General features: G+C 36.0%; 3 protein-coding genes and 2 long non-coding RNA genes across 6 annotated transcripts in view; 2 read left to right on the top strand and 3 right to left on the bottom strand.

The window, feature by feature from the left end:
- The first annotated feature begins 16,547 nt into the window (after positions 1-16,547).
- LOC139780205 (uncharacterized) lies at positions 16,548-18,746 on the top strand. The gene is made up of 3 exons (XR_011720178.1): positions 16,548-16,795; positions 17,414-17,791; positions 17,914-18,746. It is a non-coding gene; the product is annotated as an uncharacterized lncRNA (long non-coding RNA).
- A 3,344-nt stretch (positions 18,747-22,090) lies between these two features.
- Positions 22,091-23,207, top strand: LOC139780195 (uncharacterized protein F21D5.5-like). The gene is made up of 4 exons (XM_071718727.1): positions 22,091-22,385; positions 22,479-22,540; positions 22,629-22,762; positions 22,843-23,207. The coding sequence occupies exons 1-3, from the start codon at positions 22,113-22,115 to the stop codon at positions 22,630-22,632; spliced, it is 339 nt and encodes a 112-aa protein (XP_071574828.1). The 5' UTR covers positions 22,091-22,112; the 3' UTR covers positions 22,633-22,762; positions 22,843-23,207.
- Positions 23,208-36,516: 13,309 nt separating this feature from the next.
- On the bottom strand, positions 36,517-38,408 carry LOC139780198 (uncharacterized). Its single transcript, XR_011720171.1, has 2 exons — positions 37,985-38,408; positions 36,517-37,089 (listed from the first exon to the last, which is right to left on the bottom strand). It is a non-coding gene; the product is annotated as an uncharacterized lncRNA (long non-coding RNA).
- Positions 38,409-54,798: 16,390 nt separating this feature from the next.
- Positions 54,799-55,332, bottom strand: LOC139780197 (uncharacterized; the record flags this gene model as incomplete). The annotated part of the gene is made up of 2 exons (XM_071718729.1): positions 54,799-54,908; positions 55,026-55,332. Coding segments are annotated over 2 exons (417 nt in total), but the record flags the coding sequence as incomplete, so codon positions are not given.
- A 15,273-nt stretch (positions 55,333-70,605) lies between these two features.
- LOC139780187 (uncharacterized) overlaps positions 70,606-71,518 on the bottom strand; it is a 23,253-nt gene continuing 22,340 nt past the window's right edge. For both annotated transcript variants that reach the window (XM_071718718.1, XM_071718717.1), the window contains exon 5: positions 70,606-71,518. This exon is cut by the window's right edge and continues 404 nt beyond it. The gene's annotated coding sequence lies outside the window, so the exon portion shown is untranslated.

Genomic DNA, 71,518 nt, shown 5'->3' with positions numbered 1-71,518 from the left:
TTGTTTTCGAGATCGCTTACGCTCACGGCACGTCGGCGAGGTACGGCGAGGCACGGCACGGCTCTGAGATCCCGCGATTTCCGCGCGAGAGTTGACATGCCGCGCGCGCTGTAGATCGTCCCGACTCCCGGCCGCGGTAAATCGTCGTTGTTGGTCGTTGTGTCAGTGACAGTCGCGCGTGCGACCGCATCGTCCAGCGTTCGCCGCATCGTCTCGGCGTCATTGTCGCCGCCGTTGTAGTGGTGGTGGTGTCGGTGGTGGTCATCGTCGTCGTCGTCGTCGTCGTCGTCGTCGTGGTGGTCGTGGCCGTTGTCGTCGTGGTGGTCGTGGCCGTCGTCGTCATGGTGGTCGTGGCCGTCGTCGTCGTGGTGGTCGTGGCCGTCGTCGTCGTGGTGGTCATGGCCGTCATCGTCGTCGTCGTCGGCGCGTCGAGGAATCGGCGCGAGGACGCCGTCGAGTCGGTAAAATGGTCGCGCTCCACCGCGAGCTTTTCTAACCCCCCTGTCGCTATGTATCGCTCCTCCGCGAGAAACGCGGCTTGGTTAGGTTGCTCGAGGGTCCGCGCTGATCCTATGGCACCGGAACGCCGTCACGCGTATTCCCCGTGGTTGCCCGCGTTGACAATGTGACGTGCCGTTGGGGAGTTTACGATTTGGTTAACCTCTGTATTCACGTGCCTAAATTGTTTTATGGAATAGGTAAAACAATTATTTTTTAATGTTTTGCATAAAAATTTTTAATAAATTTTTATATTTTTCTCTTAAAAAACAATTATTAAAATGTATCCTATCATTTTTCAGGATTACATGTACGTATATGTATTGAAAATGCAGTGTGGCGGATAAACCCCGGGGGGGTGGCGGTTTAACCCCGGCATTTTTGAGATTTCAATTTTTGCACCGTTGTCGTTTTTGCTCTATACCGGTTAAACAAAGCGACGTAGATAAAAATTTCCTTAATAAATTTTGTAGCTAAAGGTTCACTCTTTACAGTGGTATACCACATTTAACTTCAATTATTTATTTTGTTGTTAAAAATCGGCTCCGAAAAAAAACTGGCGGTTTAGCCCCGGTCTCCCCTATTGCCAGAGAGATGGCGAAAATGTATAGCTAGCGAGGGACGATACTTTGAATAAACCATTTTTTGTATTTCTCTTGAAATTTTCCATTTTTTATTGATCAAAAAAACCCGGAAACTTAGTTGCGCACCTAGTACGTATGTAACATGATATATGTATACTTATGTATATATGTGTGTGTACATCTATGTATACTGAAGGATGGTCCGTATATGGAAAGAATTTTGTAACATAATACAACACGTATTGAAACATCCACGGACAATATGATGCCTTCCCTTGCCATATATATGTATCATTCGTACAATTATAACTTGCCGCTTACTATAAATGCGCTGCAATTACGTTATAAAGTCCATTCTAATTATTTTCTATTCGAAATATCGAGATTACCGTCTGACATGACTTACAAGATAAATTAGCACAGGAGTTTTGTTCGACCAAACTGGCAATTTTATTATTAAAGAGACGCTACGTTTCAACCGCAAAATTCGGTCCTTTTCAAGCGTGTATGACTCGCAAATATTAATTAGTTGGACATAGTTTCCAAAATACGCCGAATCTAAAAACTAAATATCAGATTTTGTAGAACGTAGCAAATAGAATAAGTCTAGGAGCATTATATAAATCAAAAACTTACATATTAGAGTGTTATTTCAAGAAATAGAAAACGGTTTCACTACATTTCCGTTGTCCGTAATTATATCAGAGGGACGAGTCCCTGTCGTGCGATGGTGAAATTGCGACTAACAAGAAAGGACGAAACAATAAACAATGACTTCGAAATGTGGCTGAAGTAAAGAGAGGGAAGCAGATGAGAAGGGGATATTACGTTTCCTTTATGATATGTTCGTAGAGAGCATTAAGACTCTCTGTGTCCTTTTGCATATTAATGGTATTATCCGATTTTTTGATGAAGAACATCTCCGCTAATTCCCTCTTTCTCATCAGCCTCTCCCCATGCATTATCTCTGGATTCCCCCAATCAAAGTCATGTCCACGGGATATTCGATGTTCACTAACTACAGAGTGTTTGCCGGCTGGTTTTTTGATATCCTTCTGGTGTTCTTTCAGACGCGTGCAAAGATGCCTTTTTGTTTGCCCTATATATATAGCATTACAATCCTTACAAGTGATCTTATATACGATTTCGGTTTGTTTCAGATCATCGATTTTATCTTTACCACGTTTAATTAGGCAATCCAATTTTTTGGGAATTGTGAACAGAGGCGTAATGTGGCACTTACTTAGCGTATAATTAATATTTTCGCTTAAACCCTTTATGTAAGGCAATTTAATTGCCTTAATTAATTATACGCTAAGTAAGTGCCACATTACGCCTCTGTTCACAATTCCCAAAAAATTGGATTGCCTAATTAAACGTGGTAAAGATAAAATCGATGATCTGAAACAAACCGAAATCGTATATAAGATCACTTGTAAGGATTGTAATGCTATATATATAGGGCAAACAAAAAGGCATCTTTGCACGCGTCTGAAAGAACACCAGAAGGATATCAAAAAACCAGCCGGCAAACACTCTGTAGTTAGTGAACATCGAATATCCCGTGGACATGACTTTGATTGGGGGAATCCAGAGATAATGCATGGGGAGAGGCTGATGAGAAAGAGGGAATTAGCGGAGATGTTCTTCATCAAAAAATCGGATAATACCATTAATATGCAAAAGGACACAGAGAGTCTTAATGCTCTCTACGAACATATCATAAAGGAAACGTAATATCCCCTTCTCATCTGCTTCCCTCTCTTTACTTCAGCCACATTTCGAAGTCATTGTTTATTGTTTCGTCCTTTCTTGTTAGTCGCAATTTCACCATCACACGACAGGGACTCGTCCCTCTGATATAATTACGGACAACGGAAATGTAGTGAAACCGTTTTCTATTTCTTGAAATAACACTCTAATATGTAAGTTTTTGATTTATATAATGCTCCTAGACTTATTCTATTTGCTACGTTCTACAAAATCTGATATTTAGTTTTTAGATTCGGCGTATTTTGGAAACTATGTCCAACTAATTAATATTTGCGAGTCATACACGCTTGAAAAGGACCGAATTTTGCGGTTGAAACGTAGCGTCTTTTTAATAATAAAATTGCCAGTTTGGTCGAACAAAACTCCTGTGCTAATTGTTAATTATTTGCTGGCGACTCAACTTCTCAGTTTTGTTACAAGATAAATGTTCGCACTGTAAGAATTGTTTGTCTTAATGTATTATTCAATTGAAAATGTATTCATGAGATATTTGAACGATTGCAGTGTTCTCGAACTTTAAATATTTTCCTATTTCTTTTTTGTTTACTTATGTGCAGTCCTTTTTTTAAGAAAACGATTATTTTCGCTAGTTTTAAATATGTACTTCATATGTACTCAAATCACTATGTGATTTAAAGCTCGACAGCACTGCAATATTCTATAAGGAAATCGTATGTGACATAAAACAGGCAGTAATCTATTATTCTATAGCAATTCTCTCATCACGTATGACACTCGAAGTAACATAAGCATTAAACTCGGCGTTATTGCGGTATTAATTGTCAGTACTAATATTTGTAGTGTATAATGTACACACATTGGCAATAATTTACAATGCACATATAAATAAATATAAATTTATAAAATATAAAAGAGTACCAATTATTTAACCCTAATCGAACGTAATAAGTATATACCGTGCATATTCTATTCTTGATTCTATATTGATACCTGAGATATTCTTGGTATTTACTGCGGGATATTCTCAGTAGATACTATGAACTAGGTGAGGCGGAAATAGCAATGTTCTGAGTATGTTCTCAGAAAATCGTGGTACGTATCTCGAATGTTGTGAGAATATACGCAATCTACTGCTGAGATATCCTTCGAACATTCTCAGTATCTACTTGTGCTGTATGGGTATAGATGGGGCATTCTTTCTCAACGAGAGACCCCCCGCCCCCAAAGTTGGTTTTGACGTAAAGAGTTCTAATATGGCTTAAAATTTAGGTAATTATATCTACTTTTAAATGCAAAGTGGCAAAATAAAAAATTCAAGATGGCCGATCTAATATGGCGGACAATGTACATAAAATTGCTTAAATTCGCTTGAAACTCGTTACTTGGGGGTTTTTGGTGTCGCTGAACACGAATCTGACATTAGATTTTCAAAATTTAAAATGGCGGATTCAATATGGTGGACGATTTTTTAAAATTATATCGAATTCACATGAAAATTTTTACACGGGGGTTTTAAGGGGATGCTGGAGCCGCAGGCGAACTCGATCAGCGTCGATAAAGAAGTGCTCACCGACTATATCTGTCCTTGTATAGACAAGGATATAGACAAGGATAGCACCTAACCTTGCATCTTCCACTGGTCTAAGTAATATCTTTTTTTTTAGGCTTCAAATCTTACTTCTAATTGCACGATATTATTCCTGACAGTTTTTTGTAGAGGGCTGCATCACTATTTTCTATAGAAAAACTGCAGAATTTTTGTATAAAGCAACTATTGTCGTCAGGTGAAGACAATATTTATAAAAATAAAATTTTTTTTTAGTTTATCAGAAAAAATCATGTACAGCCCTCTACATTTTTGTGCGTACTTTAATCGTGTAAAAGGATTTTCCATTCTGTTCAGCCAATTCGAAGATATTGCTTAGACCGATTATGCCTTGTCGCTGTCACTCCAGGATCCCCTTAAGGTGATTGAATAGAAATGTGACATAAGATATTCAAAATTGAAACAAAGGCGGATCCAACACAATGTTCCCAAAGCATAATAAATAGCAAGACAAGTTTTCAGTCCAATAAGCAAAGGCAAAGCAATATGAAAGTTCAGGCAGTGAAGGCAAGACTAGTTAAGGTTCCAACTAGTAAAAGTAAGACACGTTGCTGGAACAAAAAGCAAAGGCAAGACAATAACATAGTTTAGCATATTTATTTTACGCATTATTTTTATAATAATTTCGTACATTATGTCATTACCGTTTTACATAAGAAACGAATATTGGCAGAAAATATGAAAATCTTCAAAGATATAAACAAAAGCAATGTAAAAATATTGCGTTAATGTATGTGTGTACTGTATTATCTAGATATACGTACACTTATTATGTTAAATATTATTACTAATAATGTATTTATTATTTTCTATATTTTAAGTAACATTTTTGTTGAATATGACTATGTTAAATGAAACTATGACAACATATGAGGTATTTACTACATTGAAATATTTAATATATCATTAACGAGATTTGTTTAATAATCAGCTTTGGCTGATTATTGGCTGAAATAACCAGCAATTGTCTTGCCTTTACTGGTTGAGCCCATAACTAGTCATTACTTTGCTGGTTGGACCAGCAACGTGTCTTACTTTTACTAGTTGGAACCTTAACTAGTCTTGCTTTCACTGCCTGAACTTTCATATTGCTTTGCCTTTGCTTATTGGACTGAAAACTTGTCTTGCTATTTATTATGCTTTGGGAACATTGTGTTGGATCCGCCTTTGTTTCAATTTTGAATATCTTATGTCACATTTCTATTCAATCACCTTAAAACCCCCGTGTAAACATTTTCATGTGAATTCGATATAATTTTAAAAAATCGTCCACCATATTGGATCCGCCATTTTGAATTTTAAAAATCTAATGTCAGATTCGTGTTTAGCGACACCAAAAACCACCGAGTAACGAGTTTCAAGCGAATTTAAGCAATTTTATGTACATTGTCCGCCATATTGGATCAGCCATCTTGAATTTTTTATTTTGCCACTTTGCATTTAAAAGTAGATATAATTACCTAAATTTTAAGCCATATTAGAACTCTTTACGTCAAAACCAACTTTGGGGGCGGGGGGTCTCTCGTTGAGAAAGAATGCCCCAGGTATATATAATAAAACATTTTAATTCTCACTTTTACCTTTTCTTACTTTTTTTCTTAAAATATATATTTGCATAAACATCTGCTGTACGATTTGGATGACGTATTTTTGGAACATTCTATAAACATTATTCAGATAGTTTTAAAAAACTTCTTTTTATATTCCTTGAATATAATACAGAATATTCTTTCAATCTATTTTTCAATATTAAAACACGCTGTACAATTTAGATTGTATATAAATATTGATTATATGATGGAAAATTATACAAATAACATTATATATAATTGTAAATTCTGTACGTTTATTATAACACATATTTTTATTATGTTATAGTAATACATGAACGTAAATATATATAAACTTTATCTAAACACAAAATTTATAACCTCTATAAATGATTGTGTAGTCGCAGACGCCTAATTGCACACTTTTATCACTCGATCTGGATCTGAATAAAAATATAAAATTATTATAATATAAAAAGTATATTATTTTCTCAAAGATAGCGTTTTCGACCGAGGTGGGTTTCAATCCGGGTTTCAACCAGTTACAAGCGAAATCGAGCATCTACTGGTCAATTCGCCCGCGTTGACGAATAAATGCTCGATTTCGTTGAAACCCGGATTGAAACCCACCTCGGTCGAAAACGCCAAGAGACAAGAAAAATGCATAAGATGCAAATTATACCTACTTTACGTTACAACAGGCCTGTTCACGCCACGGCGCCCAACGATCAGCGTTCCACAGCGCGCGCGCGCGTTCTTTATTATTGTTTTTAGTACGTAGTACGTGCTCGCGGAGTGGCGCGGCGCTGCAGTAGTTCGACTTCGCCGCTTAATTTGATTAGTTTTGCTACACTCTATAATATTTATAGAATATACTAACAGAATATTTCTACTGACAATTTTATAATATTTCCAGTACATTTATAGAACATTCTCAGGAGGGGAGGGGAAAGGAAGTGGGTTTTTGTTTCAGAGCGAAGACAGAATAGGAAGGAGGGAAGGTGGCGAGCGGGAGGAGAGAGAGAGAGAGGGAAGGAGGGGGAGAGAGCAGTGGCAGAAAGGAGGGAAGCGGAGAAATGGCTGAAGCAAGGAAGGCGGAAGGAGATGGAGGAAGGAAGGACGAAGGGAGGGGAAATAATACATACAAGGTTGGCACCGCTTGTCGTTGGGAAATAGGCGGGATCGATGGAGCGATAGATCGATAGTCGAAGAAGAGAGGGAAATGCGAGACGAAGGCACGTGGCAGGTAGTAAGATAGCAGTGCGAGCGAAGGTAAGTGAGAGGAGACGGAAAAGTAATCTGCAGCCAAGGAAAAGAAGCGAAAAAAGAGAAAGAGGGGAAGGAAGGGAGAGAAGGAATTAGCGAGGAAAAGAGGAGAGAAGTAAGTAAGTAAGGGTGGAATTAGGCAGGTACACGTAAGGGGGGTAGAAGGAAGGAGAGAGAATAAGAGGGGGAGTCAAGAGATAGAAGTAAGGTAGTGAGAGTAAGAAAGGGTGTATAGGAGAATTGGTTACAGATCACTCAGGATTACCCAGGATGGAAGAAGAGGGGAAAATAATAGCGGAGGCGGTGGGAAGGATTGTGGAGGAGAAATCAAAGAAGATGGCGAAGGAAAAGAAGGAGGTGGAGAGAAGGAAGGAGGAGAGGATAGAGGAGTTGGAGGAGAAGGTAAGGAAGATGGTGAAGGAGAAAAAAGAGGTGGATAAAAAGAAGAAGGAGAGGATAGAGGGGCTTGAGGAGAAGGAAGGAGAATGGAGAGAATGATAGAGAGAATGGAACAAAATGAAGGCAAAAGGAAGAGGGAGGACATCGAAGAGAGTGTGGGGGTGAAGAAGAAATGGTGGGCGGGGGTGGGCGAGAGAAACGAGGATGAACAGAGGAAAAGGAACGTAATCTTAAGGGTGGAGAAGGAGGTATGGGGAGATAAGGGCTCGCACTGGGAGAAGGTGAAGGAGGTATTTACGGAAGGATTAAAGATAAGGGTGACGGTAAGGGAGGTGTTTGTGGTAGGACAGAGAGGAGCTTGGTTAACGCTATTGGTGAAGCTGAAAGACGAAGAGGAGAAATGGCGGGTGATAGAGGCGAGGAGAAAGGCGGGAAATAGGGTAGGAGTGAAGATCGTTGAGGACAAGTCGGTGGAAAGGAGAGATAGAGAGAGAGAGGAGAGAGAGGAGAAAATGGAAGGGAGAATAAGCAGGAGTACAGGGAGATCTGAGGAGGATGAAATCTTCAAAGGTATGGAGGAGAAACTGCTAATGGAGTCGGACGATGATGGGGAGGCCGGAGGGAAGAGGGACTGGGCCAATCGAGGGTAGGGCGAGTTGAGAAGAGGGGGGGCCAAAAGATGGGGCCGGTTCAAGAGCGGAGGAGAAGGAAGAGGAAGAGGAACACGAGGAAGAGATACTTTGATTTATGATTCGAGTTTTGATTTTGAGATTGTTGTTTGTAAGAGGCTTTTGACTCTGATGTTGAGATTGATTTGTATTTGTTTTGTTTTTGATGTCTGTGTAAGAGGTTTGGGAACGTTCCTCATAAAAAAATAAAACGCCTTGTAAACCCTGTGGGGAAACACAATAAATACACATACATATAGAACATTCTTTAAAACAAAAATATTCTATTAACATTTATAGATGATTTCGTTGAGAATATTCTCTTAACAGAATATTTGAAGCAGCATAACATATTTATACAATATTGTGTGTTATCTGGGATAGTTTAATTATAATTAAAGAAATAAAAAAATAAAAAAGACGTAAATAAAAATTTAAAAAAATTATCTGTTAATTAACTTTCGCAAATTTTAAGATATCGGGCTGTTTCTAATTTTATTATATTCTTCAGTCTTTTCTACTCCTATTTTATATATAATTTTTTAAGATTTGGTTGATTAGACCCATCTTTTACTTATGGTATAAACAGAAAAAAAAAACATTTAAGTAATCAACTATAAGTAATCAACTAACAAGTAATCAACTACAATTAATTTTTATAAACTAACGTTGAGTGCTCGAATAGTCGAATGTATCGAATAATCAACCGATCGATACATTTATTGTCCTGTGCATGCCTTCTTCCCATCACGGAAAATAGAAGGCTTCAGCTTCTCTCCTATTTTCTTCTGCTGGTTCTTTTCGCAAACCGTTATCGTGCTTCGAGGCCGTCGGGTTCTCGTCTGCGTAAAGCAGAATCCTCAAAAGCCGTAAACGCGACGTGCCATATATTAAGACTTGGCTGGATCCTGTCGTGCGTCCGATATTCATTTTGGCTCTCGTGATCGTGATATTACTACTACACACTACTACTACAGACGGGCACATGTAGCGGTGGATATGGGACCTACACGCATAAGACGCGGTTATCTCGTAACACTATTCAGAGAATATAATGCTCAATTAATGCCAGACTTTCATGAAATCTTAGTATTCATTTCAAAAGACTTCTATCGTAAATTATATAACTGCATTTCTTTGAAACTTTTATATTCTTATTATTTTATTATTTTCAATGAAATATTAGCCATACGACCGTGTTTCATAAACATAAACATAAACATAAATTTTTATATATTCAAAATTTTCATATTTTTAAATCTTTTGATATCTAAAAAACTATTTTGTAATCTTACTTTTATCTTGTAACTTTTAAACTTTTATTTATTTATTTTCTTTTTATTTCTTTTAAATCATTATTGTAAGCTCTTTTCGTGCCAGTTTAATCGACGATCACCGATTGCCATCAGTCTGCTGCGATTTAATGCTGCGCTCGGTGTGTGTGTTGTTTGAATCGGCCGCGACGACGAATGACCCGCGGAAAAGAGTTAAATATGTTTTAAATATGGTTTATATTAGTCATTTATATGAACGAAATTAAACTCAAATAAAAACCAAATATTGAATATAAAAGTAATTAAATTTAAATATGTTCCAAATTTGGATCGAAATTAAATTTAAATAAGATCTTGCTATTGGATTTAACTTGTCCAGGCGCATATATGGATCATATTAATATTTAATAAGCATCTAACCATCCTGAGTTCAAATTTTATTTGTATTTGAAACAAATAAAATTTTAATTAACACCCAAATTAAATTTTTATTTAATTGAAAGTGTTCCCATTGACCCATCATATATTCATATTTAATCAAAAATTGTGATTCATAAGATTTTAATAAACCTGCGAGTTATGTTAGTCTTGCGTTGTAGTCTGTTAGGTTATAGGTTTATTATTGAATTTTGTCATTATCAACCACAAATCTGCATGTTTAATTATGTTAATTATTTTATACTGTCTACATCGTACATATATTTTATAATTTCAGTTTTAGTTATGTAGGTCATTGGCTTCCCACATAGCATGCATATCAAAAAGACGTCCAGAAGATATCCCGAAGATATATTTAGGAGATAGGATATCTTCTCGGGATATCTTCGGGACGTCTTTTTGATATGCATGCTATGTGGGTTTTTAATCATTTTAAATATATATGTATCGAAAAACAGGCAAATTATGTATTTTCTGTTAAGACATGGATATTTCATCATTTCGATATCGATTCAAAGCTATTTTGATTTGCCTGTCAAATATATAATAACATTGCCATTATATAGAATGCAATATGAATAAAAAATTATATTGTATTGGCAGACATGGATAATGTAAATATTTTATAATTTGAGCATTATAATAATTGCGTTACAATATTAATTTTTTTATGCTTCCATTTCCATTAAATAGTTACTTTATAACTGTAAAAGTCACAACAAAATTCCTGTTTGTAATTTGACAATTTTGAAAATTAAAATATTATATAATAGGTACATTTTCAGTACTACATCCGCTCATTTATTAAACAAGAAGTTAAATTAAGCAACTAATTAAATTATTAATATTAAATATTAATACAATAAGATATTTGTATTTACATTTATCAAAATAAAAAATAAGTTCAATTATGAAAATAAATATTAATAATTGGACTTATTAAAAATTAAATAATTTGTTCAGATATTGCGCTCGAATTCTTTTCGCGTTTTACAACGCCCGATCGTTTCACATTAGATGGCGCGACGCGCGAGTCGCCACTCTCAAAGAGCCCCCGCCTCCTTCCTCACTCGTTAGGTGTCATGGCCGCACTTGCTTGCGTTTCTTCGAACGTGTCGAGTCCGTTATTTCTTTCTTGACGGATTGATCGTTGCGGCGCGTGTTCTGGAGACTAACCGAGCGAGAGTCGGATCACCAGGGAGAGCTCACCGCCAGGAAAGGGAGAGCTGCGGCAGCTAGCGTCCGAGAGGGAGGATCGAGGCGAGGAATCCGGTTCAGCGAGCGGAGTCCTTAAGGAGGTTGGTTAGTTCTCGGTGCGAGGCAGGCGGCACGGCAGGGGGAAAGCATATAGGTTAGATTTTCGTCGCGTGAAATAAACGAATTTTAGCAAATAAATATGTGGAATGCATTTAATTGCTGTTTCTTAAGGTTTAAAAAGAGTTGTTTGTACAATTGAAACCCAAATACGTTATTATCCACATTGAAATGTGGAAATAATAAATGTGGTCCTGTTTTTTTATTTTTACAATTTCTTGATAACTATAAAGACGAATCATTTCAGTCTTCGAGAAAGTTTTTCCTAAATATGTAAAGAGTTATTTGCACCTATTTTCACTAAATTATTATCATTTTTAATGTGCTTTCGAGAGTTACATTACAGGTTAGGTAACATTTTTGCTGTGTCGCCCGTGTATAAGAGAGAGACAAGAGTATAACTTCAATAATTAATTACTCGACAACCATGCAGACGATTATCTTCAACTTTGGCATATATGGACGACAGATTCCCATAGACGAATATTCTCCATTGAACTAATTCTTATCAAATTGATTTGACTAACCACCCTCCTTAAGAGATTCTCATTGGAACGCCATATTTGTTACTTTCATTTGAGGGTTCATATTTTTAGGGTTTATACCGTCATTTTTTAAGGATTAATCATTAATTGAAGGTTAACTATCACTTGAAGGTTAACCATCATCCGAAGAAAAACTCTTAAAGTTGGGTGTGATTTCGGACCGCCAATTGAAGATTAACCTTCAAATGATGGTTAACCTTCAAATGGTCCGAAATCACACCCAACTTTAAGAGTTTTTCTATGGTGTTTTTTTAACGGTTAACACCAAAAGTTGAGTGTATTTTTCCATAAGGGTTCAGTTTGATTAAGTATATAAAAAATGTCTCTATTTTTATTCTTTTGAGCTAGCAAATTGTATTCTTGGTTTTTATGGTGATTAATATTTTGTGCAACTGCATCAATCTTTTTGTTGCTAGCGATTAATATTTGTTTTTATGTATTCGATTACTGCGCAAGTGTTGCGCATTTCGTTAATTTTATCAGAAGTTTACTTATCTTCTTTTTGTACCACTGGATTTAAAGCAAACCAATATAAACACAATAATTGTAATTTATAAACGTTTTTTTTATCTTATAACTCATTCTCTGTTGATACCATATTCTCTAATCCCATTATTATCCTAATTAGCAGACAATGTTTTTTAAACGTTTGAAAAATATTTGAAAATCAGTTTTAAACACATATTACAAAACGTTTGAAAAACATTGCCTGTTGATTGAAACCGCAAAATTTCGGCAAGCTACAACAGGGGCTGGATTTTTGAATTTATTCGCAAGAGAAAGGTATGCGCAAATTCTACTCTTACAGAAAAGTTGCAAGTTGATCGCATGGCTTTTAGTTAATCAACTTGCAACTTTTTTATAAGAGCAGAATTTCCGCATACGTTTTTCTTGCGAATAAATTCAAGGATCCAGCCCCAGGTGCGCGCGCGCTGTGCCTTAAAAGCCTCATTAAGAACGTATAAAGGTCTTATTTGAATTTAATTAAATTTAAATTAGATTTAGAACTTATTAAGAACATATAAAGGTCTTATTTGAATTCAACATATTAAGAACATATAAAAGTTTTATTTGAATTTAATGAAATTTGAATAAAATGTACAACTTATTAATTTCATATATGGTTTCAATAAGATTAATATTTAAATTGAATATATTAGCTAATTAAATCCTTATTAAGCCAAATTAAATACGAATATTTTGATGATGAAATGATACTGTAAGAAGTACGTATATATACTTTGTATACTACGAAACATACGTACGAGTATACACGTCGATTAAGAATATACGACATGTATTCATATGTTCGAGATTTTTAATCGAAATGTATATCGGCATTTCTTCTTATATTCTTAATTAAGTTTTATATATAGAACAAATATGAGCCATATTAATGCAGTTATTCAGCATTAATTTAAATCAAATAAAATTTAAATGGAGATTTTATTAAGGTCCATATAAAGTTCATATTTAACTGTTTTCCGCGGGGAAGCGAGAGCGTATCGTTAACTCAAGCGTCTAGACCCGATCTACAATGGATGTTTTAAGTCGTAAGTCGTAAGAATTGGCCAATCACAGTTCATTATTCTTCGACCGCAAGGAGAATAATGGACTGTGATTGGTCAATTCTTACGACTTACGACTTACAACCCATTGTAGATCGGGTCTTATCCGCGCAGAATTTTACGGCCGTTACGTAACCGGTATTTTTGCGCCGCAGACCTTGGTACTTTTTTTTATTTTTTTTTTATTTGACGCGGGGAAATCTTCTACTACTGGGATCCCAGGCCGAAGCCCGGTTTGCCCAGTAGCCCCCTCTGTTAAGGAGGGGGAAGACCCCCCCGCCTCCGGGGAAAGGCGAGGGGAGTGCCGGATTTTTACCGGCTAAAACTCCGCGGCTGTCCTTTACGGCACGTTTTTCGATAAGAGAGGGGATCCCGGGAAACGCACTGATTCTTCCGGGACCCCCCCTCCGCGCCGCGCCCAATGACTGGGCGCCTATCCCGGGGCTTAATGTCCCATGGCCTTAGGGTGCCGTCCCATGGCGCGTATCGCGATACGCGCGTATCGGGCGTATCGACTCTGCGACCAATCACAGACGATCCGCCGTTTTCGATACGCTCAACAATCTTTTGAACATTGTTTGAGCGGATCGCACACTCACACATGTATATACAGTCGTACGTGTGGGTCGAGCCCTCCTTTTTGGGCTCAGGTGCCATATTGAGTGTAGAAAGTGCACTAGTAGTGCAGTAGAGAAAAGAGAAGAGTAGAGGTCTGCGTTTTGTCTTCCGATATTGTAATCTTATTTTTTGTCAAGAAAATTCTTTTTTATTTACTATTATGTAATACTATTATATTTACAAAAATGAAACGTTATTTTTTGGGTTATATGTAAGGTACATGTAAGGTGTATATAAAGAAAATGTAACATCAAGTAGAAAATCCTTTTTTATTTACTATTATGTAGTACTATTATGTTTGCAAAAATGAAACGTCGACGACGAATTTGTTGGATTATATGTAAAGTACATGTAAGGTATATATAAAGAAAATATAATATCAAGTAGCACATTAAAAATCATTTTCTATTATGAGATTATCACTCGCTCTTTGTAATAATCGCCGTTGTACGGTAAATATAGGACGCACTCAATATTGTCGTTCTTTTTTAGATTCTTCGTTTACCGCAATTACGTACAGTGCATACGATAGAAATATTTTACGTCGCAAATCTTGTCGACGAAAACTACTGTAACTTCATTTAAATTTATTTACAAAACAGAAAATGGCTAGTAGTATTGTTTCGGAATCCATTTTCTGCCGTACACCGATGTCACGCGAAACTCAAATTCTTCGGCGAACGCAAGCGAGGTGATCCTCTTCGAGGAGAAAACAAGGGAGATCTGGATCTGAAACGTAAATCGACGTGGTGACACTGTTCTCGGGGTAATCTAGGTGATTTGGATCTAGATATAAGCGGTGGCGAATACCTTGGCGATCTTGATGTCGACACTGATTTGTTGCCGTACACCGATGTCACGCGAAACTCAAATTCTTCGGCGAACGCAAGCGAGGTGATCCTCTTCGAGGAGAAAACAAGGGCGATCTGGATCTGAAACGTAAATCGACGTGATGACACTGTTCTCGGGGTAATCTAGGTGATTTGGATGTAGATCTAAGCGGTGACGAATACCTTTGCGATCACCTTGGCGATCTTGATCTCGACACTGATTTGTTGCCGTACACCGATGTCATGCGAAACTCAAATAAATTCTTCTGCGAACGCAAGCGAGGTGATTCTCTTCGAGGAGTAAATAAGGGCGATCTGGACCTGAAACGTAAATCGACGTGGTGACACTGTTCTCGGGGTAATCTAGGTGATTTGGATGTAGATCTAAGCAGTGGCGAATACCTTTACGATCACCTTGGCGATCTTGATCTCGACACTGATTTTTTGCCGTACAACTGGCTTCACTTTGGAGGTTATTACCCCTGTTGCAAAGAACCGATAGAAACTGATAAAAAAAATATATTCTATCTGAAAATAATGTGTTTTTGTCCTTGGAATCTCTTATAACTTCTGATAGAATTGATGATTTTTGGAATTTTTTGATTCAATCAGATTTTATACGTATCTATCACAACTTATGCAAACAGATAGAACTCCAAAGAGACTCGGCGCAGGTCAATCTGAGATTGCAGATATTCTCCAAACTTCGGTCGTTTTTTATCTGCAATTGCAAATAATTTTAATGATTCGATCGTCTTTAATCAGCAATTGCATATACCTTAAAATTTGAATTTTTTATTGGCTTCAATCGGAATAAACTTGCACTTACAAGCTAGGATTTTATCAGGACTTATTATAGAGGGACGTATATGTTTTAATCAGATTTCGGCAGCAATTATTCTGTATATGGACTGTCAAATTCAAAAAGTATCTTTGGTTCGAAGAGTGTGAATCCGTATCTGCAAAGTACTTTTTATATGCACATATTTGTATTGTGAAAAGTTCGACCTCGATACAAGGCTTCGGTTCTTATCAGTAAATACGGGTTAAATAAGTGTCTGTTTACATCGGATTTTTCCAATGCAGCCACTTTTCTAGATGAGACTGCCTTTAATCGGTCGCTATATGGATTCTCGGGTCGAAAATTAGTCATTCGACGATTTATCCGTATTTACAAACAATTTTTCATCTGCATCTATTGGTATGCATTTGTACTTTGTGAAAACCTCACTCTAGTTTGTATCAAGAGACACGGTAGTGTCTCGCGCCAAGTACACGCGGAGCGAGACCGACCGTGACTCTTTTACGCGACGCGACGGGTTGCGAGTACTCGAGATGTTGAGATCTCGATAAACGAGTGAACGGATCAAGTTCTAAGTAGGCTTGATCGACAGCTTGGGGTCGAAATAGGGGGGGGTTTCTCTTATAATATTCCGCTACGTGCCCTACGAGCGGAGATATTGCGACGCAAAGTCCAAATGTGAAAAATTTTATTTAAGATACTCCTCCTAACGCCGCGATATCTTGATCACGTGATCAGAGAAAATGTCCCTTTCACTTTTTCGCCACTGGCGGCGCTTTCGCGCAGTGCAGATATAGTGCGTTCATATACGTGTTTGTACTGCGCGCAGTGCAGATGTACTGCGCGCAGTGCAGATGTACTGCGCGCAGTGCAGATAGTTAGTGCGTTCAGCGTGCTGTCACGTCACAGTCAGTTCACTTAACCTATCGAGAGATACGGTAGTGTCGGAGCGAGACCGACCGTGTGACTCTTTATTATTACGCGACGCGACGATTAATTCAATAACCTATAACACGGTAGTGTCCCACGTCAAATACGCGCGGAGTGAGACCGATCGTGACTCTTTACGCGACGCGACGTTAATATTTTTTCTGATTCAAGGTAATTGTTTTATTTACATGTAATTATCCTATTATTATACGACGCGAAGCGAAACCGCACCGTGACTCTTTTACGCGACTAAGTGCATGTGACAGGAATTATAATAGTTTACGTTTACGTGAGTATTTACTTCTGTAGTAACTTATACGAACGATATCTCATCGTAGTTACTATAAAATCTCCCGTTTATGCGGAGGAATTATCGTATCGTTCTTCGTAAGTTAATACAGAATTAAGTAACGTTCGCGTAAACGTAGTATAGGTTAGATTACCGATTTCTTACAAAATTTTACATAAAACGCGAGATTCACTTATGGGAGCTTTCCAGCAAGCGACACAAGTCGACACAGGTATCGTTTTGTCTTTGTTACTCATTGCCAAAAAAGAAAGATAGAACGACGTTTGTGTCGGCTTGTGTCACTTGCTGGAAAGCTCCTTATGTATGCAAGTTTAACGTCTATTGAGTTAATATGAAATAATTTTCCTAAATGTAATAATAAAAATAACACGATGTTATATATATGCGGTTTGCCGTGAATATATATATATATATATATATATATATATATGTGTGTGATTTCTGCCCAGTGCTCTGAATGTTATGTGATTTTCCCCCAGTGCTCTGAATGTCATCTAGTCATACATATCATGCTTTGATACAAGGAACGTGAAAAAGAGCAGGAAAAGAAAAGGACAAACAGAAGAGACAGATTCAAACTTTGTCTTTTAATCTGGACAAAGACAATGCCGAAAAATCCCCGCAGTCAGAAAATGAGCAATCTGATGGCCTCGCGATTAAGAAGATTAAGAAAAATCCAGATGTAGATACAAGTTTCTTGCCAGATAGGGAAAGGGAGGAGGAGGAAAATAAACTTAAGGAAGAATTGAGGCAAGAATGGGCTAGAAAGCAGAACGCGTTGAAGGAAGAAGAAATTGAGATCACATTCAGTTATTGGGATGGATCTGGCTATCGTCGGAGTGTTATAATGAAGAAAGGTGAATGTCTCAGTAATTTAGAGAATTTTTAAGTTATTAAAATACTCCAGTGTCACTTTTGGAGTAACATTGGCGTGATATATAATAATGTTCTACTGCATAAATTAAATTTTCACATACAGGTAATTCTATCTATCAGCTTCTTCAGAGCAAGGATGCCAGACTCGCGGTTTTTGCCAGCCACTGCCAGCCAGTGGTGGGGATGGGCAGAGATGCCAACTTTACGGTTCAGCAGCCAGCTTCGAGCGTCGAGCGGTAGAAGAAGATAGACAGATCTGCTGTCTTCTTCTTCTCTCTCGAGCTATGGCTATTGGCTATGCGATTTCGGATCTCGTGAATGCCGAGTTGGCGAGGCAACCAGACGACGCGTGACATAATTATAGCCCCGCGACACTAATTATCGATGTATTTTCCTACATATTAATAAATCTAAAAAATTATTCAATAAAAAATTATTATATAGGGGAGACCGGGGCCTAACCGTCGCCGGGGTTGAACCGTCAAATCAAATATCTCGGAACCTGTATATTGTGCGAACTCGCTATTAACATTGTAAACGCTGCTTATGGTACCCATGTGACCAACGGAGTTTCGGCAGGTTACCTGCCGTGTTATGATTTTTACGAGGGCAAAAGTGTTTTCGGAAGGTGAAAGTTACATTTTCTGCGCGTGGAAATTTTGTAATATCTGCAATAATATTTGCTCTCCAAATCTCGAGGTACGTGATTATAAAGAGTAATGCATGCTGAACACGAATCCAGTGTAGTTTTTTCATTATCGTTGATGTCTAATATTTCGTGGGCGATCAAACCTGAAACTTGTGTTTGGGGTTAATCCGTCAGTAAGCAGTCCGGGTGCATTTTCAAGGCATTCTCGGGCATTTCCAGGCTCACTGCATATGGAATATGGATGAGACGGGAATTACAACCGTTCAGACACCGAATAGAGTCATCGGACGTCGAGGAGTGAAACAAGTCGGGCGAGTGACTTCTGCGGAAAGAGGAACCCTCGTAACTATTTTTTAATAATGTTTCGCATAAAAATTTTGAATAAATTTTTATATTTTTCTCTTAAAAAACAATTATTAAGATGTATCCTATCATTTTTCAGGATTAGATGTACGTATATGTATTGAAAATGCAGTGTGACGGTTAAACCCCGGCATTTTTGAGATTTCAATTTTTCCACCGTTGTTGTTTTTGCTCTATACCGGTTAAACAAAGCGACATAGATAAAAATTTCCTATATAAATTTTGTAGCTAAAGGTTCACTCTTTACAGTGGTATACCACATTTAACTAAAATTATTTATTTTCTTGTTAAAAATCGGCACTGAAAAAAAACTGACGGTTAGGCCCCAGTCTCCCCTACATTGTTTTACATGTTAATACAAAATTAAAATTTGAATTAAAATAAAAAAATCCACTCTTGGCCAATATGTACGTTTTTTTATTTAAAAAGAATCTGTTTATTCAACAATCTCTATTTAAAGAATTAATTTCAGCGCAATGATATTATTAAGTACTAAAAAAAATTATAGTTTATACACTGTTCTTCTTTCTGTCTTTAAATTTATTTTCCATTAAATGTATAACGTTATACATATTGTTGCTCAACGGAAACCGCGAGAAGGGGGTGGTCTCTTCCGCCAGGAGGGAAATGTAAAAATAATTTTTTACATTTCCCTGGGTGTGTGTGTGTGTGTGTGTGTGTGTGTGTGTGTGTGTGTGTGTGTGTGTGTGTACACTACACATGCATTTATGTTCCACAAGCGATCGAGATGTCTATTACGGAAAGATTTCTTACGCTTCTAATTTTTAAGCGTGATGTTCATTACGGACATTATTTATTACACGCTTATACTCTTTAAGCGTGATGTCTACTACGGACAAGATGTTTTACACGCTTATCATTTTAAAGCGTGATGTCTTTTATAAACAAAACTAGCTTTTGAGCCCGCGCGAAGCGGGGCGTATCTCATTCCCTTTTCTTTTTGTAAATCTCTTTACCAGTCATCGCCCAAATCAATCACTTTTACATTTTGTATCTGTAATTTTTAATCAATTTTATTTATATAAAAAATTAGGATATTAAAATGGTGGACTTCCACACCACCCACGTTTCTTGTTTTTTGACGTAGAACTACGTCTTTGTCGACAGTAAAAAGGGGGTAAATCCAGGAGCACAGATGACTTTTATGGGCGCAAAGCAGCCGATTTTTGTAGGCGCATAGATATTTTATACCCTTCTCTAATTAAAGTACCCTCTTGAGAATGCTACATAGAGTTGTACGTGAGCAAATACGGATTGTGGCAGATAAATCCCAACTTTTTCTAAAGTTTGTCCCTGAGATTTATTGATTGTCATAGCAAATGCCACTCTAATAGGAAACTGTCTTCGTTTGAGCTTAAACGGGAGCTTAAACAAAATTGTTAATAATTTAATCATCCGCAGCATGTAGCCTTAAAGTACTGTGGTCTTTTTTAACAGCACTATAGTGTATAATTTATTCGCCGACATAAGAGACAAATGTTTGTCTTCAATCGTCATGCCACTTGCATTTTTAAGTCAGCATTGAAGGCAAAAGAAGAAACATCTATAAGCATGACGATTGAAGACAAACATTTGTATCTTATGTCGGCGGACAAATTATACACTAGTGCTGTTAAAAAAGACCACAGTACTTTAAGGCTACATGCTGCGGATGATTAAATTATTAACAATTTTGTTTAAGCTCCCGTTTAAGCTCAAACGAAGACAGTTTCCTATTAGAGTGGCATTTGCTATGACAATCAATAAATCTCAGGGACAAACTTTAGAAGAAGTTGGAATTTATCTGCCACAATCCGTATTTGCTCACGGACAACTCTATGTAGCATTCTCAAGAGGGTACTTTAATTAGAGAAGGGTATAAAATATCTATGCGCCTACAAAAATCGGCTGCTTTGCGCCCATAAAATTCGGCTGCTTTGTGCTTATAAAAATAGGCTGCTCTGCGCCTTTCAAATTCGACTGCTTTGCGCCCATAAAAATTGGCTGCTCTGCGCCTTTCAAATTCGGCTGCTTTGCGCTTTTAAAAATCGGCTGCTCTGCGCCCATAAAAGTCATCTGTGCTCCTGGATTTACCCCCCCTTTACTGTCGACAAAGACGTAGTTCTACGTCAAAAAACAGGAAACGTGGGTGGTGTGGAAGTCCACCATTTTAATATCCTAATTTTTTATATAAATAAAATATAAATATAAATATAAAAAAATAAAATTGACTAAAAATTACAGATACAAAATGTAAAAGTGATTGATTTGGGCGATGACTGGTAAAGGGATTTACAAAAAGAAAAGAGAATGAGATACGCCCGCTTCGCGCGGGCTCAAAAGCTAGTTTTGTTTATAAAAGACATTACGCTTCAAAATGATAAGCGTGTAAAACATCTTGTCCGTAGTAGACATCACGCTTAAAGAGTATAAGCGTGTAATAAATAATGTCCGTAATAAACATCACGCTTAAAAATTAGAAGCGTAAGAAATCTTTCCGTAATAGACATCTCGATCGCTTGTGGAACATAAATGCATGTGTAGTGTACACACACACACACACACACACACACACACACACACACACACACACACACACACGCGCACACCACCCAGGGTGCAAAAATTATTTTTACATTTTCCTCCTGGCGGAAGAGACCACCACCTTCTCGCGGTTTCCGTTGAGTAACAATATGTACGTTATACATTTAATGGAAAATAAATTCAAAGACAGAAAGAACAGTGTATAAACTATAATTTTTTTTAGTACTTAATAATATCATATTGCGCTGAAATTAATTCTTTAAATAGAGATTGTTGAATAAACAGTGATTCTTTTTAAATAAAAAAACGTACATATTGACCAAGAGTGGATTTTTATATTTTAATTCAAATTTTAATTTTGTATTAACAGTCCTTTGAATCTGAATCCTTTAAACGAAATTGGACAATTCGTTGAATCTAAGTTTATCAGATTTTATCTTTCTTCCTATTTTTATCCGACACTGTATACTTGTCATAACTTTTCGTTGGATCAAAAGGTTCCCATCTACTCGCTGGAAAAATGTGTTTGTTCCTCTCGTACTATGATCTAATGAGAAATAACATAAAAGAGAATTATACAAAGTATTCTTTTAATGATAAATACCTAAGTAAAATTTTTCCGGCATGTGATTCCTCGGTTTCGAGAGAAGCATCGTGCATAACACGAATATCATCGTGAACGTCAAATGTGAACAGAGGCCCGCTCTTTCCTCGTGCTTATAGATATCCATTAACAGGTGGTGCTTATGGTCGGCAGTCCAGACTCCGGAAAATCGCATTTTGCAAAGAATTATCTGAAGGAATACGGATACGTCAACAGAGACACTTTAGGCAGCTGGCAGAAGTGCATTGCTGCAGTCCAACAATACTTGAATCAAGGAAAAAGTATAGTTATAGACAATACCAATCCTGATCCAGCTTCGAGAAAGAGATATATTGAGATAGCCAAGAAGCGCAATGTCTCGGTCAGATGTTTCGTCATGACGACAAGTATAGAACACGCGAAACGTAATAATAAGGTAATCGAAAATTAACATTAACCGTCATCGTGTGAAAGAATCGTATGAAGTAATGTTTCCGAAAATTCTAATCGATTTATTATTATATTACAGTTTCGCGAGTTGACTGATCCAAGCCACATTTCAATCAACGAGATTATTATCAACTCCTACGTGTAAGTAGATTTTAGATATATACATCTCTACACTCAAAATTATTTATCTTTGGATATGTAATTATACTTTGATGTTACTCTTTTGCAGGTAAATGGTCGACAGAAGCTTACAATGTGGTACAAAATTGTTCCTCAAAGGGAGTTGCTGCCCAAACTCAGATTGAAGGTCGCATTCAAACTAATATTTATGCAAATATTTATTTTATGATACAAAATTATGAGGTAAGTAGTTATTATTATCCAATCTTCGAGAATCTCTTTGCAGATGCGCAAATTAATTGAAATTAATTGATTTTTTAAAGCTAATTTCCCTTACTGAAGAACTGGTAATGAACGGACATGCTGAACAAGTAGGCATGGGACCAGATGAATGAAGCCAGAAACACTTGAATCCATCTGTACATAAGAGTTGTCAAGAAACTCTACAATTTTCACGCATAATCCGCGATTCTTAGTCAGTATGGACTAGAGTTTAATACAATCGCCATTGATGATCCCCTTTAATCGCGTCAAAATTGATTATTTCGCTTTTTGACTTCGTTCTTTACTCATGTTGTAAAATAGTTTTCCGATTGTGTAGAATATATTTATTTAGAAAGAAATTTATAAAGATTGTTATATTGATCGTAGAGTAGAGAAAACAATAAAACTTTTAACATTTTACAAAGTAGTGTCACATTTAAACTAGAACATTGTATCGAATAACTCAGACGAATTAGGAAATTCGTTTCTACGTGACTCATGTCTATTTCTGATTGGGGACGATTCGAGAACTCATTGAAATAATTTAATTTCTTTTCACGTTTAAATTTAGGTCACCGTAGATTAAACTTGTTACCTTAGAAGTTATTGTTAAATGGCGCATTTTATTTAATATTCCGCACTTCACTGTTGTGGCATAAAATTATTTTATGTTTCAAAAGATGGAGACTAAGCTTTCGGATTAATCCAGATGTACGCATACTGTATATATTTGATTAATTGTTTACTTAGATATCGATGATTCTTGCGCGATATGCTAATACATTTTTTTCTATGCAAGATTTCAATGCAGTAGAAACTAGTTAATTGAGAAAAAGAGTCTATAAATGATTCGTAACTCGTGCAATTGCGCGCAACTGGAAACGTTTGGCAGTTATGAAATGTTAATATTTAATATTGTTGTTAAACATAATATAGAAATATTTTTCTAGGAAATGTATACAAGTAAGGTTACAATCATTAAATCGCTCACAGTGCTCACGTACATAACTTTGTCGCGCGCTGCGATTAACTCAATTTATTATAATTTATTATAATTTTTTAACAAAGCGAAAATATAGCGCAATGGACATCGTTACGTAATAATCATTCGTAATTCATTTTCGTGTATATAATAATTTTCGTGTATATAATATGTAGCTGACCGCAATCTTTGACTCTATTCAAATTTTGTACAACACTTCATTTAGCATTGTATTAATCATTAAGTAGCTTTGAGTACATTTAGTAGCTTTTGTATATTCGTCAGTTTAATCCTTGAAGTTATTAAGACTTGCATGAATTTTTACCGCAAGTCCTCTTACATCTTTTATACGTCTTCAGTAAAATATATAAAAATATATCATAACTGAATTAACTCGCATATCTTGGTCTGTCTTTTTTTTCTCCATTGCTTAACTTCTATTCGCCTCCCAACTTGACGTATACGCTACTATACTCGTCCAAGACGTTATTCGCGACATTTACAAGCTCTCTGTCTTTCTCTTCAATCGCTCTAAAAAAAATGTGTCGTCTTGAAGTGATTGTCTTCCTAAAGGATTTAAAAGTTACGCTTTGCGAAGACATAAGATATACGTTAGCTGGAAAATCGATTCACAGCGGGATTAGAAAAAGACGGAATGTTATGCGGTCGGTTCTTCAACAGTATAACGGGTGAACGTTTCGCGACTAGGTTAATCCACTTGCATATCGGTCATTGCGATCTCGTTCTTGTACATACTTGACTCATCGTTATGAGACTAGCTCCATTGTTCGCGAAGATACTTTTCTCTTGTTCTCTCTTCTGCTACCCTAAGGCGCGCGCGCGCGCGCGCGCGTGTGTGTGTGTGTGTGTGTGTGTGTGTGTGTGTGTGTGTGTGTGTCAAACGTTTTACCTATTATTAACAACTTCAGACACATTACATTTTTATTTTTAAGTAGTAATTTTTTTCTGTGGTATACATATGTATAGCATTAACAAGGTGTACAACTAAAAAGGTTACAGATTATTATTTTTAAAAAACTAAGCAAAATATTAAATTGTTGTTTTCTTTAGAAATAATAGTCCGTAACACCTTTAGCTTCACACCTTGTACATACTGTTTATAAGATTATAAGATATATTGTTTATAAGATTAAGATGCGTAACACTACAAAAAGGCGTGATATCCGTACAAAATTACCTTTTTTAAAAAAAAGGTAAAAAAAGGCGCCAAGTACACGCATAGTAGTGTATATGTATTATGTTGTTACCTCGAAAAAAACAAAGTGGTAGTATAATACCTCCAAATAGCTTTACCCTGTACATACTGTTTATAAAATGCGTAATACTACAAAAAGGCGTGATATCCGTACAAAATTACCTTTCTTAAAAAAAAGGTAAAGAAAGGCGCCAAGTACACGTATAGTAGTGTATATGTTGTTACCTCGAAAAAAAGAAAGTGGTAGTATTATACCTCGAAAAAACCTAAGTAACAAGTGGTAGACGTACTCTTTGTATCTCGAAAAATCTCGAAGAAATCTAAGCAGTAGTATCTTTATTTCCAAAAAATTATAACCCAAGTGATACACATCACAAAATTATGTTACCTTATCAAAGAAGAGTCGCGCTTCAAGTGATCTATTACAATTACAAAAAAGAAATGATATCTCTTTAAATTACAGCGCCAATTACAGAGAGAACATATATATTGCCTCAAAAAATAATTGTTGCACTACTTTGAAAAATCTTTACATGGTGTCAATTAGAAAAAGAATGTATGATAACAATTTTATAAGATTAAAAAATTTTATTTAAATTTAACAAGGGAATACAAGATATTTAAATACAAAGTTTACATGTGTATTTTTTAGTGGTCACAAAGAATTACAGAGGAACAGTACAAAATAAAAATATTTTATTAAAATATTTAATCTAACGAGGGAATACAAGGTATTTAAATACAAAGTTTATATATTTATTTTTCAATAGAATAAAAGATTTAATCACAAAGAATTACAGAGGTAACAGTACAAAATAAAAATATTTTATTAAAATACATAAATTTTTCTTGTAAAAAAACTTGGCGCTGCTAGACCTCGAAATTTTAAATAAATAAATAAACTTATCCTATACTTAATTATAAGCCGCATTTTTCGCCGTCGTCACGCACACCCATATCACTCGCTCGCACATACACACCACGCTGATAATCATTTTGTTACTCCCGTAGCATTCTTCTCTGAATTATTTTTATTTATTGTTGTCCTTATTTATTTAAAATTTCGAGGTCTAGCAGCGCCAAGTTTTTTTACAAGAAAAATTTATGTATTTTAATAAAATATTTTTATTTTGTACTGTTACCTCTGTAATTCTTTGTGATTAAATCTTTTATTCTATTGAAAAATAAATATATAAACTTTGTATTTAAATACCTTGTATTCCCTCGTTAGATTAAATATTTTAATAAAATATTTTTATTTTGTACTGTTCCTCTGTAATTCTTTGTGACCACTAAAAAATACACATGTAAACTTTGTATTTAAATATCTTGTATTCCCTTGTTAAATTTAAATAAAATTTTTTAATCTTATAAAATTGTTATCATACATTCTTTTTCTAATTGACACCATGTAAAGATTTTTCAAAGTAGTGCAACAATTATTTTTTGAGGCAATATATATGTTCTCTCTGTAATTGGCGCTGTAATTTAAAGAGATATCATTTCTTTTTTGTAATTGTAATAGATCACTTGAAGCGCGACTCTTCTTTGATAAGGTAACATAATTTTGTGATGTGTATCACTTGGGTTATAATTTTTTGGAAATAAAGATACTACTGCTTAGATTTCTTCGAGATTTTTCGAGATCAGTAAATACGGGTTAAATAAGTATTAGTTTACATTGGATTTTTCAAAAGTAGTCACTTTTCTAGATGAGACTGCCTTCAATCGGTCGCTATATGGATTCTCGGGTCGAAAATTAGTCATTCGACGATTTATCCGTATTTGCAAACAATTTTTTATCTGCACTTATCGGTATGCATTTGTGTTTTGTTAAAACTTTACTCTAGTTTGTATCAGTAAATACGGGTTAAATAAGTATCAGTTTACATTTGATTTTTCCGATGCAGCCACTTTAGGGCGAGAATGTTTTCAATCAGTTGTTGAATGCATTCTCAGTTCTAAAAGTGATCTGCGTTCCTATGAAGATTTATCCGTATTTACAAACAATTGTTATCTGCACATATTTGTACGAGCTTATAGACCGGGAGCCCGCGATAAAATTTGTGTCAGATCTTATTCACCGCCATATTAATAGAATTAGTTGTTTTAATCGAGTAAGAAAGGTACATAATATAGGTAGGGGGCGGACATATTCCGAACGGAAGACGCCTGAACAAATATATCGGGCACATGAGGGATTTACTTCGATTTAGTGGGCGTTGATCTGGGAAAGAAGGAGATTAAAATTAAAAAATGTTGACAAGTTCTATCACCGTTATTAACCAAAAAAACCATATTAAAATTAAACCAGAAAAATCATATTAAGCAGAAATTATTTGCAGTTGCTAAACAACCAATGACACAGCTAGAGATGATATTTCGCGGTTCGACGTATCAATATTTGATGAATAGCAATAATAATTAATAATATAACAGTAATAATTGTTTCTCGGATAATTAACAGCCATGATACGTGAACATTTAAATAGGAATTTCACGCTTTGAATATGCTCCGAAATGCGCGCAAATTCACGTATTAAACCACGAATGTTGATCAGGGAAAAGAATGAAAGAAATCGCATTAATTCAATATACGATAATTTCAATATTAATGTTAAATTTTTCTTCATTCATAGTTTTAGACTAAATTCAGTTCTTTTCTTCTATTAATATTTGTTAAATTCTTAGATTAAACATCACTGAATCTTGCAAATTGAAAAATGGGCCAATCTTACAATTTTCCTAATTTTCAAATAAGAAAATTGTAAATTCGATATTATTGCGAAAAATCATCGTATTAATTTAAAAAAAAAAAGCATTTAAAATGTTTATTAGAATATGCTTGATTCGCATAAATTATTTCAAAAATTTTTTAACTTAACTTTTATACTTAACTCTTCGTGAGAGACGAGAAAATTACAAGCGTTTCTAAACTTATGAAGGGTAGTGTATGTCTATTGTATAATCATATTCAGCCGTTATTGAGATCTGATAATCTCGGATACTCGCAACTGGTCGACTCGCGTAAATATACACGGGGCGGTCTCGCGCTGCGCGTGACTTGGCGCGAGACACTACCGTGTCTCTTGATATAAATGTAATAATCATATAAAAAAGTTACATATGTGATTATATATAAAATATTGTATAATGTAATCGCAATTTTACCTTTTGTAAGAAAAAACAATGCAAAAATTATTTTTCTAAGTATTTTTTAATTATTCTTAATATTTTTTTCTATATGAAAAATTAAATATAATTAAATAATTTAAATAATTTTTGTATTGTACATAATACAGGGTGAGTCACCTAAGGGCGGCCATCTTAATAATACCCATAGTTTTGGATCGGAAGAAATGCTTGAAATAAAAGTTTTTTTGAATCAAGAGAGTCATCATGCGATGGTGAACATTTTTTCCCAAGTCCGAGCGCTTAGAAGATTTAAAGGTCATCTTTATTTTTTTAAATGGAATTATATGATTTTTTTTTACATAAGATGATTCTTCTAGTTATTCTGCATTTAAAAGTATTAAGGTAGAATTATCAAAAAATCAATAGTTTTCGAGATATATTATACTTCATTCTGGCATATTTTAACAAAATATAAAATATCACACGTAAACTATTTATTTGCTGGTAACTGTACCTTAATACTTTTATGCACAAAATAAGGAGATGAATCAATTGGTATAAAGAAAGCACATAGTTGCTCTTAGAAAAAAATAGTTGCAAATTGCATAATTCTTTTAAAGAGCAACTATGTGTTTTCTTTACGATGTGTGGATAGTAGCGAAGCCAGAGGCACTCAAAAATTTAATACGTCTCGTTTCAAGTATATTACTGTAAATAATATACTTGAATTGATATATCTGTGACTAACCTACTTGTTTCTATACTACGAGTCGTAATAAAGCTTTGAGAATCAGATTTAAATGAAACATTTCAGCTTTTATTCTGAATAAAATAACATTTCAGCTTTTATAATATTTAATAACATTTCATTACTTTTAATAACATTTAATAATTTAAATAAAATTTAAACATTTACTACGTCTTATTTAATAATCAATAAGGTAATCTGTAATTTCACAAAGTTTGCAATTTCGAAAACATTCCTCGATCCACTGACATTTTACTATTTTTATGGATGTTAGCTCACGTGCTTTCATATTTCTCATAATAGTGCTCGTCTCGTCTTCTACAAAGACATGTGTAACGGTATTATCTATGTTGTCTTTAATTGTACCTGACATGAAGCGGAATTTTAATTGAAAGTAAGATGATGGATTCTCGAAGAATCCGATTATATTTCGAAATGGCGAATACGGCGATACACCCCCGAACAATAACAAATCCATTTTTATTTCTTGCTCAATGGTTAGTTGATTGCCCGCAAGCTAGAAAATTTGCAAAATTAGATTAATGCGATAACATATTTAGTAAAGGCCATTGCACGTAACAAAGTTTTAGTCATAATCGTAAGGCCGTAAGAAAATAGACCAATCGCACTCGATTATTCTTCGAGCTCAATGAGAATAATCGACTGTGATTAGTCTATTTTCTTACGGTCTTACGATTAAAACTAAAACTTTGTTACGTGTAATGGCCTTAATAAATTTTGATTTGTACCTCTCCAATCTTATCTAATAACGTCTTTAAACTCTCCTCATCTACGTCAACAACAAAATGATAGGGACCTGACTTTTCAACCCTATCAGGTTTCTAACAGGAAATTGCGTTACATTTCATAATATGGCCCCTATCAGGATTCCCTAACAGGACCTGACTTTGCATTAGGGATAACCTGCTAAGGACCTTATTAAACCCCTGATTCCATTTCCGCTCGGGTAGAAAAAGAATGTGAATTTTCGAAACCGTCTCGCGACGCAGAAAACGGTCGATAGCACGGCCGGGTCGATGTACCATCGCGATGCACAGGCGTGACAGTTGGAAAACAATGACACGCGCGATACGTCCGCGTCGCAAAACGCGGCGCGAATGAAGCTCTAAGTACGAATAAAGCTGGCGGGGACGACGTGATCGACGTGATAACGCGGAGCAGGTTGTCATGCCCTTCGCGGGACGTCGGTTACCCGATATTGTTACTTGTCGATAGCGTAACAATCGGTGTCATCGATTCGCGGGGAGAAAATACGTTTTATAACACGTTACGCGCGGCGAGTCGCCTCGCGAGCGATCGGTTTGTACGGTTTTCGAAACCGGACGGTGAAACGGCGACTTGATAACCTCTTCTAAGCTAGCAGAACCAAATCGGCAGAATCAAACCGGACCTATCAGAATATTTAGTACCCATTTTGTACTAATTTGTACCGGTGTAACGATGCACCCCTATCGAGAAGCATCGTCCCCGGCCACCACCCGCCGGATGCCGCCTGACCGATCTTCCGTCGGGCGAGGATAAGGGTGCATCCCGATGGAGAAGGAATAGCGGAACGGAACAGTAACGGAAAAGAGATAAGGTGGAGGGTTAACCAATCAGAGTAGTTCCGTTTCAATTCCGTTCCGTGTTATAGTAAGTGGGTTCCCCATGGCACGGAGCTGTTACGGAACGGAAAAGAAACGGAAAAATTTGTAATCTATCCTGTCGAAAGTTCGCGAATAAGTGCTTGGCAGTGGATCGATCGCTTTGCAACATATTTTTGCAAATAAAGAGCAATATGTCGTCATTGCGGTAGGTATTATATGTGAAAATAAAATATATATGTTAAAATCCTATGTTAATATGTTAATGCGTTATATGTTATATGTTATATGTTAATATAAAATTACTGAAGAAAGAAGACATTGTCAAGGAGACAGCAACAATTTAATTAATAAAATGGCAAATAATGATTCCTTAATTTTATATTAACATATAACATATAACATATAACGCATTAACATATTAACATAGGATTTTAACATATATATTTTATTTTCACATATAATACCTACCAATAACGACATATTGCTCTTTATTTGCAAAAATATGTTGCAAAGCGATCGATCCACTGCCAAGCACTTAAGGTGCCATTTCACGTTGACGCTCGACGCTCATTTTCAGCGAGCAAAAATCTTCAGATATAATATATTTTATTTATGTATATATATAAATTTATTTATATAATATAAATAAGTAAAAAATATTATTTCTAGGGTCATGTGGTTTCGCTTTGACGCTAGCGTCAAGAAATAAAGCTGAATTTATTCAACATCCAGCGTTGACGCTGAATCGTCGTTGATCGTCTCTGGTACAATCAAAAATAGGCTTCGAAATACGTAAAATATTAATTATTTTCAAGTAATATCTTCAAGTAATAATATTTTACAAATATATATATAAATAAAAAATAAGATTTTTGCTCATTGAAGATGAGCGTCGAGCCGATCAAGCGTCAACGTGAAAGGGCACCTTTATTCGCAAACTTTCGACAGGATAGGTTACAAATTTTTCCGTTTCTTTTCCGTTCCGTAACAGCTCCGTGCCATGGGGAACCCACTTACTATAACACGGAACGGAATTGAAACGGAACTACTCTGATTGGTTAACCTCCCACCATATCTCTTTTCCGTTACTGTTCCGTTCCGCTATTCCTTCTCCATCGGGATGCACCCTAAGGGCGCGGTGCGCCCATATTTTAAACGTCTCCACATGCACCGTGTGCGCGGGCTAGACGCAGCACCGGTGCCTTCCCGCACGACGCCGACAGGCGCCGGAGGGAGCCGACCCGCGCCGAAGGCGCGAGCGCGCCGACGTACCCCCACGCGACCCGCCTGACGATCGGCCTCCCTCCCGACGGATCCGCCGCGCCGGGATATTTAAGCCGGCGCGCCGACGAGAACCGACACTTCGTCTTCACGATAGCTTCCCGCTGTTCTCGACGAAGCCTTTCCGCTTATCCTAGGGCGACACACCAACGAGGTTCGGAGCTCCGCGTCTCGACTGAGTTCTCTCAGGTGTCCCCAAACTCCATCCAACCGAACTCCCGACGGCACGGTTACGCGGGGTCGAGCACGCTCGGCCTCGCAACGAGAGCTCTCACTGCCTTAGCCCGGGATACCGGAATTCTCCGGGATGCTCCTCGCATTCCCGTCCCGCACCGAATACCGCGTTTCCGTACGTACCATACCGGATACCGCGTTTCTGTACGTATCCTACCGCATGCCGCGTTTCTGTAAGCGTAGACCCGCGTCCCAGTAATCCGCCGTGTCACGCCGAGTGCATATGCACTACCGACCGTTTGTATATACCGCGCCTCTGTAATCGTAACCCGCGTTGCCGTAATCCGTCGCCGCACGCCGAGTGCACATGCACTACCGACCGTTCGCATATACCGCGCTCCTGTATTCGTAACCCGCGTTACCGTAGTCCGGAGTAGCGCGCTGCGCGCACCCGCACTACCGTCCCGGCCACCGCCGTATTGTACATAGATCCTAACGAATAAACCAATAGTGTGCATTGTAAACTAATTACTGTTTCTGGGCCATCTATCGAACTCCTGATCCGGCGAGCTAGTCCGCGTTCGACCCTAAAGATAGGTCGTTACACCACTAATAACAATTTTGTACCCAGTGCCTTTTCGGAGAAAATCGTGGCGCTGCTATCTTAGCATTAAGCTAGAAAGACCACAAGAAAAAAAAGAAAAAAAGAAAATTAAATACAGAAATTTGAAGGACTGAATTTGTACTAATTTGTACCATACAAATAAACTTAATATATTCATCCCTTTTGCTTCAAACAGCCCCTAATAGAACTCAGTCCTATTAGTCTCAAGAGTAAAGTACTCTTTCTCATCAGCAGAATCAATCACTACTTGTAGACTCGATTCAGGATAATTTGTACCGCAAAAATATAAAGTTTCAGATTTTCTACCCCAGCCGTTTGATGTAAAACTACCCTCGATCCCTAACAGTCTCAAGAGTAAAGTACTCTTTCTTATCAGCAGAATCAATCACTACTTGCAGAATTGATTCAGGATAATTTGTACCGCGAAAATATGAAGTTCCAGATTTTGTACCCTAGCCGTTTGATGGAAAACTGTAATAGTGAATAAGCGCACAAAATTCTAACCACTTTAAACTTTTTTCATTTGAAAACTATTATAACCTCGGCATTTTCGTATTAAAATTTTCGTCTTAAAATGTTACAAAGCATTTATTATTAAAATATTTATCGCCAGTTTAATTACATTCTGTATAGTTAAAAAAAAATATTACAAAATTTTAAATATAAAAGAATTCTATAAAAATATAATATTATTAGAGGGAGCTAATTTTGCATTTGGCTATCTGGGTGTATAATCAAAAAGAAATTTATACACGTATTTGTGTGCATGTACTTACCTTCGTTTCTGTACAAGCTTTCATAGCAGCTAACTTTTCCTTCAACAACTGGGTTTTGTCGATAACCTTCTGTTGTTTTTTAATTTTTTCGTCCTCGTCGGTTATTTCGGATGCAGAGAATAGAAGTGACGATGGCAGAACTTTTGGCCTCTCTTTTTCTATTCTACGTTGCAAATCCTCTAACGTTTCTGTAAATATAATTAATTATCACAGATTTGCGCAAATAAGGGGGAAGGGAGTGGTTGCGTTAGTAGCTATAAAGACATATACTTTACCTTCAACGAAAGCTATGGCTGCCTCCCGGTATTTATTGCCACACCTGACTTTATATAATTTTTCTTTTTTTAAAGGAGTCTGAAAATGATGTATTTTGTCACTCTCGATGATTTCATATGTCGACTCTCCAGTGTATTTTATGTAGCAAAACATTACTGAAAATAATGTAATTAACAAAATAAAATGCAAATAGTAATAGTGGGTTATGCTATATAAGTGTTAGAATTAGGCCTGATAATGTATGAGATTTTTGCACGACAAATAAACTAAATGCGAGTAATTCGCAGTTTGTTTGCGCACGGATTATTCGCTCACGTACAATAGAGGTACAGTTGTTGGCCACTCCACAATGACTTGCCACATCTTAAAAAATTAAAGATTATAAAGAAATACTATTAAAATGTTTTTAACCCTATTCACTCCAACGTTTTTTCCGCCCCTTTAATCCTCCAACCATGCACTTTCGAGTCCCACGTGTTTTTTATAATGTTAATAGCTTTGAAAAATTCCCCAAAAATTATTATAATATCTTTATACCTTCGACTAAAAATCAATGTAAATAAAATTTGAAAATCATTTATTTAAATATTTTTTTACAAGAATTGAATGTTGAACAACTCACGTTACGACATGTTTTATTTAAAAAATCATAACTCACGAACAAATTGACGAAATTTAATGGTTCAAAGCGCAAATTAAAGCTAAAAGTAGTGCGAATGAGAAAAAAAATATGAGATAATTATTAATTAAATAGGAATACTTAATTTCGTCGCCGCAAATTTGGTAATTTTTAAATAGTACAGAAGGACTTTAAGGACTTAGAGAATGCTAGAAAAAAAATTTCTGAATAAGAAAATACGAATTTGAAGTGTGACAGATAATTTTTATGTAAAAAAATTAATTTTTTTTTATAATCGTAGCTCCTCCTCACCTCTTCCACCTGCCTCTGAGCCATAATAGTCCTCTGTGGAATGTCAAATTTTTATTAACGACAAAAATATTTTAAATACGCTTAAATTATACACAAAAATACATTTTTATCGAAAAAAAATTCTCACTTACCTTTCACACAACACTGACGTAATCCTCCAACCATGCACTTTCGTGTCCCACCGAGATTTTGATTGTTCGCCGTTTCGAGAGTAAATGAGCTAGGACTTTGAAATTACTACCTGATGTTCCCTACTATAACAACATTTTTTAGGGGGGGGGATTATCAGACGATCATTTGTTTTCCGGAACAAACGACTGTTAGAAACTCGTGGGACACGAAAGGGCATGGTTGGAGTGAATAGGGTTAATTATAAATATAAAAATATTTATTACACTTTTATTTCGCGCATTTTACGTCACCAGAGTATGCGCGTATGGCCATATTAATTGTTAAAGTTGAGCATGCCCGCTCATATCGCTACATTTCGTCGGTATGACAGGATCCCAGTAAACAATTTGTCAGCAAATTGTAACCAATTTGACACCAAATACGCGCAAAACTTGTCGACAAATTCGGTGCGATCTGTGTCTGCAATACGCTTGTGTTTTGCTAGCAAAGCTTGTGTACATGACTTGACACCAAATTGACGCCAAATATCGAGCAAAACAGGACAGCAAAAGTTCAACGGCAAATTTGCGCCATATTGTGAACAAGGCTTGCCAACAAAAGCTCGACAGCAAATTTGTGCCAAATTGCGAGCAAACTTTGACAAAAGAACTTGACGCCAAATTGACACCAAATACCGAGCAAAGCTTGCCAGCAATCTAACAGCAAATTGTTGACAAATTGCTATCAAAGTTTGTTGACAAAACCCGACGCCAAATTGATATCAAATATCAAACAAGATTTGAGAACAATACTTAACAGCAAATTGGCACCAAATACAGAGCAAATCTTGATGACACAGCTTGACGCCAAATTGCAGCAAGCCTTGTTACGTAGCCATTAATAAATACTAAAATATATTTTTTTAGGGAAAATTAAAAGCATTAAATTATAAAAAGCATATAATTTTTTATTGATTTACAATAAATTATTTTATACATATGTTAAAAGAAATCTTTATATTTATAAAACATTATAAGACATTTATAAAATCTAACGGTGGCAATAAAATAATGAATTATATATTAATTACAGTAAATGTTATACAATGTGAATTTACTGACATATGCAAACATTTAACTTTGTCAACAGCACATACAATATTTGTAAACACTCGAGAATCTTATATAATGCCTGGAACACATACTCCGTGCGCAGATAATGCATTGGCCGGTATAAGAAGGATTTATAGAATCTTACTGAAAACACGAGTATAATTTCTATGAAAATGCATCTAAAACAATATTCTTATAAGCCTAATACTACTAACTTTCCTTTCTTTAATCATACAATAATAACTACCGTGCATATTTAAACAACTAGTTCAAACTTGAAACACGATTTATTATTTGCAAGAATGCAAAATTGAAATAAACAAATGTTCACAATGTGCATAGTTCGTCGATTACAATGGAATAATGCAGTACTGTTGTCAGAAAGAAATAACAAAAGAATAATATACATCATTTAGGTGCAAGCAACCGAAGTGAATTTTATAGTGTTTGATGTAATAGAAATTAATATACAGCAGAAAAAAACTGTTCAAACAAAACTTTTAGACCGTTTAAACAAAACTTTTAAACTATTCAAACAAAACTTTAAACTTTTACAGATAAAAAAATACACGATATTTCATCAACAGTTCCAAGATTATTTTGAGAAATATTTTAATCAAAGAAAGAATATGTAAAATTTTTAATATTGCAAAAATATGATAGTTATAAAACTAAAGCATTTCCCTTGTATTTTAAATTGTTTTAAATTGTTTCTATTTCAAACTAATATTACAATTTTGCCTTAATCAGATTCAAACGGCAAGTAGAATGAAACATTTTATTACATAATATTACATATTCTTTATACTCTTATAACTCTTCTTTAAGACTATAAGAGTATAACTCTTTATACTCTTATAACTCTTCTTTATAACTCTTGTTTTCACGAAACATTTCGAATATTTTTTATTCTCATCACTATTCTCGCAGTTTTCAGAATTATCATCGTTGTCATCTGAATGAGCCTCGTTATTGTTGCCGGTGTGTCTGTTAATGTTAAATATATCTCTATAATTATCGTTATTTTCGAAATCAAAGTGTTCAGAGTACTCAAAATGATCAGAATTATTAGAAAATTCAGAATGGTGAGGAAGTTCAGAATGATGAAAAAGTTAAGAATAATGAGAAAGTTCAGATTCTTTTTGATTATGAAGAAAATCTGGTATTACGGAACTTTGGCTTTTAACGGAAGCATGTGCTTGCTGAATATGCGACTGATCGAATTCAATTAAAGAATCTGTTGAATTGAGTTCTTCTACAACTTCAACATTCGCTTTTTAACTTTCTTAGAAAGCTTATGAAACGGTGTTTTTTGGCATGTTCTAAAATAAACTGCAAATAAATTTAAATGTTATGTTTACATAAAATACATAGATTTCAAAATATATACTATCTTTACTTTTTAAAAACATTTATTTTTTCAGATTTTCTACTGCACAATCACTATAACAAATGGAATGTTAATGGAAAAAAATATAACTAAATTAATTAAACTAACAGTACAAAATAAACTTATAGGATGGAAGGCTGGCTGATTTTCTCGAGTTATAAAAAGGTCATCAATTTAAATTTAAAAACAAAATCTCGTTTAATTAAACAAATTTTAAATACAATTAACGTTTTACGTTTCGACTTTATATACTTAGTCTTCTTCAGAAACCTGATACATAAGAGATAATACATAAAAAATAATTAAAAAATAAAAAGAAATAAAAAATTGCTACAGATAAAAAGGATAGAGAACAAAGCCGCATACTTTGGACTGACTTGCCAGAAATGTAGCTAAGATCTACACTATGACATAGTATAGACCTTAGCCACAATTAATGTATATACGAGTTGTCAAAAATAGAATGAAATAAGTCAAGTAATAAAATTGTTACTATTATCTATACTGTTGTTATTATTATCAAACGATATTATTTATTATTTGACAGTGTAAAATTGTAATGCATATATTAAAATTACATTAGGGCTAGAATATAAACCAGACCCACAAGAATGAGAGCAATTCCAAGATCTCAAGACGAGAATTAACCAGATCGTACAGGGCGGAATTAAGGAGTCTGGATTACTGATTGAAATCAAAGTAAGAAAAGAAAAGAAAAAAAAGAAAAGAAAAGAGAGGGGGGCCTCTGCTTTTGTCTACGAGATCAATTCTAGGGCTAGAATATAAACCAGAGCCACAAGAATGAGAGCAATTCCAGATCTTAAGACGAGAATTAACCTTGCAGAGCCCCTTGTACTACCACGATCAATGTCGATCTTCCAATATGGCGTCCCAAATGAGAATATCGGAAGGGCCCTGCTCGCTGGACCGGACTCCTCGCCTCAATCCTCCCTCAAGCTCTCCTTTTCCTGGCGGTGAGCTCTCCTTGGGAAGTCGAATCTCGCTCGGTTGGTCTCCAGAATACGTGCCGCTTAGCTCAATCAGTTACGAAAGAAGGAAAACGTACTCGTCTCGTCCGAAGAAACGCAGCAAGAGCGGCCATGACACTGAACAAGAGCGAGGAAGGAGGTGGGGGCGCGTTGAAAGTGGCGACTCACGTGTCGCGCCATCTGAATGAAACGCCCTAAACATCGCTTGGTATTTGGCGTCAATTTGTTCTTAAGTTTTGTTACCAAAATTTGCTCAATATTTGGCATCAATTTGGCGTTGGGTTTAGTCAACAAACTTTAACAGCAATTTGGTGCCAATTTGTTATCAGGTAGTTGCTAAGCTTTGCTCGGTATTTGGCGTCAATTTGTTCTCAAGCTTTGTCACCAAAATTTGCTCAATATTTGGCATTAATTTGGTGTTAGGTTTTGTCAACTAATTTTAGCGGCAATTTGATGCCAATTTGTTATCAGGTACTACTAAGCTTTGCTCGATATTTGGTATCAATTTGGCGTCAATTGTGTACGCATGTTTTGATACGTATTTGCTAGCAGTTTGTCGACAACATTTGATAAAACAAATTTTGATGCAAATTTGTACCATTTCTGAAACCAAAATTTGTAGCAAGTATTTGGCATTATTTGTTCGAACAGATTTGGTTATCTGGGATTCCTCTTAACCCCTTCAGTCCCGCCGTCGACCACCTCTATCAAGTTAGCCCCCCCCACCATCACAAAAAAAATCCGCACCTATTAAAAAATTTAGTGCTATTTATGTGCTAATTTGTTGCTCAAACCGTTTAGCAGGAAATCGCGATCGAAATGGGTGAGGCCAGCTTGTCATCAAGCTAGCCCCTCCCATAATAAAAAACCTATATAGAGTGCTCAAATCCAAAAAACAAATACACCAGAATTTGTTGCTTTTTTGTTGCTCCAAGATAGCGTGAAAACATTTTCGAAATATAACGTTTTTTTTAGAAAATACGTATATCCGAATACTTAACAGACAGCACTATATTGACTACATCTTAAACAACGTTATATTTCCAAAATGTTTTTATGCTATCTTAAAGCAACAAAATAGCAACAAATTCTGGTATAAACGTTTTTTCGATTTGAGCACTCTATATATATTTTTTCGCATGGAGGGGGGGGGGCAGCTTGACACAAGTTCTAGCCCCACCATATACTAAAAAACACATATAGAGTGCTCAAATCCAAAAAATAAATACACCAGAATTTGTTGCTTTTTTGTTGCTTTAAGATAGCGTAAATAAATTTTCATAATATAAGGTTCTGTAAACAATGCCACTAATAAATACTGCATCTTCGACCGTTATCTGCGACTTCGATGTCTAAAAACTAAGTAAAGGAATTTGTTGCTCGGGTCCTTTTGTTATTTAAATATTCTATGGACCGTGCCCTACCAGAATATGCAACATATGATTTTGTTGCTCGCCCCTAACTGTAAATAAACAAATTATATTTCTCCGCGTCGACCGTTATCTACGACTTTGATGGCTAAAAACTAAGTAAAAGAATTTGTTGCTCTTCTCTATTTGATCTTAAAATATTCTATGGTCCGTGCCGTATCAGAATATGCAACTTATGATTTTGTTGCTTGTTCCTGACTACAATAAAATAATTATAGGTAATTATGTTGTATTTATAAATATTGTATATTATCTGTAATTTTTATTCTAGTAAACACGTACTTAGTCTTTGCATAATATAATTATAATTACAACATAACTACCTATAATTGTTTTATTGTAGTCAGGAACAAGCAACAAAATCATATGTTGCATATTCTGATAGGGCACGGTCCATAAAATATTTAAATAACAAAAAGACCCGAGCAACAAATTCTTTTACTTAGTTTTTAGCCACGGAAGTCGTAGATAACGGTCGATGCGGAGATAGATAATTTCTTTATTTGCAGTTAGGGGCGAGCAACAAAATCATATGTTACATATTCTGATAGGGCACGGTCCATAGAATATTTAAATAACAAAAAGACCCGAGCAACAAATTCCTTTATTAGTTTTTAAACATCAAAGTCGCAGATAACGGTCGATGCGGAGATAAATAATTTGTTTATTTGCAGTTAGGGGCGAGGAACAAAATGATGTGTTGCATATTCTGGTAGGGCACGGTCCATAGAATATTTAAATAACAAAAAGACCCGAGCAACATATTTCTTTATTAGTTTTTAGACATCGAAGTCGCAGATAACGGTCGACGCAGAGATAAATAATTTGTTCATTTGCAGTTAGGGGCGAGCAACAAAATCATATGTTGCATATTCTGATAGGGCACGGTCCATAGAATATTTAAATAACAAAAGGACCCGAGCAACAAACACGCTGAACACGCACCACGCCGCGGGGGCATGTTAATTTGACATATTATTCTTTTTGCAGGATCGGACCGGCACGTCGCGCACACAGATCGGCGGATGACACCGAGCGCGACCGAACACTTGCGAATCGCGCGTCGCGGAAAACTTTCACGCCGCGTACGCGTGATCTCAGCGCGCAAACATTATGAGAAAGTAATAAATTTTCTGTTCAAATTTGTACTTAAAGAATTTGAAAAACTGATATCATCTTTCCATATTACGAGTCATTAAAATTAAGAAAATCTAATATAAGATTGCTCTCTTAACTTAGGTTTTCTCATAGAAAATGCTTTGCGTGTACGAAAACATTATCCGCAATTGCGAATAAATACCGTCAGCATCCGATGCGGACAGATAGAAACAGATAGGTACCGATTGAGAAGTGAAAGAAAATATGGTATATATGATAAGATCCTATCTGTATCTATGCGATTTTTATACAGATAGGATCCTATCTTACATAACATATTTTCTTTCACCTTTCAATCGGTACCTATCTGTTTCTATCTGTCCGTATCGGAGGCTGACGGTATCTATTCGCAATTAAAGATAATGTTTACGTACACGTGAGAGTGAGACGACGATAGACCAAGAAAGCGAGAGAGCAAGAAAAACTACAGAGCGCGAGATCGTGCGCGCGCGCGAGAGAGAAAGTAGAGAAAGCAAATAATGAGATGCAATAAGAAGATGTGCTTACCTTTTTCTAAATTCTTTCCTTCGTCCCGCCGTCGTCCGGATATGACGCGCGCGGCGGGCGGCTTATGCCCGGTCTACATAGGCCGCAGTTGGCAAAACGCAAGACACACGCACAGACTACATGTCAATCTAGCCTTTATACACAAAGAGGTTAGATTGACATGTAGACTGTGCGTGTGTCTTGCGTTTTGCGAACTGCGGCCTATGTAGACCGGGCTTTACTGTTTCGCAGCGACGACGACGAATCGCGATTCCGTCAGCGCCAGAGTGCCGCAAACGTCGCCGGCCGTCATAGGGGTGAAACCAATATACGAAAAGTGGAAACAAATATGGCCGATAAAAGCAAGCGAAAACAGGGATAAATATATGCGTGCGCACGACGTCATTTTCCGAGAAGTGCCGATTGTTACCGAAGCTGAACCGAATGAAATCCCATCATCCCGATGTATAACTTAAAAGTATTGCGACTTAATACTGAAGAAGAAGAAGATTCTTCGGCACGCCGAAGAAATGCGGATTCAACGATAGTGAGCGACGCAATAGACTGGTTATTTTTGACCGATTGTTCTTTTTCGCGTGTGTTTTCATCACTCTGAGGATGAAATGATATAAATCGACGCCGCTATTATTGATGTGCACCAGATCGAAACCTCATCTGTCGATAGCATGTGTCGTTGAATGGTCGTTGACGCGACATTTTCACGCGAATGGTCGTTTGTGCCTATCAAGCGGATACGGCGGCTCGTCCGGGAACGTTCGAGCCCAAAGCTGGAAAGGTCCTGAAGAAGCTTCAAGATTGCACAATAACATTGCCTTGCTCACGCAATCCTGCGCCTCGATCCACTGTCTACTTCCACGTGATGTTCGGCAATTGTGATGACTCGCTAAATGGTATGAATTTTTTAATATAAATGTTTAAATAAAGTGTCGTACATATATATTATTTTATCGCGTCTTTTGAGGTTAGAGTCGATTAATTTATAAATATTATAACGCTATATTTATTATTTCTATTCCTATTTATTTATATATATCCAGAGAGGAAACTATTCCTATTTATATCCAGAGAGGAAACAGATGGGAGGTTAAGAGAGGATCCAACAAAGATCTCAAGAAATCCTTCAGCAAAGCCGCCACCGCTATAATCGGCGCATCCTCCAAGCAACTAGGATCTCCCGTGGACTCGATCTGTTCTCGCAACTCTCGAACGATTCGAACATTCGCAGACTTGCGGAATATTCCCTGCATGAACGGACCTGTCGCGAATAATTGTTGCAGCATCACGAGAACGGGTTTAGGTAGACCGTTCTCATCTAGCCGCGCCAGAGGCACGCCGAGAAAATTTGCATAATAGGTTGTACCATTTTTTAGGTCAGAATGGGCATATGTCTCATTTAGAATCGGCTTTCAAAGCTGTATTTTTTTCAAATTACACTAGTAATTTCTGTGATGTACATCACTGTGATAGCTTGATTATTGATAAGGCTATAACGTTTTTAATATTTAAATATGTTAAGGACCGTAAACTGCAATCACAAGCTCTAAGTTCCGGACATTATAAGAAAATGAAAAAATTTCATTCAGCGAAATGACATCACATTTTCGAATTCAATATTTTATTAGAAGTTTTTCCAGTAGAAAACTCTACATTATTAATACTTTTGTATTTTGATTTTATTTCAAATAATCAGATTTGTGCTTTTGGTTTCTTACCATGGTTACTACCAGGATACCTAATATAATAATAAGACAAAGCAAATTTTATTTTCTTTTTATATATTTTATTATATCGTGTATTTTTATCTTTAAAAATTAATGTTATTATAGCGTAGCTTATATAGTATATAAGCGGTAAACCGCTTAGATTATAAGATTGTTGCATATCGAACAAAAACAGAGCAGCACATATTTTCTGTTTATTTCCATTATATTATTTTAGAGAAAAAAAATTTATTTTTTTGTTTTATTTATCAGTACTTATAAGAATTGTCGATATATGCGAATCATATTTAGACAAATATATGTTATCGATATGTCCTCGAATCTACGATTCATGTCAATTTTTAATAAATATTATTATATATTTATTAACTGTGGATTTTATTTTCAACTGCACCTAATTTATGATATCGTAATTTACGTTTTAGCTGAATTTCTTGCACAGTTAATTTTTTCTCTTTTTCTCTTCAACGTAAAAAGAAAAAGAAGAAAGATGGACTGTACAAGAAGTTTAGCTAAAATAAACAAGTCTAAAAATAAGGAAATATAAGGCATATGTATATATATATATATATATATATATATGTATATATATATATATATATATATGGGACGTTTCACGTCAACCGGATCACTTGTCTGCCCAAAATTTGAAGCGACCTACGAAGATGTTCGATAGCTCAAAAAATTAGTCTTTACTAGTACTTTCGAAAGTCATGTGCCCCGTTTTGAAATCCAAAATGGCTGATCCAATATAGCGGCTGAAAGCCTGAAAATTGGAGAAAAATCTACATAATTTAACGTAATCATGTTTTTAAATATTGATTCGGTTTTGAAATGGCTTGGTAAGGAGTTTTCAGTGTCTCTGATCACGATCCTGGAGTTGAATAACTGATATCTAAGATGGCGGATCCAATATGGCGACTGAAAGTGTAAAAATTAGTAAAAAGCTAATCTTATCTTGGTTACGTTACTGAAATTCAAGACGGCGTATCCAATATGGTTGCAGAAACCGTAAAAAGACTACTTAATTTAAACTCCATTTTCTCTAATAAATATTTTATAGATTATTTTTTAAAAAGTCTACTAATTAGGAATCCGATAGTCAAAGGTAAGAGCAGTCAATTTGAAAAGAACCGTTGAAACCACCACAGTAACTCTATGAGCAACCTATGGTATTAGTTCACCACCTATCCTGAAAAGGACTGTTGGAGAAGCAACACCAGCTTACTGAACCGCAAAAAAGAAATTTTCACCAACTATCCTGAAAAGGACTGTTGGAGAAAATATATCGATAGCTCACTAAGTTACCGATGGAAATGCTTACTAACTATCCTGAAAAGGACCGCTAGGGAAGCCACCACAGTAACTCTCTGAGCAACCTATAGTATTCGCTCACCAACTATCCTGAAAAGGACTGTTGGAGAAGGAACATCAGCTTACTGAACCGTGAAAAAGAAATTTTCACCAACTATCCTGAAAAGGACTGTTGGAGAAAATATATCGATAGCTCACTAAGTTACCGATGGAAATGCTCACTAACTATCCTGAAAAGGACCGTTAGGGAAGCCACCACAGTAACTCTCTGAGCAACCTATAGTATTCGCTCACCAACTATCCTGAAAAGGACTGTTGGAGAAGCAACATTTGATTTTAAGATTTTTAAGAAAGTTGGGAAAGTTTTATCAACTTCTGAAAAGACTGCTGGAGAAAATATAATATTAACAGCTCACTGAGTTACCGATGGGATTGCTCACTAACTACTCTGAAAAAAAAAAAAAAACGTTAGAGTAGTAACCACAGTAACAATTTGATTTTTAAATTAAGTAGTCTTTTTACGGTTTCTGCAACCATATTGGATACGCCGTCTTGAATTTCAGTAACGTAACCAAGATAAGATTAGCTTTTTACTAATTTTTACACTTTCAGTCGCCATATTGGATCCGCCATCTTAGATATCAGTTATTCAACTCCAGGATCGTGATCAGAGACACTGAAAACTCCTTACCAAGCCATTTCAAAACCGAATCAATATTTAAAAACATGATTACGTTAAATTATGTAGATTTTTCTCCAATTTTCAGGCTTTCAGCCGCTATATTGGATCAGCCATCTTGGATTTCAAAACGGGGCACATGACTTTCGAAAGTACTAGTAAAGACTAATTTTTTGAGCTATCGAACATCTTCGTAGGTCGCTTCAAATTTTGGGCAGACAAGTGATCCGGTTGACGTGAAACGTCCCATATATATATATATATGTAAGGTTTTTGATATAAAACAGCTTTATTGTCAGGATAGCAATATATATTCAAATGTCAATTACAGGGCCTCCGGTGATATACGCCGAAATATCGCTTCAACAATTTCACAGTCTCAATATATACGCACAAATACTCAGTCTTCAACAACTATACCGTCTCAATAAATATACGCGCAACTACTCAGTCTTCAACAACTACACAGTCTCAATAAATATACGCGCAACTACTCAGTCTTCAACACACATTCACTTCCATATATACATGCCTTTCTTATAGGCTTTCTATAATACAACTTATTCTTACGTTGGCCTCATCGCGACTGCTCACTTCGACTCTTCGCAAATCCTGTCCCTCTTTTCATCGCTACTAGCGCCTCGCTGCTAGTGCCAAATATGCTACGTCACTTCTCAAATCTTCGAATCCCTATATCACCGCATCGATAACTCAGCCCTCCTATTGACCGTTACAATCTGCCGCTTACATATATATATAGTACTATCTAGTACCAAGCCAAGCCACTGCGAGCGCTACGATCAATTTTGTGTTTCCTTCGTTTAACACGGAGCTTGCTCTTCTCATTATATGTATATGTTCTGTGCCGGCCGTGGTATCCCACCGTGGAGTCACACACAATACGCACCTCACACACACACTTATTTTATTTTTTCTGAACGCAGCCCAGGAGTCACAGGACCAGTGAATTGAGAAACTGCGCTTCAACTGATGAATACATTTTTTTTGTCACCGGACGGCATACGCGAAAAACCCGATAGTCTAATAAATAAAATATTGCTTAGCAACAGCACATAAAAACAGACTAGCGAATGTTTAACGACGGATACTCACCGATACATGCAGATAGAAAGTACTTTTGCAAATACGAATACTGCCATATAGCAACCAATAGCAATCGATTAAGATTATGGCAGGATTCATAGTCGGATCTTATATTTAAGATCGTTTTAGGTGCAATCTTAAGATGTCATGAACCAATCACAGAGCCGTATTAGCGTCTTAAGACATTACTTAAGACGATCTTGAAATAAGATCCGACTATGAATACCGGCCTATGAGCACAAGCGCTGAATCCGTTCGAAATACATTGCTCTTTAGCATCTTATCAAGTAGATAATCATGAGAAAAACCAATAAACACAAGACAAGATATCTTTTCACTTAATCGGAATTATCTCATAGATTCCAATAAAAAGAAATCATTGGATCATCCTATTGAATACAATGAATAGTATACTTAGAGAATGCATATAAAATCTAATAAGAACAATTTGTTACAAAATGATATGTTAAAGTCGAAATTCGTATCAGCAAATGCTTTTAATAACACCTAAAGGTATATCATAAACGTATCAGAAATGACCGATATATCCAACGTCATACTTAAAAATCTAAAAATTTGAAAATCCCGATAGAATCTTATAAATATTTTATATTGTGTCTGCAATGCCACATTAAATATCAACTAGTAAATGCCAATTGCTGCAGACCTATCTGGAAAATCTGCTTGATTCAAATTGCAACAAAATAAATAAAATATCAAGAATTAAAAGCCTTGCGATCCAAGCCTAGTTCTTTGACGGCCTTATGTTAGTTTCTGTATATATATATACTATATATATACATATAATTTTTCCAACAAACTGCGCGCCGATTAATGTCGGACTTTAAAACACAGTTATTGTTAGAATTAAAAACCCTTCCCTCCCCGGAATTAAATCGACTCGATTTAATTATCTAAAAACTGTAAAGAATTTTATTGCGAAAAAAATTACCTCAGCCAGGGTTCGAACCTGGAACCTCCCTCATTCCGTGTAGGGCGTCGTACCAATTCGACCACCGAGGCATGTGGTAATGTTTATCGCAATAACCGGTGATAATAGTTTGGAACGTTTTACTCAGGCGACGTGAATAAATAATAATAAGAGAAATAGGATCGACAATATACAATATCAAGAATTAAAAGCCTTGCGATCCAAGCCTAGTTCTTTGACGGCCTTATGTTAGTTGATATTGTATATTGTCGATCCTATTTCTCTTATTATTATTTATTCACGTCGCCTGAGTAAAACGTTCCAAACTATTATCACCGGTTATTGCGATAAACATTACCACATGCCTCGGTGGTCGAATTGGTACGACGCCCTACACGGAATGAGGGAGGTTCCAGGTTCGAACCCTGGCTGAGGTAATTTTTTTCGCAATAAAATTCTTTACAGTTTTTAGATAATTAAATCGAGTCGATTTAATTCCGGGGAGGGAAGGGTTTTTAATTCTAACAATAACTGTGTTTTAAAGTCCGACATTAATCGGCGCGCAGTTTGTTGGAAAAATTATATGTATATATATAGTATATATATATACAGAAACTAACATAAGGCCGTCAAAGAACTAGGCTTGGATCGCAAGGCTTTTAATTCTTGATATTGTATATTGTCGATCCTATTTCTCTTATTATTATTTATTCACGTCGCCTGAGTAAAACGTTCCAAACTATTATCACCGGTTATTGCGATAAACATTACCACATGCCTCGGTGGTCGAATTGGTACGACGCCCTACACGGAATGAGGGAGGTTCCAGGTTCGAACCCTGGCTGAGGTAATTTTTTTCGCAATAAAATTCTTTACAGTTTTTAGATAATTAAATCGAGTCGATTTAATTCCGGGGAGGGAAGGGTTTTTAATTCTAACAATAACTGTGTTTTAAAGTCCGACATTAATCGGCGCGCAGTTTGTTGGAAAAATTATATGTATATATATAGTATATATATAGGGGAGACCGGGGCTAAGCCGACACTATTTTTTCAAAGGCAATTTTTAATATTTAATTAAAATTTTTAGGCAAATTCAATGGTACATATTTAAAGAGTGTTTCTTCAGGTACAAAATTGATTCAGGAAGTTTTGCTGTACGTCGCTTTGTTTTGCCGCCAGGAAAGGAAAAGTGACGCGAAGACTAATTTTCGAATTGAAAAATGCCGGGGCAAACTCGACACCCCGCCGGGGCAAACTCAACACTTTGTCTGATCGACACAATTTGATCTGGAACTTATTTTTTACTGTCTGAAAATGAAAATACATTGTTTATTGTGTATTTAAAAAGTACAAAAATTCGGAATAAAGTAGCTAGAACAATCATTTGAAATAATGAGAACAAAAATTGTTGAACTTTCAATTATCTTCATCTAAACTCATGTCTGAAAAACAATTAATGCAAGTAAACTCGCGATCGGACGTGCGCATACATTTGTCATGAGCCATACGGCTGCATGACAAGCATCGTTTGTTACTGGGAGCCGACGAAACGGCGTGGTGTTGACTTTGCCCCGGACGTCGTTTTTCACTTTTGTCACTTCAAAAACATGAACATTTTGAAAATATGCAAAAACGATTATCGGATTCATATAGAGCATCAAATTTCCCATCAAAATCACTTACCGGTAGATTCGCAAGAGTAAAGCTCGATGAAAGAGTAGACATTTTCGAGAGATCAGAAAAATTACTTTTCACTATCAAAAACGCTTATGTCGCGTTAAAAATTACACTATAACTCAGAATGTTACCAAATTCCGTTGATAATACTGGCACATAAAGACGCATTTACAGTAGGAAAGGCAAGTTTCTACGATAGATTTAAATTGGCAAAAAGCCTAGTGTCAAGTTTGCCCCGTTGTCGGCTTAGCCCCGGTCTCCCCTATACAGAAACTAACATAAGGCCGTCAAAGAACTAGGCTTGGATCGCAAGGCTTTTAATTCTTGATATTGTATATTGTCGATCCTATTTCTCTTATTATTATTAAAATAAATAAATTTTTCTTGTAAAAAAACTTGGCGCTGCTAGACTTTGAAATTTAAACATTAAAATTTAAACATTAGTACTAAGATTTTTGATTGAATAAAAAAACAATAAACATAATTTAGGGAAAAATGCGACAGCAGTGAAAAAGCAGCGCCAAGTTTTTTTACAAGAAAAATTTATTTATTTTGTTTTAATTAAATATTTTTATTTTGTACTGTTACTTCTTTAATTCTTTGTAATTAAAATGATTCTTTGTAATATTAAAAATTTGTTAAAGAGAATTAAGAAGCTATTACCACTTGGGTTGGAATAGGAAGACCCTTGAATAAGAACACGAAGAAACCACTTGGGTTTTATTTCTTTAAAGTAGTTGCACAACAATTATCTTTCAAAGCAATATACATATTCTCTTTACAATTGGCGCAATTTAATTTAAAGATTTCACATCTTTTTTTTTAAATACATGTTACTTGAGTTAAGTTAGGTAATATAATTTTGTGAAGAAGAAATTAAAGATTTTACTTACATCTTTTTTTGAAATACATGTCACTTGAGTTAAGTTAGGTAATATAATTTTGTGAAAAAGAAATAAAGCTACCACTTAGGTTAGATACATGTCACTTGAGTTAAGTTAGGTAATATAATTTTGTGAAAAGAAATTAAAGATTTTACATCTTTTTTTGAAATACATGTCACTTAAGTTAAGTTAGGTAATATAATTTTGTGAAAAAGAAATAAAGCTATCAATTAGGTTAGATTTTTGAATTTACAAAATACATTGCGTGTACTTGGCGCCTTTTTTTATTTATTAGATACATAAGTAAGACAAATTTAAACTTGGTATAAACTGCGTTCCAATATTTTAATATCCAGTACTGAAAATCTAAAGTGTATGTATAACATTAACCATAGATTTTCAGTATAGACAGTGAATATCGGAACACGTCATACTTAACCCCGTACTCTTATGTTTGAATATGTAATTATGTATGAAATAAACAGGGTGATTTATTTCGTGTGCCAATCATCTCCGCTATAATTATCTTAGAAAGTATTGATTTATTGGAAAAATGTTTCAGATAAAAGTTGGAGGGTTCAAGGAGGACCAATAGACAATTTTATTAGATTTTGAGTCCGGGACCTGTGTTAATAAGCCTAATAGGATCCAAGTCAAATTATTTAAATAGAAACCCCTTTTTTATTGTATCATCTTTTTCTACTAATTAATATGAACAACTTTTGTCTAAAACATTTTTTTTGCCTTATACTTTTTGAGATATTTAAGGAAAACTTGGTATTTTTTTCAATATTTAGCTTACAATATCTCAATAAATGTTTGTCGGAGTGAAAAGTGGTACAGGACTTTTTGACTTGATTTGGTTTCAAGAATATACTGTTGCAATAGTATTCTAATTTCTTTAAATAATTGTGTACACATGAAAGCTTCAAGGAAATGTATACACAAATATTTAAAGAAATTGGGGTATTATTGCAATAGCATATTCTTGAGACCATATCAAGTCAAAAAGTCTTGTATCACTTTTCCCTCCGACAAGCATTTATCAAGATATCATAAGCTAAATATTAAAAAAATTACCAAATTTTTCTTGAATATCTCAAAAAGTATAAGGCAAATAAAAAATGTTTCAGACTATGGGGCGCGGCTACTTAAATCTAGACGGTTTTCTACCTTAGTCTGCTACTGTGAGTAGGCGTTGGCCCAAGGATTGTGAATCGCAGAGAGGATAGAAATGTAGGCGACAATATCGGTATATATGTTTTAAACCATTATATTTATAGACTATTTACAGGTGGGTTTGCGTAAGTGTTGGAGCCTCTCTTTAACGTAAAATCCGCCTCGCCGCTTCGTCTGTGTGGCAGCATCAACGTTCGACTTCTTTGGACTCGTCTGTGTGGCTGCCGTGGAAGAAACGGTGGAATCCCGCATCACAGGCTCGAGATCAGTTTGAGTGGAGACATTACGCGATTCCTTCTCGCTGATTGTAATGCCCTTGGTTGGACTTGTTTTGCGACGTTTGGGAGGATCCACACCAGGCCTGGTATCTACTGTGGAAGTCACGCTGGTTACCTCCGAGGTCATGGAAGAAAGGTTAACCGGCCTCTTCCTTACTGAGAAGGCTTGGAGAGGCATAGGTTGGGTCCGACGTCTCTTTGTGGGATCTCCATCCTTTTGGCCTGCGGTGAAACGTTCCTCGAAAAGGCGCGGCGTCTTGCCTTCGGGTGGTTTCACGTTATTAGCGTGAGACGCCAGGTTTCGACGGTCACGCGTTGTTTATTCGGTGTTACCTGAACGAGGACTCACAACCGAATGGCTTTGGTTAGCTTGGCGACTCGCGCCTTTATAGCAGGCGACCGAGCGCCGTGATTGGCCGGGCGACTTGCGCCTCTGTGCTGGGCGACCGAGCGCCGTGATTGGCTGGGCGACTGGCGCCTCTGTGTCGGGCGACCGAGCGCCGTGATTGGCTAGGCGACTGGCGCCTCTGTGCCGGGCGACCAAGCGCCGTGATTGGCTGGGCGACTCGCGCCTTGTGCCGGGCGACCAAGCGCCTCTGATTGGCTGGCGGCTTGCGCCTCTTGCCAGGCGACCAAGCGCCTCTGTTTGGCTGGCGGCTGGCGCCTCTAGCCAGGTGGTGTCTGTCCGTTGAGGAAGGCAGCAAGCGATCGTGTGCTACTGCCGAGGGCGACTAGCGCCTTGAGTCGGTGAGCATTCACCCGCTGCTGCCGTAAGTGTCTAACGTCTGTCAGGCGACCAAGCGCCGTTGATTGGCTGGCGACTCGCGCCGAAGGTGGCTGGCGACTCGCGCCAAAGGTGGCTGGCGACTTGCGCCTCGTGCCAGGCGACTCGCGCCGAGTGGGTCTTCGAGCTTGGGAACTCTTACCCTAGGCGACTAGCGCCTGAAAATATCTGCCTTGGTCCCGTAGGGGGTCTCCCTTTATACTAGTCGGTGCGGAATTTTGACCGTGAGAGAATGCGCCGGCGATGCGACGCCTAGCGGCGTTGTCGCGAACTGCCGGTAATGCAGGCGCCGCGCGGGCGTGTATCATTGGTGGCACATGCCACCACACAGACAAAAGTTGTTTATATTAATTAGTAGAAAAAGATGATGTAATAAAAAATGGGAATTTTTATTTAAAAAATTTGACTTGGACCCTACTGGGCTCAACATGGGTTCCAGACTCAAAATCTAATAAGATCATCCATCTATATATGAAGGGGTAAAAACCAGAGTGGTGTAAGTCAAATTTTTTTAAATATTTTCTCGTGTGCATAGATGCAATTTATATATTGTACAGATTGCATCTATGCACACGAGAAAATATTTTAAAAAATTTGACTTACACCACTCTGGTTTTTACCCCTCCATATATAAGTACCGTCGTCTGTATGTATGTATGTCTGACCGCGAACTACTCATTCGTTAGTGGACCGAATTTTTACCAAAAGTATATGAAGTAGGGGTAGAATTTCCCGGGGAGTGCCATAAAGTGTATGGTTTTTCCAATTTTTCGGGAAATAATTGACCGAATCTTAAAGAATTATATATGAAGTAGTAGACCGAGAGCTGGGGCTACGAAAATACCAACGTCATTTGTTTAAGGAAATTTTCAACCTCAAACGATTGTGGCAATGTTGCAAATCAAGAAAGCGCAAGTCTGGCTGCTGGCCGGTGGTGCGTTTAGCGGGGGCGTACGCCCTTAGCTGTAAAATATCGAGGATGAAAAACGTCGTATGTGTACGGCTAAAAATTTTTTTACGTGTAATATATAATATTGTAAAGTACTTGCAAATGTTGCCAGACCTGTAGGTGGGGTCTAAAGTATTGCCAGATCAGGGTATAACTGCTTAAGGGGGTATACCACCTTTGAGCATGAAATTTAACCTCTTTTTCACGATTTTTTTTAACATATAAGGAATAGAGCAATCGAAAATCGGCTTTAAGGGGTCTTTTTATTATACATTGAAGATGTAAAAAAAATTTTTTTGTATATAAAATTATTTGTATATAAAATATACACCCTGTCAAAAGAGGCCGTGTGCGTCCAGCTGGTGTACACGATTTCGGCTGACTGGTATGACCTAGAACAGAAATCCAAAAAAATTCTTAATCTGTGATAGATTGGCTATGGAGGTACGTAGCCGTTTTTAAATTGGATTGTTAGTTTTTTTTTGGGAACCTATTTTATACACAATTTTTCAGTGTAAATTTGGACACTTTTGTTCAAATTAGTGTCAATTTCGCAAAAATCAGTATTTTTCAAAAATCCTACGTACATCCATAACCAATCTATCACAGATTAAGAATTTTTTTGGATTTCTGTTCTAGGTCATACCAGTCAGCCGAAATCGTGTACACCAGCTGGACGCACACGGCCTCTTTTGACAGGGTGTATATTTTATATACGAATAATTTTATATACAAAAAATTTTTTTTTACATCTTCAATGTATAATAAAAAGAACCCTTAAAGCCGATTTTCGATTGCTCTATTCCTTATATGTTAAAAAAAAATCGTGAAAAAGAGGTTAAATTTCATGCTCAAAGGTGGTATACCCCCTTAAGCAGTTATACCCTGATCTGGCAATACTTTAGACCCCACCTACAGGTCTGGCAACATTTGCAAGTACTTTACAATATTATATAGTACACGCAAAAAAATTTTTAGCCGTACACATATGACGTTTTTCATCCTCGATATTTTACAGCTAAGGGCGTACGCCCCCGCTAAACGCACCATCGGCCAGCAGCCAGACTTGCGCTTTCTTGATTTGCAACATTGCCACAATCGTTTGAGGTTGAAAATTTCCTTAAACAAATGACGTTGGTATTTTCGTAGCCAGCTCTCGGTCTATAGGGGTAGAATTTTCCGGAGAGTGCTATAATCAAGCGGAGAAAGAACTTCAAAAGCAAGCAAAGAAAGAGAAAGAGTATAGTGATGGAATAGTGGCTGAAAAAAGTATTTATATATTACATACAATGTTGATGTAATGATTGTATACATTTTTTACTTTATATATTTAGTAACCTATGAAAAGAATCAAACGGAGAAAAAAACTTCAAAAACAAGCAGAGAAAGAGTGTAGTAATGGGATAGAGATTGAGAATAGCAAGCGAAAAGAAGACAAGAATGAGGTTGGAAAAAGTAATAAACGTAAAGGAAACGATGAAGAAGATAAAGACAACAAAAAGAATAAAATACAAAAAATGTGAAGACAGATTAACATTTATTATATCTTATATACAAAAATATTGTAAATTGTTTTGCTTTTAGTTTATATCGTTAATTTAAAAGAATTTGTTTTTATAGAAAATAAATGTAACGTACAATCAAAAAGTGATGATTTTAATGGTTCGTCGTATCAATATTATCATCAGCTATTGCATATGAATGCGCAATCTATCTACGTAAGTCTATAGATAAAAAAATATTCTACACCAGAACGTCTCTGCTACATAAGTTTATTTTAATTTTCGACAAAAACATTTCGATACAATAATTACATCGTTAATTTCAGATATTTTCAATAGAAAATTGACAATATTTTACGAGATATTGCATCAAATAATAATGTGAGTGTATCGCGACGATATAATGTAAATATTTGCTCAAATTCATGAAATAAAATATAATAGAACTCAATCAAAATATTATTTTTCACGTGCGCAAAAGTGCTATCGATCGCATTTACCGAATTAGCTCAAGATACTTTTACGATTCTTTTACGATTCTTTTATCCAATAATAAATCAGTATTATACGTAATACTGATTTATTATGGGATATTGTCGAGGACCCCTGCTGCGGCCCCGCTGAGTATACCAGCGTTGCCGGCTCTGACCGCGTCCTCTTCCTCGGCGATTTCCTGTAACAAGGAAATATGAAATAGTATTAAAATACTCTAAATAATAAATACAAAATTTAAAAAATTAATTTTTATTAAATACAAAATTAAAAAAAATTAATTTTTATTAATACATACTCATTGGTCCCTGCTGCTGTATTTGCGCCAGCGGTTGCACATTGGCTTCCTGCTGTTGCGCAAGCGGCTGCTCGTGTACTACCTGATGCTGCTGCGCTAGCGGCTGCTCCAGCAGTGGCTGCTCGACCTCCTCCTGCTGTTGCGCCTCCTGCGGCTGGTCTCGCTCTTGCAGACGTCTTTGGAGCTCCGCAATTTGCAACTGCTGCAGTTGCAATTGTTGCATTAATTCTTGCAGCGTTGGCAAGTTGTTATTATTTCTTTCTAAAAATAGAAAGAAATTATCAAAATTGCAAGTTTTGCCGTTAAAAATTTATAATATTTATTTATAACCTAATACTTACGTGACATTTTAAGAGACGCATTCCTTGCTTCACCGCGATGAAGAAATTGCTACTCCTTTCAAGTTCCCGCGCCAAGCACGTTTTTTTTTTCTAATTCTTACGGGTAATGTATGTTTGAACATTAATAACTATTGGACCGAATTTTTACCACAAGTGCCATAAAGTGTATAATTTTTTGTTACCGATCTTTTTGGACGATATTAATATTTTGATCTCAGAAGATTGGACGAAGGAAATGGAAGATTACAAAAATTGTCATTATAAATATTAATTAATAATTAATTGAGTTTTATTCAATCTTGCAAAACGTATATTTCGTGGGTGTAAAATAAAATTCCTTTCAATAATATTTATATTTTTTAATTAATAGTAAATAAATGTAATAAAATTAATAATAAATAAATCCTTTTCATAAAAATAAATATAAATTTAACAAATGATATCGTTTATAGGTTGATCAGTTTTAAATGAAATATATATAGATAAGATATGTAGGATAAGTTGCTACTTTCACATATTATATGTCAATTGATAAACCAGTCACTTCAATTCGTGACTGTCGCGAGCGATTATATTTTGTGTGTCAAGAGTTAGCATATAAAAAAGATACAGTTTTTTATGCAATCGATCAAAGACAAATCACAAGGAAAAGACAAAAAGAGATAAATAATAATTACAGTTTTTGTATTATGTTATAGTGTTACGTCACTCTTTATCAGTGGAAATTCATACAGTGCAGAGTAGCATGGAGCAGTTTTGAAGAAGAAAGAGATAGAAAGATAATATCAATATTATTTTTTAAATATTGTATGTAATACTATTATTAAAAATAACAATTTGATAAAATTTAATAAAATTCATTAAAATGGTTTAATTTTTAGCAATATTAAATAAATATTATCTAATATTACACAAATAATATTAACAATATCAATATTATTTTAATATTGTATGTAACAATACTATTAAAAATAATTTAATAAAATTTAATAAAAATTATTAAAATGGTTTAATTCCTAGCAATATTATACAAATATCACGCAAATATTATAGTAATATTACCGTAATATTACTGATATATTACAGTAATATTACTGATATTCATTTTCGCGGACATTTTAATATTACTGAGATATCTCAGTAATATTACTGTAATATTTCTGCTATATTTCATTGTAATATTGCAATGGAAAAATAATTTTGCTGTAATATTACTGAAATATTATGTGCTATGTGGGAAAATATAGAAAAAGTTAAAAGAATGAGTATATATTTATATTAATATTAACAGGTTAATGTGATAAAGTTTATTTTAAAAGTTGATATAAGATAATATATGTGTTTAACATTTTAATAAACTACTTGCTATTACTCATTATGTGAAATAAAATAAAAAATATCAAAAATCCAACTGCCAAATTAAATTTTCGAGAAATGAAATCGAACATTTAAATTACGATTAACCTTACTTTTACAACCGCGAACTGAACACTTAATTCTGCTCGTAGATTTACAACACGGAGAAAATTCCATATTAATAAAAATACAAAGCCAGTAACGCAAATAAAACCAGTACGACCGCACGTCAAGCCTGTACAATGCCACGAGATCCGTACCATGCAGTGCTTTCACTTTCGACCACCAGATGTCATGGCGACGAATGTCAGATCCCAATAGGGTCCCCTTGGGGATGCTGGAGACGCAGGCGAACTCGATCAGCGTCGATAAAGAAGTGCTCACCAATTCTTAAGCCTTGTGTCCACGATGCTAGAACTGCGTCCGAGTTTCGGTTTAAGCCAATGAAACTGCTGTTTTTCTGTAAGAGCTGCTAGTTGATTGGCTTAAACCGAAACTCGGACGCAGTTCTAGCATCGTGGACACCGGGCTTAACACATACATACAGAGCGCAGGCGAACTCGATCAGCGTCGATAAAGAAGTGCTCACCGATTCTTACACATATACTACGTTTACGCGAGCGTTTCTTCTGTAGTAACTTACGATAATTCCTTCGCGTAAACGGGATTTTCCTTCGCGTAAACAGGATTTTGTAATAACTTACGATAATTTACTCCGCGTAAACGAGTAAATTATCGTAAGTTACTACAGAAGTAACGCTCGCGTAAACGTAGTAATACATACAGAGCGCCTGCTCTAGGGCTACCCGTTATACTGATCCGTATGTTTTTGGCTGAATTCGGGGAGACGCGTAACATGTGCATATGAAATTTTCAAATGAACTTTTCTCTTATACTAAAGCTCGCAGCTCATTTCTGCAAGCGCAGGATTCTTCTTTATTGTATTTCCGAGACAGCTGCAAGGTTTTTGTATACGTACACAGTCTAAAACTTTTATGTGCAGCAAATGTTGTCATGAGTCGACCGCAGAATCGAAAATAAAACTGTAATTTTCTAATGTCTTTTCGTTTTTCATACGCAAATGGTGCCTGCTGTCTTCGTTATCGTCCATACTTTAATTCTGGACAAAAAATTTTTAATTCGGTGAAATCAATCAAAAGATTAGTGTGTCTGAAAATATCGCGGTAAAACAGACCTGTCTCCAGCATCCCCTTAAACGGCCAAAATTCGAGCAAAGACATTTTAGATGTTAGTTTAAAATTAAAATTTAGTAAACATATGTATATACATATAACATTTACGTTTCGATCTACTTGGTCTTCTCAGGTCTAATTAACATCTAAAATTTCTTTATACGTACCTTTTTTGTAGAACGTAAAATTATCTACAATAATGATCTAAACAACATTTATCGTCAAGTCAGTCGTTTAGCTTGCACCCGCCGTCAAACTCCGAAACTCGAATCCCGAAAACCCTCGATTTCGTCGTTTTTTTGTAATATTACGCCGGTGATTTTTTTCCGTCATTTAAAATGGAATTAAAAATCCCCTAAAAATCACACATCGTCTGAGAACTACAAAAATACTTTTCATGGTGCAACTGATTTTTTAGACCCTTTTTGTTTATTTTGTAGCTATGTAAACAAAAAATTTTTAGAATAGTCTTAGTTTTTCGCTGTTTTCAGGCCTTAAAATTTATTTGAGACGAATTTTATCATATACATCTTGTTGTGAACAAAATTTTCAACAAAAAAGGACCCTTGCATTTTTTTCGGTCGACGAACGCTGATTTTTTTATTGACGCGCAAAGTTATCTAATATTACGAACAGGTCGGATAATGTTTGTTTTACACTGAAATAATTATTTTCCATTATGGGCGCTACTACTTATTTCTATACGGTATTCTACCTTAATCTATTGGTGCGTGAGTAGGAGTTGGCCCAATAATCGTGAATCGCAAAGGAGGATAGAAACGGAGGCGACACAATTTATATATCTGGTATAAACAGAATATATTTACATAATTACAAGTGTTATTGTGTCAGTGTTTGAATCTCATTTGGCTTGGGAAAGCTTTTGCCTTCTCTTCGTTTGGTCTGCGTGGCCGCGTTCCTTCCTTCCTTCCTTGGGCTGATTTCCGTGGATGTCGAAGGTGTCCGTGCGCCTAGGAAGTTGGTGAGCGTCCACGCGCTACTACCGGAGGTGTCTATACGCCGAGGAAGGCAGCAAGCGATCGTGTGCTACTGCCGAGGGCGACTAGCGCCTTGAGTCGGTGAGCATTCACGCGCTGCTGCCGTAGGCGTCTAACGTCTATGTCGGGCGACCAAGCGCCGTTGATTGGCTGGCGACTCGCGCCTTGTGCCAGGCGACCAAGCGCCTCTGATTGGCTGGCGTCTCGCGCCTCTGCCAGGCGACCAAGCGCCTCTGATTGGCTGGCGGCTTGCGCCTCTTGCCAGGCGACCAAGCGCCTCTGATTGGCTGGCGGCTTGCGCCTCTTGCCAGGCGACCAAGCGCCGAAGGTGGCTGGCGACTTGCGCCTCGTGCCAGGCGACTCGCGCCGAAGGTGGCTGGCGATTTGCGCCTCGTGCCAGGTGACTCGCGCCGAAGGTGGCTGGCGACTCGCGCCGAGTGGGTCTTTGAGCTTGGGAACTCTTACCCTAGGCGACTAGCGCCTGAAAATATCTGCCTCGGTCCCGTAGGGGGTCTCCCTTTATACTAGTCGGTGCGGAATTTTGACCGTGAGAGAATGCGCGGGCGATGCGACGCCTAGCGGCGTTGTCGCGAACTGCCGGTAATGCAGGCGCCGCGCGGGCGTGTAACATTGGTGGCGCATGCCGCCACATCCATTAAAATTTATGTGATTTTCGCATTATTATTGAACCATAAATTATTGCAAAGTCGAAAAATGGGCCAATTTCAATCAAGTGTACAAATGTAGCATATGTCGCACGGATAGCATAATTAAAAAGGGCCAATTGTTTTTTGTGTGAATTTTAATAATTTTATTAAAGTCGATACTCGAATCTATCGAAGTTTATTGTGTCGCTTTTTCGCCATGCCAATTTGTTCTCTCGCTGCGCTTGCTTTATGAGCAGTTTTCATCGTATATTTTGACAGTTGTGTGTATCAAGGAGTTAATAGTGTAATAGTAATAGTATAATATTAAAGCTAAATAGCACGCGCGAAGCGCGCGTCTGTGATGTCTAGTGTAGTAAAAAATGGAATTATAAGATCAAATATTAGATCAAAATTTTTTTCAATAAAGATTTTGTACGGAGTGTACACTTGACGCGTTCTTTTTTAATCTTTTTTTTGAAAAGGGTAAGTTTTGTTATAATTGACAATAAGTAAAATATGATTAATTTCAAAAACTAAAATCGTAGTTTTATATATGTTTGATTACTTCACTTGGTTCTCTGAACCTACCAAGCGTAACATTTTTAAAATTTTTTATATCTTTGAAAATATATAAACAATATTTTTTAATTTTATTTTATAGACAAATCTAATTCTTAAAAACGGTATTTAATTTACTTAGTGTATTTTCTTTTAGTCCAACACAAACAGAATTATTTTATTTACAATTATTGTTACTTACTGTTAAAGGAGGTATAAGTTTTAACGATTTAAGAACTGTAAATGGAGAAGTTTATCAATCGTTTTTAGAAACATGTTTGGCTTTAGGCCTAATCGAAGATGATGATAAATAGATACAAGCTATGAATGAAGCTGCCGAGTGGTTGATCCACGACAGCTTCGTAAATTATTTGTACGTACTTTATTACATTGTCAGCCGTTACATCCTGAGGAACTCCGGGAAAGCTTTAAAGTAGCAATGTCAGAAGATTATGCACGATACTTTGGTGTATTACAAGGAAAGAAAAACTTTATAAACAAACTAGCTTGATACACCCGTGCTTCGCTACGGTATGCGAAGAATTTACCCCCGAATTTAGATTTGCCCCTTTAGGGGTTGATTAGGGCAAAATCTTGAATTATGATTTTAAACATTTGTATGGATTCAAACGTTATACTACAATATAGGAAATCCCATTTAAAAAATTCAAGGTAACCTTGTCCTAACCTTGGCGACGCCATCCAAACCCAAACTGATAAGATCAGTAAATAGATCTTTTTAAACTCCTCAATTTTTATCCGAAAAATTTTCTGAAAAACTTATATTTTTCGAAATTTTTCAGGGTTTCCATACTTTTTCCTCACCCTGTGTGTATATATATTGTATATATAGTATCTTTATCTATATATCTATCTATTTATATGTATAGAGAATCAGCATCGTTGTCGTCAGATTGCAAGTAACAAATAATATTCCAGAAATAAATAATTGTAGAAATTATGCTGTTTGTATCGCTGATACAATACATGATAATTGTATAATAGAATTAAAAAGTATGCAAATTAGAAACTTGCACATTGCTTCATTTTCATCATTACAGATCGCTACCATTGCTCCTATTTTATTTCGCTCACAAAGCTCCTCTTATGAGGAAGCTTGTATTTTATTTGATGCATAATTATTAGTAGGGGAGACCGGGGCTAAAAGGTCAGTTTTTTTTCGGTGCCGATTTTTAACAAGAAAATAAATAATTTTAGTTAAATGTGGTATACCACTGTAAAGAGTGAACCTTTAGCTACAAAATTTATATAGGAAATTTTTATCTACATCGCTTTGTTTAACCGGTATAGAGCAAAAACGACAACGGTGGAAAAATTGAAATCTCAAAAATGCCGGGGTTTAAGCGTCACCCCCCCCCCCGGGGCTAATCAGTCACACTGCATTTTTAATACATATACGTACATCTAATCCGGAAAAATGATAAGATACATTTTAATAATTGTTTTTAAGAGAAAAATATAAAAATTTATTTAAAATTTTTATGCGAAACATTATTAAAAAATAATTGTTTTACCTATTCCATAAAACAATTTAGGCACGTGAATACAGAGGTTAACCAAATCGTAAACTCCCCAACGGCACGTCATATTGTCAACGCGGGCAACCACGGGGAACACGCGTGACGGCGTTCCGGTGCCATAGGATCAGCGCGGACCCTCGAGCAACCTAACCAAACCGCGTTTCTCGCGGGGGAGCGATAAATAGCGACAGGGGGTTAGAAAAGCTCGCGGTGGAGCGCGACCATTTTACCGACTCGACGGCGTCCTCGCGCCGATTCTTCGACGCGCCGACGACGACGACGACGACGACGATAACCACCACCGACACCACCACCACTACAACGCCGGCGACAATGACGCCGAGACGATGCGGCGAACGCTGGACGATGCGGTTGCACGCGCGACTGTCACTGACACAACGACCAACAACGACGATCTACCGCGCGCGCGGCATGTCAACTCTCGCGCGGAAATCGCGGGATCTCAGAGCCGTGCCGTGCCTCGCCGTACCTCGCCGACGTGCCGTGAGCGCGAGCGATCTCAAAAACAACGGTCCGCCATCTTTTCGGTCGGCCAAAACACCCGCTTTGCGACGATACGTGCGTACCATTTCGCTCCTATACAAACTGACGTACGTGCAAGGGAAGACAGAATCACGCTCGAGGGAAACCTAACCTGAAATCGCCGTGAGCTGAAGTTGTGCGCCCGGCGCGCCACAGTGACTGATCAGCCCCGGGTGCTTACTGACTGATTAGCCCCAAACACAAGTTTCAGGTTTGATCGCCCACGAAATATTAGACATCAACGATATCGTGATAATGAAAAAACTACACTGGATTCGTGTTCAGCATGCATTACTCTTTATAATCACGTACCTCGAGATTTGGAGAGCAAATATTATTGCAGATATTACAAAATTTCCACGCGTAGAAAATTTCACTTTCACCTTCCGAAAACACGTTTGCCCTTGTAAAAATCATAACACGGCAGGTAACCAGCTGAAACTCCGTTGGTCACATGGGTACCATAAGCAGCCTTTACAATGTTAATAACGAGTTCGCACAATATACAGGTTCCGAGATATTTGATTTGACGCTTCAACCCCGTTGACCTTTTAGCCCCGGTCTCCCCTATTTATTAGTTTGGCTTCCTCATAGAGGAAGCTTTATGAGCGAAATAAAATAGGAGCAATGGTAGCGATCTGTAATGATGAGGAAGCAATATGCAAGTTTCTAATTTGCACACTTTTTTAATTTTAAATTTAACCTTCTTATGAATTGAAAAAGGATCAGCTTAGTAGCACAAGTGGAGTTTTACAATTGACCCAATGTCAAATCAATATTGACTTTGGGAGTTCAGGCTACATGGTCCATATGTGGACTTTCGTATATAGACCTTTGATCGCGTATAAAGCTGGATCTAATCAACCAAATCTTAAAGAATTATATATAAAATAGGGGTAAAAAAGACTGAAGAATATAATAAAATTAGAAACAGCCCAATATCTTAAAATTTGCGGAAGTTAGAGCTACTACAGGCATTTCTAAAAAAAATTATGGACCTTTGATCGCGTATAAAGCTGGGTCTAATCAACCAAATCTTAAAGAATTATATGAAATAGGGGTAGAAAAGACTGAAGAATATAATAAAATTAGAACTAGACCGATATCTCAAAATTTGCGGAAGTTAGAGCAACTACAAACATTTCTACAAAAATTCTAAATTTTATTAAAAAAGAACCGTTTTACCGATCATCGCCAAATTCAATCCCAACCTTCCTTACATCATACTCTATCGATTAAAAAAAATGCATCCCGATATCTAAAAAATTACGGAAGTTAGAGCATAAACGGGCAACAAAAGCGTTACATACAAACACACACACACACACACACACACACACACACACACACACACACACACACACACACACACACACACACACGCACGCACGCACGCACGCACGCACGCACACACGCACACACACACACACACACACACACACACACACACACACACACACACACACACACACACACATACATACACACGGACATTTTTTATACAGAAGTGATTTTTCGACGTTTTAGAACATTCTAAACACTTTGCCAAAGATACCTGAAAAAAAATTTTTTTCACGAAAACAAAGCTTCCTCTATGAGGAAGCAATAATGAAGTCGAAGAAAATTCTTCAGATGTTACCTTAGTACACCAATATGTAATTTGCACTTCTGGCACAATACATGATAACCGTTTTATAGAATTGAATGAAGAAATAATTGGGGAAAGTTCTACAAATATTATACCAGTATGTCAGCAATGCCATGCAAATCATTAATCCCATTATCGGTCACAAAAAAAAACAAGCTCGTTTATAGATATTGATAGAACGTTAATTAATGATATAAATAAATATTACATTGCTTTCATGGATGTGATTTTGTATTGCATTGCAATGCAAAACATTTTGCAACTGAAAAAATATCTAATAAGGGAGATTATCTTTCATGATTGTTATTATCATGGTGCAGTATATTTGGAATCTTTACCTCAACCTCAACAATTTCTTCGTAGTTTATTCGATGGTAGTCATAAGAAAAATATAGAAAAATAAATATATGTACGATTTCTTTAAATTTTTATATAAAGATAATTTTTAGCATAAATATATATGCGTATATCATTAAAAATGTACAGTGTTAGAGAATAATAATGGCGCGTGCGAACTGAGAGACATGAAATTAATTTAAATAAAGATTTTTCTGTACAAAGTCATTTGAAAATGTTGTTATGTGTATCGTGTGGTTACAGTAAACCCTCGTTAATTGTTACACGAACCCTGTTAACACAAAATTCGGTTAACACAAACTTCGAACTACTTTTTGGTACGTGCAGAGGAAATTCCTCGGCGAATCGCGTATGAGTATTGAGTAATATGTAAACAATGTTATATTGTGATATACATGTATATTATGATGTTTTACACATTTATCAAAATAAAAGTGCCTTGTTAGTTTTTCACGATAAGCAAGCGAAAGCAGACGTGTATTGATTTGAAAAGAAAAGTTGAAATATTACAAGAAGTTGATCGTGGATTAAAATAAAAAAACCGATATCGCTAAATCATCTATTATTATAAGTACCTGACGTCTGTCTGTCTGTCTGACCGCGAACTACTCATTCGTTAATGGATCGAATCTTAAAGAATTATATATAAAATAGGGGTAGATTTTTCCGGGGATGGCAACGATGTGTATTATTTTTCGTTACCGATTTTTTTGAAACCGTTTCCAAAATGTTTCTAATTTTTTCGGGAAATAATACGTAATTTTTCAGGAAATAATAAGTATCTAATGTCCGACCGCGAACTACTCATTCATTAATGGACTGTTTTTCTTGAAACCGGTGCCAAAATTTTTCTAATTATTCGGAGATAGGTTTAATTTTTTATTAATGGATCGATTTTCTTAAAACTGGTGCCAAAATTTTTCTAATTTTTCAGGAATGATGGCGATGGGTTTAATTTTTCATGTACCGATTTCCTTGTAACTGGTGCTAACATTTTTCTAATTCTTCTGACCGCGAACTATTCATTAATGGACCGATTTTCTTCAAACCAGTGCAAGAATTTTTCTAATTTTTTGGGGGTGGCGATGCCGATGATGTGTAGAATTTTTCATATATGGGTTCAATTTTTTATTAATGTACCGATTTTCTTGAAACTGGTGCTAAAATTTCTCTGACCGCAAACTATTTATTCATTAATGGACCGATTTTTATCAAACCGTGCCAAATTTTTTCTAATTTTTCGGGAATGGCGACGATGTGTGTAATTTTTTAGAACCGATTTTTTTTTAACCGGTTCCAGAATTTTTTTAATTTTACGGAAAATAATAAGTACTAATGTCTGTCCGTCTGATTACGAGCTACTCATTCATTAATAGACCGATTTTCTTGAAACTGTTGCCAAAATTTTTCTAATTAAACAGGGATGGGTTTAATTTTTCATTAAAATGTTTCGATCTACCGATTCTCTTGAAACTGGTGCCAAATATTTTTCTAATTTTTTGGGGATGACAACGATTGGTTTAATTTTTCATTAATGGATCAATTTTTTGGAAACCGGTGCCATTTGTTTTTTTTTTTTAAGTTCTCTATGCCAATGTGTTCAGAACGTTTTCAAACGTCGAAAAATTACATTTTTTAAATATGTGCGTATGCATTTTACCCGCTGCGGATGATCCAAAAGAAAGACGGTGACGTTCGATTTAATATGATTTAATGGATAAATAATTTTAAGATAAGTTTGTTGCGTCTAAATGTTATTTATACTTGGAATGCTTGAGTTGATTCGCTATTAATTTTCTATTTGATTGACATATAGGCACGGTAACTATATGATGTATTTTTGCGCGTAAGCCGGACTTAAAAGCTAGTATATTAATATCATAGACGTATATAATAGACTGAACATTCCTATTGGAGATCTTCCGGCAAGATTTGAAGGACAGAAGATATGCTTGCAGTGGCGATTTCCTATTCTAATCGTATCTTAACCTAAATGTTAGAAAAGGAAAGCGCCACTGCAAGCATATCCTGTCCTTCAGATCTTGTCGGAAGATCTCCAATGGGAATGCTTAGTCTATTATATACGTCTATGATTAATACTCCTAAATCAACGCTCTCAACGATAATAAAAAATAAGGAAATAATATATGAGATAATTGCATCAGGAACCGTTACTCCGAAAGCTAAACGCATATCATTCGTAAAGCACAACATGAAGATGTCGAAACTGAATTATTAAATTGGTTTAATCGTTAATCATATGCGAGTTTCAAATATTCCAATAAGTGGACCGCTAATTCAGGAAAAATCTATAGCAGATAATTTAGATGTCGAAAATTTTAATTGTTCAGTGGCTGTGAGATTCCAAGTTCGTACAAGTTATATATTTTATTTGACTGATTGACTGATACATGAATGTTGAAGAAAGACAGAAGTGAGATTTATCTGAGTTTTGATGTAAATGGAAAGCAACTATTATATACAATACTATTGGGTGTACAACTTAGTTCGGTCCGTTTTCAAAAGATGGCTCTAGGTGCTATAAATGGTTGACGGCGACAGCTGATTTTTGCTGTATCGTGAAGTGTCAACATCTGTCAACCAAATATTGTTTACAAGCCTTTGAGTTTTGCACAAGTTTAATTTTTACTGCGTTGAAAATGTCGAGTTTCGTTCCAAATAAGCACCATTTGCGGGAAGTTTTGATTTTCTGTTTCAATTGGAAGAAAAGTGCAGCTGAAGCGCATCGAATGCTTGTGGAAGTGTATGGTGAATCTGCACCATCGGATAAATCTTGCAGAGAATGGTTTCGACGATTTAAAAGTGGTGATTTTAGTGTTGAAGACAAAGAGCGTTCGGGTCAATCGAAAAAGTTTGAAGAAAAAGAATTAAAAACATTACTCGATCAAGATTCGTGTCAAACGCAAGAAGAGCTCGCAAAAACATTGGAAGTTACTCAACAAGCTATTTCGAAACGACTCAAAACCGCGGGATACATCCAAAAGCAAGGAAATTGGGTCCCATATGAATTGAAACCGAGAGATATCGAACGACGATTTTGCATGTCCGAAATGTTGCTTGAACGGTACAAAAAGAAGTCTTTTCTGCATCGAATCATTACCGGGGACGAAAAATGGATTTACTACGACAACCCGAAACGCAAAAAATCGTATGTAAAGCCCGGCCAACCGGGAACATCAACGCCGAAGCCGAATATAAATGGTGCCAAGGTAATGCTCTGTATTTGGTGGGATCAGAAGGGTGTGATCCACTATGAGCTGCTAAAATCTGGTCAAACCATCACGGGAGACTTCTACAGGCAACAATTGATCCGTTTAAAGCGAGCTATAGCCGAAAAAAGTCCAGAATATGTGACCAGACACGAATCCATAATCTTTCACTATGACAACGCTCGGCCTCATGTTGCTGTTCCGGTTAAAAACTATTTGGAAAATATCGGATGGGAAGTTCTGGCTCACCCGCCTTATAGCCCAGACCTTGCCCCTTTCGACTACCATTTGTTTCGATCGATGCAGAACGCTTTGACTGGAATACGCTTCACTTCAGAACAAGGTATCAAAAATTGGCTCGATTCATTCTTGGCTTCAAAAGATGAACGCTTCTTCCGCGACGGAATCCATAAATTGCCAGAAAGATGGGAAAAAGTAGTGGCTAGCGATGGACAGTACTTTGAATAAGGTATTAATTCATTTTATCGTTCAAATAAATGCGTTTTTCAAGCAAAAAAACGGACCGAATTAAGTTGTACACCCAATATATCTACTAAATTTTTTTAGTTGACCTCGTTAACACGAACAAATTCGTGTTAACAAGGGGCAAATTTTCCTCGTTAACCCGAACACCCGGTTAACACAAACTCAAATCCCGGTCCCTTCGAATTCATATTAACGAGGGTTTACTGTATATACCGTTAAATTTTTCTTAAAGTGGTATTATTAAATAGCGATATTAAATAGCAGTAAATGTTATTTTGTGTAATGATATATATAGTCAAAAAGTTAAATGGCGCACACGTAGCGCGCGCTTGTAGTGTTCTAGTTATATATAAAACTTATGATTTTATACCTATACTCGTAATTAAAATTATGACATCAACAGGTTGAAAATCAATATGAAAATTATACAATTAGAACGTGTAGTTATCTGCAATACAAGATCTGATCATAAAAACATAATTTTATCTTGTGCAAAGATGAGTTCACATTTCACACGTTGAGTTATAATTCTGAAATAAATCGCAAAACATCACGTCTTCTTTTAAAAGAATTTTACGTGACATGAGGTTTGAATCAATTCCGTGTTTACAATTTGTGCATAAATCAGCATAAATTGTTATACGATTATAACAAGTTGTATACGTGAAAGTTCACGTTTCGTAAACTATCCATTTACATCAGATAGAAAAACAGTATATAAAATTCGGTGATAAGGCTTTTCTTTCTTTTGGACAAAGACAAATGCTTCATCATATAATGCTGACTTGAACGTGTCTTCTTGTAGAACTCGTGTCTTCGCGTAAAAGTGTTGAATCTAATTTGGCCAAATTATATCGGTTAAGTTTCGAACTTTTCAGGTAAGGACATATTTTTACATATTACATTTTTATTATTTAAATTATATTTGTCTCGAATTTATTTTTATAAAAATTCTTTCTATAACTTTCCCAATTAATTAATATTGCATGCAACGTATAACGTTTGCGTTTGCACAACAATAGTCGTTTTTATAAATATGAAAAATAACATTTTATTTTTTCTTATTCTCATATATTTGCGCTCTATTAAAAATAAATTAATGAATTAATAGTCTTATTTGGAATAATTAACGCGAAAGAGTATAAATCTATTGTAATTTACATAAGATAAGTTGTTACAGAGAGGATCGCATAAAAGATGAGATTCACATTTGTACTACTGTTCAGTCTCGTGTACTCTGGACTCGTTTCAGGAATAGAATATTATTCAGATACGTATGATAATATAGATGTGGATGCGATTATTAATAGCGATCGTCTTTTAAATCAATATGTGAATTGCATTCTCGACAAAGGTCCCTGTACCGCCGATGGACGCAGTATTAAACGTAAGTGTACATGTAGTTTGTGTTTTATTTCGATATATTGCGATAATGGCGAAACTTCCGAAAACGTCCGTGCTCAGATTTAGGTCAAACTTTGTAAATAGGTTCCTTTTAGATAAAAAAGACATATACCAAAAGGATTTTTTGCGACTCCAAAGTTTAGCAACTTTTTAAACATTTTTGGTAAATCTGAAGAATAGTGGCCTCCTCACCGATTTCGTTGAACTTAGACTTAATCGACGCGTTTTTGCACAAAACGACCGAATCTGGCAGAAAAAAGTGTCGCTCTGCCCCGCGAAGCAAGATATTAAACGTAAAAGTTAACAGGAATTATAGTAGGTTAGTGACGCGCTTTAAAAGTATTTAAGTGTTTAAAGCGCGTCAATTAACCTATGTATTGTTGTTTGGCGATTACTCAATTTTTTGGCCAAAAAGAATAAATTTATACAATCCGACATTTTAAATGCTTATCCAAAAAACACGTTTGCACACAGCTCTTGTTGTAAGCGAACTAACAGTATATTACAAACCAAAACAGCTCTCAAGTAATGTAAACAACCATGAAGTCATACCCGTCAAAGTCATAACATAAAAATCATTGGCGAAACTTCAGAAAATCAGAAACGTTGTAAACTACGATGCATAGTTTTCGAGATATCAATTTATATAATCTATCACATAGTATAATAATATACACAGAATTAGCAGTGAGAGAGAGAGAGAGAGAGAGAGAGAGAGAGAGAGAGAGAGAGAGAGAGAGAGAGAGAGAGAGAGAGAGAGAGAGAGAGAGAGAGAGAGAGAGAGAGAGACAGTACACACGTAAGCGGGGGAGGGGCTACCGCACTTCCCCCGAAAGCAGGGGGGGGTGGGGGTGAACCTCGGTTCGCGTGAAAAGTGTATGCGTGAAGGCAGTAGGTTTCGCATCCCCTGCGGGGGGCTCCACTATTATTAAACTAGACACATAGTGTGCCTCCAAAGTCCATGCGTGAGCTTTCCACGCATGGCAAGTTGTAAACCCTGTGACACCTCGTTTCGCGTGGAAAATGTATGCGCGGAGGAAGCAAATTAAAAATGTAAAAAAAGTTGCTAAACTTTGGAGTCGCAAAAAATCCTTTTGGTATATGTCTTTTTTATCTAAAAAAAGGAACCTATTCACAATTAAGTTTCAATTAAATCGGAGCACGGACGTTTTCGGAAGTACAGGCGCGATAATTTTATATACCGCATTTTTTCTTTAAAAAAGGGGGAAGAAAAAAGATTTGGATGAAAAAGGAAAAAAAAGAATACGAAAACAGCAGTTGATATTCATATGATCCGCGAAATATATTTGTTAACGTACATTGAAATAGAATTCTCGGTTTATTTGCATAGATATTCTTCCGGAGGCGATAGCTACAAAATGCGAAAGATGCAACGACAAGCAGAAACAGGTGGCAAGAAAAGTAAGCAATCATTTGAAAAAACATAGACCAAACACTTGGACAGAATTTCTCGAAATGTATGATCCTGACAAAAAGTATATTGCATCTTACGAACAATTTTTGACGCAGGCTTAGAAGAAGGCTTAATCTTTACGTTGTTAACTTTTTCAATATATGTATATGTAGTGTATACATTATATATATGTAGCGTGTAAATAATTTTCTATTACATATTAAATCTATAAATAGATTTATATTGTGTGTCATACATACGAATAAAACGCATCTAGTAAATATAGGAATATAATGTAAATTCTATAAAATTTTTAATAAAATTATGAAGTACTAAAAAGAAAGAATTTTTACGATATTTCAAAGAGTTTAAAGATTTAAAATGGAAATTGGGTTTAATCCGAACATCTTTGCAATGTACCTAACATTACTCACACGTTTAATTTGTATTTCTTTGAGGTTTGTTTTATAATACAACTTAGAATTTTTGTGAAATTACAATAGAGTTATAGAAAAATGAAATAAAATATTATTAATTAAACATATATGTTATAATATCTACCTTCAAAAATGTTTTTTTTTTAGATTTAATAAATCTTAAAAAATAATACTAGATTAATTAAATTGATTTTATATAATTCTATTTTTGAGCAGTTATTTTTTTATTTAATGTTGCTTATATACAATATATTTTTGAATGTTTTTTATGTACTTGGTATATACTTTATCTTTGTGAGGTTTTTTTACGAAATTTAATAGTATTTTAATTATAGGATAA

The sequence above is a fragment of the Temnothorax nylanderi genome, unplaced genomic scaffold, assembly GCF_030848795.1.
Source record: "Temnothorax nylanderi isolate EJ_2023f unplaced genomic scaffold, tnyl_v1.0 TNYL_tig0266_pilon, whole genome shotgun sequence".
Classification (NCBI taxonomy): Eukaryota; Metazoa; Arthropoda; class Insecta; order Hymenoptera; family Formicidae; genus Temnothorax; species Temnothorax nylanderi.
This window is presented reverse-complemented; position numbering and strand designations above follow the sequence as displayed.

What these genes read in the sequence shown, in the direction of transcription:
- LOC139780195 (XM_071718727.1), top strand. Translation starts at nt 22,113, where the DNA reads ATGGTCGGCAGTCCAGACTCCGGAAAATCGCATTTTGCAAAGAATTAT. An exon ending in ACGCGAAACGTAATAATAAG is followed by an intron (nt 22,386 to 22,478) that starts GTAATCGAAAAT and finishes ATTATATTACAG; the next exon opens with TTTCGCGAGTTGACTGATCC.